This window comes from Triticum urartu, chromosome 6A (assembly GCF_056163025.1).
Source record: "Triticum urartu cultivar PI428250 chromosome 6A, HENAU_Tu73, whole genome shotgun sequence".
Lineage (NCBI taxonomy): Eukaryota > Viridiplantae > Streptophyta > Magnoliopsida > Poales > Poaceae > Triticum > Triticum urartu.
Genome location: NC_141878.1, coordinates 84,932,550 through 85,003,887, shown reverse-complemented (window position 1 = coordinate 85,003,887; position 71,338 = coordinate 84,932,550). Strand labels below are relative to the sequence as shown.

Here is a 71,338-nt window from a genome sequence, read left to right as displayed (position 1 = left end):
AGCAATTGACTACTTTACTAGACCGATGGCAAGTATTATGTGGGAGAGGCCACTGCTAGCATGTCATCCCTGACTTGGAATTCTATGCACTTATAATTGGAACTATTAGCAAGCATCCGCAACTACTAATGTTCATTAAGGTAAAACCCAACCATAGCATTAAGATATATTGGTCCCCCTTCAATCCCGTATGCATCAATTTCTATGCTAGGTTGAAGCTTCTGTCACTCTTGCCCTCCAATACATAGTCCTATCAACATACAACTAATCCTATGGTGTGATCCACACGCGCGCTCATATGACGGGCACCAAAGGACAGCAACATAACCACAAGCAAATTAAATCAATCATAGCAATTCATCAACCACCGATAGGACAACGAAAATCTACTCAGACATCATAGGATGGCAACACATCATTGGATAATAATATGAAGCATAAAGCACCATGTTCAAGTAGAGGGTATAGCGGGTTGCGGGAGAGTGGACCGCTGTAGATAGAGGGGGGGAGGTGATGGAGATGTTGGTGAAGATGGCGGAGGTGTTGGTGAAGATCGCGGTGATGATGATGATGGCCACGGCGGCGTTCCGGCGCCACCGGAGGAGAGGGGGAGAGGGGCCCCCTTCTTCCTTGACCTCCTCCCTAGATGGGAGAAGGGTTTCCCCTCTTGTCCTTGGCCTCCATGGCATGGGAGGGGCGAGAGCCCCTCCGAGATTGGATCTATCTCTTCGTTTCTCTCTGGTTCTGCGTTTTGTTCTGGCTTTGTTTCACTGTTTCGTATATATGTGGAGATCCGTAACTCCTATTGGCCTGAAACCTTCGCCGTGATTTTTTTCCGAATATTAGCTTTCTTGCGGCAAAAGAAGAGCGTCAACCGCCTTACGGTGGGCTCACGAGGGTAGGGGCGCGCCCTAGGGGGGCGCGCCCCCCTGCCTCGTGACCACCTCGGGCACTGGTTCGCGTTGATTTTCCTTCCGAATTTTCCATATTTTCCAAAAATAAGCTCCGTCTGTTTTTATCCCGTTTGGACTCCGTTTGATATGGATATTCTGCGAAACCAAAAACATGCAACAGACATGAACTGGCACTGGGCACTGGATCAATATGTTAGTCCCAAAAATAATATAAAAAGTTGCCAAAAAAGTATATGAAAGTTGAATAATATTGGCATGGAACATCAAAAATTATAGATACGACGGAGATGTATCAGCCTCCATGGCACGGGAGGGGCGAGTGCCCCTCCGAGATTGGATCTGTCTCTATGTCTCTCTCTGTTTCTGCGTTCTCCCATGGCTCTGTTTCACTGTTTCGTGTATATATGGAGATCCGTAACTCCGATTGGCCTGAAACCTTCGCTGTGATTTTTTTTCTTCCAAAAATTAGCTTTCTTGCGGCAAAAGAAGAGCGTCAACCGCCTTGCGGGTGGCTCACGAGGGTAGGGGGCGCGCCCCCCTGCCTCGTGACACCCTCGGGCACCGTCTCGCGTGGATTTTTCTTCCGGAATTTTCCAAATATTCCAAAAAGTATCTCCGTCCGTTTTTATCCCGTTTGGACTCCGTTTGATATGGATATTCTGCGAAACCAAAAACATGCAACAGACAGGAACTGGCACTGGGCACTGGATCAATATGTTAGTCCGAAAAATAGTATAAAAAGTTGCCAAAAGTATATGAAAGTTGTAGAATATTGGCATGGAACAATCAAAAATTATAGATACGACGGAGACGTATCAGAGAGCTTGTGAGGTTTACATGATTTTCTTCCAACATCCCATAATTGCTAGATAGCAACTCAAGTTGAGCCCTTAGCTCAACATTCTCCTTCAATATGGATGCTTCACAAGAAATAGAGTTAGTAGCACAAGCATCATCATTAACGACAAGAGGAGAAGGCAACTTGGCAAGCTCTTTTAAATAAGAAGCTTCAAGTTGAGCATGAGACTCGGTGAGTTTGATGAGCTCACCCTTGATGACCCTTGAGCCATTTTCGAGGTGCTCAAAATCCTCAAGGAGTCCAGCATGAGCAACTTCAAGCTTAGCATTTTTAGTTTCAAAATCATTGGCCACCTCAAGAGCTCTATCACGAGATTCCCTCACTCTAGATAATTCTAGAGAAAAAGTCTCCTCAAGAGATTCCTTGGTGGTTTGTTCAAGTTCAAGAGCTTGAGAGAGGTCCGCAATCTCATTAGCGTAATCACGCTCATGACCTTCCATTTGATCAATGGTGACCTCATGCTCCTCAAGACGAGATTCCAACTCATCAATATATTTCTTGCCCTTAATGGCAATGGACATGATTTCCATGAAGTTGGAACGAGCAATTTTATTTGTATTAAGAAAATTAAAAATCATTTCCCCCTTAATTTTTAAGGAGGCAATGTTATCATTCTCTTCATCATTATCCTCATCATCATTAGCATTAACATCATCATCAAGAGACATGTTGGGGTTCAAAGTAGGAGATACCTTTGAAGACTTAGCCATAAGGCATAAAGCAATAGATGATGATGTAGGATCCCTTGAAGCACCATTTGAGACCACATCTTGTTTCATGGAGTGTTGGGTTTCCTCTACATTGTTAGCACAACAACTTGAGGAAATACATGCATTTTTATCATGGCAACAAGATATAGCAAGCATATCATTATGAGATTTAGTCAAGCAACTTCTACATGATATGCACGGACTATCAACACAAGCATGTGAAACATGTAAGGTGCACGAAGTGTTAAAGTCCCAAGATGGAGCATTGCAACAAGATAGTGATGAAGAGTCATCAACGATAAGCACACTATCATCATTGCAATAACCAACACTAGTCACCATAACATTACCTTGTGGCAACCCACATGTAGGTGAAGTAGAAGAAGTTGAGAAGGCAACACGGCCGGAGGTGGAGGGAGAAAAATCATCCCCACAAATCTTGGACACACCATATTTATCTTGAAGCTTTGTCCGCAACTCATGAGCATCCCGGAACGGCATGAGTTGAAATATAACTACATTGCTCAAAGCATCGAAAAGCACATTATAAGCTTGAGCATTGAGATAAGAGTTTTTCTCATCCTCTAAAGATAATCTTTGGGGATCCTTTGGAGGAGAAAAACCCATATCTACAATTCGCTCTAAATTTGGGTCCATGACCCTAAAGAGATTAAGCATGCGAACTACCCAAACATCAAAATTTGTGCCATCGAAACTAAGAGTGTCAGATAATCCTAAACCCCTAGTAGACATCCTTACTCTCTAGGCGGTTAAGCCCTAAAAGGAGAGACGAGGCTCTGATACCAATTGAAAGATCGTGGATGTCGCCTAGAGGGGGGTGAATAGGCGCTTTACAATAATTACGGTTTAGGCTTGAACAAATGCGGAATAAACCTAGTGGTTAATTTGTTAAGCACAAAACCTACAACAACTAGGCTCACCTATGTGCACCAACAACTTATGCTAAGCAAGATAAACAACTAAGTGATAGCAAGATATATGACAAGAAACAATATGGCTATCACAAAGTAAAGTGCATAAGTAAAGGGCTCAGGTAAGAGATAACCGAGGCACGTGGAGACAATGATGTATCCCGAAGTTCACACCCTTGCAGATGCTAATCTCCGTTTGGAGCGGTGTGGAGGCACAATGCTCCCCAAGAAGCCACTAGGGCCACCGTAATCTCCTCACGCCCTCGCACAATGCAAGATGCCGTGATTCCACTAAGGGACCCTTGAGGGCGGTCACCGAACCCGTACACTTTGGCAACCCTTGGGGGCGGTCACCAGTACCCGTCAAATTGCTCGGGGCGATCTCCACAACCTAATTGGAGACCCCGACGCTTGCCCGGAGCTTTACACCACAATGATTGAGCTCCAAACAACACCAGCCGTCTAGGGCGCCAAGGCACCCAAGAGGAACAAGCTCTAGGGTGCCCAAACACCCAAGAGTAATAAGCTTCTCAAACTTCACTTCCACGTATCACCGTGGAGAACTCAAACCGATGCACCAAATGCAATGGCAAGGGCACACGGAGTGCCCAAGTCCTTCTCTCTCAAATCCCACCGGAGCAACTAATGCTAGGGAGGAAAATGAGAGGAAGAACAAGAAGGAGAACACCAAGAACTCCAAGATCTAGATCCAAGGGGTTCCCCTCACATAGAGGAGAAAGTGATTGGAGGAAATGTGGATCTAGATCTCCTTTCTCTTTTCCCTCAAAAACTAGCAAGAAACCATGGAGGGATTTGAGAGTTAGCAAGCTCAAAGAAGGTCAACAATGGGGGCAAAAATGAGCTCAAGAGATAGGGAACCATTGGGGAAGAAGACACCCTTAAATAGGTCCCCACGAATCTGCCCGTTATGTGCGGAAAAACATAGGAGCGGTACAACCGCTACGAGCACCGGTACAACCGGTAACAGGCAATAAGCGGTACAACCGGCCCACGGCCGCCCACGGCCGCCCAACAACCGCACCACAACAGAGACCAGTCCGGTGGTAGAGCGGTACATGACCGGTACAACCTCCGGACCAATTCTGGAGCGGTACAACCGCTCCGAACACCGATTGTACAACCTCTCTATGGGGCGGTACAACCTCTCTATGTAAAATAGACAATATCAAAACAGCCACAACTTTCGCATACGAGCTCCGAATTCGACGAAATCAAGTTTGTTGGAAAGCTAGCGACAAGGGCTAACACAATCTTGATAGAAATATCAAGAAAAAGCAAATTAGAAAAGGCCCATAAGAAAATGGTGAGAACCCTTCATCGGATAAGACCGGTAAAACCTCCAACACCGAAAACACAAAAGAAGATGCAAATGAAATCGGTTTTCGATGAACTCGAGCTTGTCAAGAAGATGACCATGAGATCCAAATCTCACAAGGAGAAGAACCAAACAAGAACCAAGAGAGATGATGCAAGGATGCAATGGTTTGAACTCTCGACGAACGATACGATCAAGCTACTCACTAGAGAGCCCCCCCCCTTGATAGTACGGCAATCGATCCTACAACCCGGTCTCCCAACTACCATCATGAGACCGGTAAAATAGAAAACCTATCAAGGGCAAACCTTTGTCTTGCACATAGTCCACTTGAGCTAGATGATGGCGATCTTGACTTCCTCAAGTTGGACCATCTTTCTTGATTGTGTTGGCTCGATGAAGACTAGTTGATTGCTCCCCCATACTCCACTATGGGTGAGTCACTCTTCGGCACATATTCACAATTCCATTGACACCACAATGGACTGCAAGCTTCAAGCTTGATTGCTCCCCCATACTCCATTATGGGTGAGCCACTCTTCATGTTGCTTCACTTGAACTTGCACACTACAAACTTGATGACGATCACCACTTGATGTCATCCTCCATGGGTTGTATGAGATCTTCCACTTGACGCAAGACCATGGAAACATACCTAACCCTACAAAGAACTCTCACGTAGACCATTGGTTAGTACACAAAGCGTAATGGACAATGCTTACCATACCATGGGATCACTTGATCCCTCTCGGTACTTCTTCTACGCTATGTGAGTTGATCAACTTGATTCACTCTTGACTTAGTCTTGATCAACCTTGAATCTTTCCAACTCTCTTCATTTGGATGATGTCTTGAAGGTAAACACGAATGATCACACAACCTTCTTCTTCAAGACATGCTTGCAATAAGCTCAACTCACACATGACCAATCTTTGGATAATTCCTTGGAACGCACTTTGGCCATCTCATAAACTCCTTGAAACCAACACATGGACTTCAAGACAATCCTATGGACAAATCCTTCAAATATATCTCAAGGCAACCGTTAGTCCATAGAGATTGTCATCAATTACCAAAACCACACATGGGGGCACCGCATGTCCTTTCGCCGTGCGTTCGGTACTTGGATCGGTCGGATCGTGAAGACGTTCGACTACATCAACCGTGTTCTCATAACGCTCCCGCTTACGGTCTATGAGGGTACGTGGACGATACTCTTCCCTCTCATTGCTATGCATCACCATGATCTTGCATGTGCGTAGGAAATTTTTGAAATTACTACGTTCCCCAACACCTAGAAGGCAGACGCAACAGGATCTCCATGATGAAGTCGTCGGTGAGGCCGGTCACCGGGTTCCTCCTCCTCGCCCGCTTCCTGGATCTCTTCTTCACCATGTCCACTGACAAGACCTACTAGCCGTGGAGCATTTCGTCAGGGGGGGGAGGGGGTAGAACGAGAAATCAGCCGCAACCTCCAAAATCGGTACGAGGATGCGGGAGGCCTTGGCTTGAGGATGATTAAAGTGGGTCGGGCCGTGTCGTGCCATGCCGGCCCGTCTGGCCAGCTTTGAGTTGGAGGAGACGTGTCAGACTTAGTGCGCCAAAGACCGAGCATGTGTGTGTGTAAAGTCATCATATGAATGAAATGGAAAATAAGAACTTTTCTTTTGATTGTTGTTTTTGCAAGAATCTTTGGATTACCAAAGTCCATGTTATATTAGACTAGCACTATACATGAGCGGTTGTCTATCTCAAAATCCAACAAATTATTTTAAACATTGGGAAAGTTCAAGTCAATTGTGTTCTCTTTTCCCCGCGAAATAGAAAAAAATCGGTACCCTTAACCTATGAAACTATCTACATCTCTTCCACCACTCAAAGCAATTTTAATCATCTCTACTATTAAAGGGACATTTGTCGATTTTGCTTCCATCGCTTTCACCCCTCCCATCGATACATTCCCTCTCCCACCATTTTTTTCAAGCCACGCGATAACCACATTGTTTTTCCGTGAACCGACACCGACCTCCTTGTTTATGGGGATAGAAATCTCTTGCAAATAAATTAATACTAATCAAATAAAGTGCCGATAGCAAGAAGTCCCTTACAAGCAATCAATAAAATCAACTCACATAGTTGTGCGTACACAATCTCAAACACAACATATATTTCCTTACATTTTGCATATGAATTCCCTTCCCACAACATATCTCAATCTCAAACTAATCAAATTTTTCTATGATGAACCACTAGAATAAAGTTTGTCCCCGTTACAACGCACGAGTATTTAGCTAGCCACCAATGAATTTGCACTGATGATACTTAATCACAAAGAACTAAAAAATGATGAGAAATATAACATTAAAACACAATTTTAAGCCTATAAAACACATAAAAATCAAAATAAGGGAGATAATAATTTCATAAAAAAACAGAAGAAATACCACCTAGTGCATGAAGCTGTCCTAAGAACTGGAAATACGAACGAAATAAAACTTGGTTTTCTAGGAAACCAATTATTATTAAAACCAATGTTTCTAATTTCTTAAAATAGTTCTAAAAAGGAAATTAATGTAAATAAACTAGGGAAGCAAGATACATTAGAAATCAGCAATTTCCTAGGGAAGTTAGGGAAAACCTTCACTGAAATCCATGGTTTTCTTGCGAGAAAATGTGGTAGTATTTCAGAAATATTTATGTTATTTTTTTAGTCTATTGCTTGATCTCTTTTAAAGTTTCATATATTTAGTTAAGGTTTCATTTGTCCACCGGATGCCATTTGGCAAACCATAACCACGTCATAATCAACATTATCCTTTACATATATAAAACTAGATCTGCAAAGAACTAAGATTTGAGAGAGCAAGATATTCACTTTGGAGTCATATAATAAAGTTAAATGAGTTGTGCTCAGATGTTCAGACACAGGGTAATTGCACCTTTACCCACTAGAATCAAAACCAATGCAACGGCGAAAATGCTACACTTACAGAACTCTAGTACGGACTGGGTTTACGGATTGCTCTCTCGCCAAACAGCCCCTCTTGATTTTCGCTGGTGGGACCTCTTCTCCCTAATCTTCTCCAACCACAGCTCTTTTGTGAGTCCATAACAGAAATCCTGCTAGAATACGTCCGTAAGTCTAGCATTCTCAACGCAACGGTGTGTTTCTATGCTTACATTGACCGTATAACATGCAAAGAAAAATGTAAACTATTCCGTTTCAGAGTTAACTGGTTAATTTATACTTCACTAGTATTTGAGAGACCAAAACTAAACCAGTGTTTCTATTTCTTTTCATCTTGTGAAAACTTTATGTAAAATGCAACTACGTACTAAACTTCACATAACCAATATTTCCAGACACAACTGGCGAACAAATAAGTACTACTCTTTTGTCAATTAATTCTGATCAGAGGGAGTACATTCTATATTGGAAAATGTTTGTGGCCGGGGCATCGACCGAACGTTGCGCCTGACGCGTCCACGCGTGGACGCTTCTAGCGAAGCAACTGACGACATGCGTACTATGCGGGGCCCATCTACGTTGCCTATATTCTCTTTCTTCCACCTCTCGCATATTCTCTCTCTCTCTCTTCCTGTCGCACATGCTGCCCTCGTGTGCCTGCTGCTCCTCCGCTTCTTCCTCCCCCTTATATCCAGCATGCGGCCGCACATCCCAGGCTCTCGCCCGCGTGCTCCCCTTCCCCTGCTACAACCAAGTGCCAAGGGCCAGCTGTGGTCCAAGCTTCCTTTGTCGGGCTTCTGTAGCTGGCGGCGGCGCTCTAGCGACGACCTTTTTTTGCCTCAACCGAAACGGTGCTGTGAAACAAAGATGAGGGCAATGCTACAACCGGCTTTGACGAAAGCTACAACCGAAGAGTAGAAAAAGCTACAATCGACCACGGTGCACCGGCAAAAGCTGGAACCAGAGACAAAAAAGGCTACAACCACCGATACAAGTGTTGCAACCGTTGACAAAAATGCTTCAACCATCAACGGGGAAGCTTCAACCAGCCACTGTTTAATTGAAAACTGAAAGGACATGTCGTGCCCCCATGTGTGGTTTTGGTAATTGATGACAATCTCTATGGACTAACGGTTGCCTTGAGTTATATTTGAAGGATTTGTCCATAGGATTGTCTTGAAGTCCATGTGTTGGTTTCAAGGAGTTTATGAGATGGCCAAAGTGCTTTTCAAGGAATTATCCAAAGATTGGTCATGTGTGAGTTGAGATGGCCAAAGTGCTTTTCAAGAAATTATCCAAAGATTGGTCATGTGTGAGTTGAGCTTATTGCAAGCATGTCTTGAAGAAGAAGATTGTGTGATCATTCATGGTTACCTTCAAGACATCATCCAAATGAGAGTTGGAAAGATTCAATGTTGATCAAGACTAAGTCAAGAGTGAATCAAGTTGATCAACTCACAAAGCGTAGAAGAAGTACCGAGAGGGATCAAGTGATCCCATGGTACGGTAAGCATTGTCCATTACGCTTTGTGTACTAACCCATGGTCTACGTGAGAGTTCTTTGTGGGGTTAGGTATGTTTCCGTGGTCTTGCGTCAAGAGGAAGATCTCATACAACCCATGGAGGATGACATCAAGTGGTGATCGTCATCAAGTTTGCAGTGTGCAAGTTCAAGTGGAGCAACTCGAAGAGTGGCTCACCCATAATGGATTATGGGGGAGCAATCAAGCTTGAAGCTTGTTGTCCATTGTGGTGTCAATGGAATTGTGAAGATGTGCCAAAGAGTGGCTCACCCATAGTGGAGTATGGGGGAGCAATCAACTAGTCTTCATCGAGCCAACACAATCAAGAAAGGTGGTCCAACTTGAGGAAGTCAAGATCGTCATCATCTAGCTCAAGTGGACTATGTGCAAGGCAAAGGTTTGCCCTTGATAGGTTTTCTATTTTACCGGTCTCATAGTGGTTGTTGGGAGACCGGGTTGTAGGATCGATTGTCGTACTATCAAGGGGGGCTCTCTAGGGAGTAGCTTGATCGTATCATTAGTCGAGATCTCAAACCATTGCATCCTTGCATCATCTTTCTTGGTTCTTGTTTTGGTTCCATTTGTGAGTCTTAGAGCTTATGGTCATCTTTATGACAAGCTTGAGTTCATCGAAAACGGAGTTCGCATGCATCTTCTATGATGTTTTCGGTGTTGGAGGTTTTACCGGTCTTATCCGAGGAAGGGTTGTCACCATTTTATTATGGTCCTTTTCTCATTTGCTTATTATTGATATTTCTCTCAAGATTGTGTTAGCCCTTGTCATTAGCTTTCCAACAAACTTGGTTTCGTTGAATTCGGAGCTCGTATGCGAAAGTTGTGGCTATTTTGATATTGCTTGTTTTACACAGAGAGGTTGTACCGCCCCATGGAGAGGTTGTACCGCTTGACCGGTACAACCAATGTTTGGAGCGGTTGTACCGCTCCAGAATTGGTCCGGAGGTTGTACCGGTCATGTACCGCTCTACCACCGGACTGGCCTCTGTTGTGGTGCGGTTGTTGGGCGGTTGTGGGCCGGTTGTACCGCTTATTGCCTGTTACCGGTTGTACCGGTGCTCATAGAGGTTGTACCGCTCCTATGTTGTTCTGTACATAACGGGAAGATTCATGGGGACCTATTTAAGGGGGTCTTCTTCCCCAATGGTTCCCTATCTCTTGAGCTTGTTTTTGCCCCCATTGTTGACCTTCTTTGAGCTTGCTAACTCTCACTCCCTCCATGGATTCTTGCTAGTTTTTGAGGGAAAAGAGAGAGGAGATCTAGATCCACATTTCCACCAATCACTTTCTCCTCTATGTGAGGGGAACCCCTTGGATCTAGATCTTGGAGTTCTTGGTGTTCTCCGTCTTGTTCTTCCTCTCATTTCCCTCTGGGATTTGAGAGAGAAGGACTTGGGCACTCTGTGTGCCCTTGCCATTGCATTTGGTGCATCGGTTTGAGTTCTCCACGGTGATACGTGGAAGTGAAGTTTGAGAAGCTTATTACTCTTGGGTGTTTGGGCACCCTAGAGCTTGTTCCTCTTGGCTGCCTTGGCGCCCTAGACGGCTGGTGTTGTTTGGAGCTCAATCATTGTGGTGTAAAGCTCCGGGCAAGCGTCGGGGTCTCCAATTAGGTTGTGGAGATCGCCCCGAGCAATTTGACGGGTACCGGTGACCACCCCCAAGGGTTGTCAAAGTGTACAGGTTCGGTAACCGCCCCCAAGGGTTGCCATTTGTACGGGTTCGGTGACCGCCCTCAAGGGTCCTTTAGTGGAATCACGGCATCTTGCATTGTGCGGGGGCGTGAGGAGATTACGGTGGCCCTAGTGGCTTCTTGGGGAGCATTGTGCCTCCACACCACTCCAAACGGAGATTAGCATCCGCAAGGGTGTGAACTTCGGGATACATCGTCGTCTCCGCGTGCCTCGGTTATCTCTTACCCGAGCTCTTTACTTATGCACTTTACTTTGTGATAGCCATATTGTTTCTTGTCATATATCTTACTATCACATAGTTGCTTATCTTGATTGGCATAAGTTGTTGGTGCACATAGGTGAGCCTAGTTGTTTTAGGTTTTGTGCTTGACAAATTAACCGCTAGGTTTATTCCGCATTTGTTCAAGCCTAAATCGTAATTATTTTAAAATGCCTATTCACCCCCCTCTAGGCGACATCCACGATCTTTCAATTGGTATCAGAGCCTCGTCTCTCTTTATTGGGCTTAACCGCCTAGAGAGTAAGGATGTCGACTAGGGGTTTAGGATTCTCTGACACTCTTAGTTTCGATGGCACAAATTTTGATGTTTGGGTAATTCACATGCTTAATCTCTTTAGGGTCATGGACCCAAATTTAGAGCGAATTGTAGATATGGGTTTTTCTCCTCCAAAGAATCCCCAAAGATTATCTTTAGAGGATGAGAAAAACTCTTATCTCAATGCTCAAGCTTCTAATGTGCTTTTCGATGCTTTGAGCAATGTAGTTATATTTCAACTCATGCCGTTCCGGGATGCTCATGAGTTGTGGACGAAGCTTCAAGAAAAATATGGTGTGTCCAAGATTTGTGGGGATGATTGTTCTCCCTCCACCTCCGGTCGTATAGTCTTCTCAACTTCTTCTACTTCACCTACATGTGATTTGCCACAAGGTAATGATATGGTGAGTAGTGTTGGTCATTGCGATGATGATAGTATGCTTATTGTGGATGATCCTTCATCACTATCTTATTGCAATGCTCCTTCTTTGGACTTTAACACTTCGAGCACTCTAAATGTTTCACATGCTTGTGTTAAAAGTTCTTGCATATCTTGTAGCAATTGCTTGCTCAAATCTCATGATGATATGCTTGCTATGTCTTGTTGCCATGATAAAAATGTATCTATTTCCTCGAGTTGTTGTGCTAACAATGTAGAGGAAACCCAACACTCCATGGAACAAGATGTGGTCTTGAACGGTGCTTCAAGGGATCCTACATCATCATCGGTTGCTTTTTGCCTTATGGCCAAGGCTTCAAAGGTATTTCCCACTTTGAATCCCAATATATCTTGTGATAATATTGATGATGGCAAGAGTGATGATGATGTCGATTATGATGAAGAGAATGATGATGTTGCCTCCTTAAAAGTTAAGGGGGAAATAATTTTTAAAGCTCTTCTTAAGAATAAAATTGCTCGTTCCAACTTCATGGAAATCATGTCTATTGCTATTGAGGGCAAGAAATATATTGATGAGTTGGAATCTCGTCTTGAGGAGCATGAGGTCACCATTGATAAAATGGAAGGTCATGAGCGTGATTACGCTAATGAGATTGCGGACCTCTCTCAAACTCTTGAACTTGAACAAACCACCAAGGAATCTCTTGAGGAGACTTTTGCTCTAGAGTTATCTAGAGTGAAGGAATCTCATGATAGAGCTCTTGAGGTGGCCAATGTTTTTGAAACTAAAAATGCTAAGCTTGAAGTTGCTCATGCTGGACTCCTTGAGGATTTTGAGCACCTCGAAAATGGCTCAAGGGTCATCAAGGGTGAGCTCATCAAACTCACCGAGTCTCATGCTCAACTTGAAGCTTCTTATTTAAAAGAGCTTGCCAAGTTGCCTTCTCCTCTTGTCGTTAATGATGATGCTTGTGCTACTAACTCTATTTCTTGTGAAGCATCCATTTTAAAGGAGAATGTTGAGCTAAGGGCTCAACATGAGTTGCTATCTAGCAATTATGGGAAATTGGAAGAAAGTCATGAAAAGCTTTCTAGCTCTCATGATGATCTTCTTGTATCCCATAATGTGCTAAAAATAGCTCATGAGGCTATGATTTCTAAGGTAACATCTAGTGAGCCTCATGTGGACATTAGCACTGCTTTTAGTCAAAATGCTATATTGCCTTGTGCTAGTCCTCGTAATTCGTCTATGCATAACATTGGTACATCCTGTGATGAATTGCTTTCCTTGCCTTGTTGCTCCAATGATGAAGCTTATACTTCCTCTAGTACTTGTGTTGAGACTAACCATGTAGAGGAAATCAAAGAGCTCAAGGCCCAAGTCACTTCTTTGAAGAAAGACTTGGAAAAGTGTTATGAAGGGAAATCCACACTCAACAATATCTTGAGTGTGCAAAAATCCCCCAATGACAAAGGTGGACTTGGATTCAACTCCAACAAGAAGAAGGGCCAAGAACGCGTCAAGAATTTGGCCATGATTATTTGCTTCAAGTGCAAAATTGAAGGGCAACATGTTAGATCTTGCCCATTGAAGAAGAAGGCCATTAGTGACAAGCAACAAGGGAAGTGGCTACAAGTGCATTCTCATGCTCAACCTCAAGTTGAAGAAAGGCCTCTTCCCAAGAAGACTCGAGCTAATGCTTCTCAAGTTGAGAAATCAAGCGAGAAGAAAGTGAAGAGTAGACGTTGCTACCTATGTCGTGAAAAAGGTCATGTCGCTTCTTCATGCACGAATGGTACCTTATCCAACCCTATTCTAATTGATGATATCTATTCTCTTGGGAAGGATAAGGTCGGCAATGTGTTTACCAAATTTGTTGGTACTCAAAGTGGTGTCAAGAAAAGAACCATTTGGGTAGCCAAGCCTATTGTGACTAACCTCTTAGGACCCAACTTGGTTGGGGACCAACTAGCTCATACTTGATCAATAGGTGTTGATGGAGGTCATTGGAGACTTGGCTACATTATGAAGAATTAAGGGGACTTCATCATTCTTATTGTCTCAAGCCAAGTCAATTGAATCATCAAGATTATATCTTATATCCAATGTGCCTCCTTGCGGTAACTTGTACCTCAATTGCTTACATTGAAAGTTACTTGCCCCCTTGCATGTTTTGGTTTTGTTCCTTGCATGTGTTTGTATATGTTGTGCTTCCAACTTGATTATCTTGAGCAATCAAGTATGTGTGTGTTGGTTTGCACATCATGTACGTGTGTGTCATGCGTTGAGCCTTTTGCATCTTGTTTATTTCTTACTTAGTAGGCTATTGTGAGAGATTAATGGAATATCCCATTATGGGGGAGTGATGTGCTTTGTGCACCTCACAATCCTATAAATGTGTGTACATGAGTAATACCATCTAGTATTGATATTTCAAGATTATCTAGTCACTATGTGGTATGTCTTCTCATGAGAAATTCACATTCTAAATAGTCCATTAATTATCTCTTGTTGGATCCTTTAATTGCCTCTTGTCTATCTTTAATTGGTATCACATTATGGGGGAGTAATATGCTATGTGTATATTACTAGTCTAGAAAATGTGTAAATTTGAGATATTGTCACCTAGAGTTGATATTGTTAATTATCTTGTTCCTAGGTGGCATTTTAGCTCTACAAGTTGCAATTTGCTTTTTGTTTGGTGTGAAGATGATGTCGGATATCCTTGCTATCTACCACCGGGAATTATTTCCGTTTACTTCTTGTCTTTTGACAATTGGTACTCACTTTTGTGGTAGAATTTATTGATCGTCTTTACATTGGCTTGTGCCTTTATTTGCCTTTCTCTTGCCAAGGATTGTATCAACTCCCTTTGTCTTCCATACCACTTGTGGATCTTGTTTATTTCTTGATCTTGTCTAGTGTTTTCTATATATAGTGAAAGTGGTGATCCCACCTTGTGCATTTTGTATTCAAATGCAAATGCTCTATAATGCACTAGTCGTGGGGGAGCTATCCTATTTTCTCTAAAACACTCATCTTGCGATCCTTATCAAGCATGTGTTGGTGGAAGGCAAGCCATTTTCGTTTTGGTACTTTGTGCCATCATGAAACTTTGTGGATAGCTTGGTTTGTTTGGAACCATCCTCTCTTTTGGGGGTTTGATATCCTTTATTTAGTGGGTATCAATGGATATCTCATTCCTTGATGTATCTTTTATTGATATCCTCCAAGTGATGATTTATTTATTTGGTATCTTTTCTTCACCTGGTTTTTCTTTGTCATTTGGTATCGGTTCTTGAAAATCTTGAGCATGCATATTAACTTCGTGTAGTATCTTTGGCATTCTTTCTTTCTTTGACCCAATATATAGGGGAAACTCCACCAAGTCTCAAATTGGATGAGATGTGCATGAAATTCATTTTCGTATCTATATGCACATTTTATGTGGAGTTTGTCCTATGTATTGTTGGTTCTCTAACTCTTTGGTCCCAATGAGTTTGGGTACCATTTTGTTTGTGTTGTTGTTCTAGGAACAATTGGAGATACATTGGATGCTCGGCTCACTCACAAGGAAGGTGTTGTCATCATGTGCTTATTGGAGTCGAGCTAGGATGATCAATGAACTACTATCTACCTTCAATTGGTATCTACTATATCCTTCCAATGTTAACTCGGTAACAAGTATCTTCATATTCTTCATGCACACATTTCTTGCATCAACCTTGTGTAGGTTGTATCATGTCATGTTATTCATTCATTCTTGTGATACTTGTTCCCTTTCTCAAAGCATCCCAACAATGATCTCTTGTTGCTAGTTGTGATGTCTTTGATGGGTGTGTGGTAGGAATTCATTTATATACAATAAGACCATATCTAGCCATGTGCTATGCTTCCAAGCAAATATCTTATTGGTATATGTATGACCTCCCTTTGGATATCTTGTTCCTCGTGTTGTAACTATTTCGGGTGTACATCCTTCTTTGTAGATATATATCATCATGATTTCGTCTACCTAGAATCTTATACACTTGAGATAAGTTGCATATCTAATTGATATATGTTCTTTCACGTCCACCTTGTCTTTCTTATGTTATTTCTTTGGTGGCTTCGTGAAAGCTTTTGCCTTGAGTGCGTGTCTTCTATCGTTGCATCTTGATGCACTCTTGTGTGTGGTGAAGATTATTTTCCTCATGCTTATCTTTACGAGGCTTTTGCCATCTTAATTGGTATCCCTCGTCTTGATGAGGCTTTCATCTTCTATCTTCACCACGGGTTGTCACAAGCATAGGTTCTTAATATGCTTATTAGTAAGCTTGTGAACCCATTTTCTAGTTGTGTGTGGGAATGATAGGCCTTGCACCGTGTGCCTCATTCTTTCAAGACTTTATTGATGCCTAATGCTCATCCGTACTTTAGTCTTCTCAAGTGCATTGCCTTGACTCACACACATCATTTCGGTTGAGCCCATTCTTAAGTTGCCTCTTTTATTACTTGTTGCTCAACCATGTGTGTGTTGAAAGTACTAGGCTTTGTTTCCTATATGCTCACTTGCACTTTTTGTAAGTTTCTATTGATTTTGGGGGAGCTATGATCCTAATTTGTGCACTTTGTATCCAAATACAAATATTCTTATGTGTGCACAAATCGTGGGGAGCTTCTCTAGTTTCTTTAGAACACTCCTTTGCTCATATCATAATATCCTTTATTCACGTGGCTCATAGGATCTTTGGTCTAGTTGGTTCAATTGGTATCTTTTGACAGCTTGCTTCAATTGGTATCTTTTGGTTGCTTGATTGCTTGTGTCTCTCTCGGTTATGTCTTTGTGGCATATCTTCCTTTAGCAATCTTGGTGCCTCAATATAGTTGGTCTTCCTCCAAGTATTACCGTTGGATATGTGTATTGCATTCCACTCTCTTGTTGAGAAATACACAACTTATGGAGGAACACAATTTATATTGGCCTTCTAAGCTTTTCGCCCATTTTGGCAATCGATGCCAATCAGGGAGAAGTTTCAGAGAGTTTTGTGGATAAGTTTAGAGAGTTTTTTTTCTTCTTGCTTTGGTTTCGTACCTAAGCATTTGCATCTCATACACATGCATTATTGGTTGTTGCATTGCATGGTGATAAATAATTCCTTATATAAACTCTCTTGAAAATGATTGTCATCAATTACCAAAATGGGGGAGACTGAAAGGACATGTCGTGCCCCCATGTGTGGTTTTGGTAATTGATGACAATCTCTATGGACTAACGGTTGCCTTGAGTTATATTTGAAGGATTTGTCCATAGGATTGTCTTGAAGTCCATGTGTTGGTTTCAAGGAGTTTATGAGATGGCCAAAGTGCTTTTCAAGGAATTATCCAAAGATTGGTCATGTGTGAGTTGAGATGGCCAAAGTGCTTTTCAAGGAATTATCCAAAGATTGGTCATGTGTGAGTTGAGCTTATTGCAAGCATGTCTTGAAGAAGAAGATTGTGTGATCATTCATGGTTACCTTCAAGACATCATCCAAATGAGAGTTGGAAAGATTCAATGTTGATCAAGACTAAGTCAAGAGTGAATCAAGTTGATCAACTCACAAAGCGTAAAAGAAGTACCGAGAGGGATCAAGTGATCCCATGGTACGGTAAGCATTGTCCATTACGCTTTGTGTACTAACCCATGGTCTACGTGAGAGTTCTTTGTAGGGTTAGGTATGTTTCCGTGGTCTTGCGTCAAGAGGAAGATCTCATACAACCCATGGAGGATGACATCAAGTGGTGATCGTCATCAAGTTTGCAGTGTGCAAGTTCAAGTGGAGCAACTCGAAAAGTGGCTCACCCATAATGGATTATGGGGGAGCAATCAAGCTTGAAGCTTGATGTCCATTGTGGTGTCAATGGAATTGTGAAGATGTGCCAAAGAGTGGCTCACCCATAATGGAGTATGGGGGAGCAATCAACTAGTCTTCATCGAGCCAACACAATCAAGAAAGGTGGTCCAACTTGAGGAAGTCAAGATCGTCATCATCTAGCTCAAGTGGACTATGTGCAAGGCAAAGGTTTGCCCTTGATAGGTTTTCTATTTTACCGGTCTCATAGTGGTAGTTGGGAGACCGGGTTGTAGGATCGATTGTCGTACTATCAAGGGGGGCTCTCTAGGGAGTAGCTTGATCGTATCATTAGTCGAGATCTCAAACCATTGCATCCTTGCATCATCTTTCTTGGTTCTTGTTTTGGTTCCATTTGTGAGTCTTAGAGCTTATGGTCATCTTTATGACAAGCTTGAGTTCATCGAAAACGAAGTTCGCATGCATCTTCTATGATGTTTTCGGTGTTGGAGGTTTTACCGGTCTTATCCGAGGAAGGGTTCTCACCATTTTATTATGGTCCTCTTCTCATTTGCTTCTTATTGATATTTCTCTCAAGATTGTGTTAGCCCTTGTCATTAGCTTTCCAACAAACTTGGTTTCGTTGAATTCGGAGCTCGTATGCGAAAGTTGTGGCTGTTTTGATATTGCCTGTTTTACACAGAGAGGTTGTACCGCCCCATGGAGAGGTTGTACTGCTTGACCGGTACAACCGGTGTTTGGAGCGGTTGTACCGCTCCAGAATTGGTCCGAAGGTTGTACCGGTCATGTACCGCTCTACCACCGGACTGGCCTCTGTTGTGGTGCGGTTGTTGGGCGGTTGTGGGCCGGTTGTACGGCTTATTGCCTGTTACCGGTTGTACTGGTGCTCATAGAGGTTGTACCGCTCCTATGTTGTTCTGTACATAACAGGCAGATTCGTGGGGACCTATTTAAGGGGGTTTTCTTCCCCAATGGTTCCCTATCTCTTGAGCTTGTTTTTGCCCCCATTGTTGACCTTCTTTGAGCTTGCTAACTCTCACTCCCTCCATGGATTCTTGCTAGTTTTTGAGGGAAAAGAGAGAGGAGATCTAGATCCACATTTCCACCAATCACTTTTCTCCTCTATGTGAGGGGAACCCCTTGGATCTAGATCTTGGAGTTCTTGGTGTTCTCCGTCTTGTTCTTCCTCTCATTTCCCTCCCTAGCATTAGTTGCTCCGGTGGGATTTGAGAGAGAAGGACTTGGGCACTCCGTGTGCCCTTGCCATTGCATTTGGTGCATCGATTTGAGTTCTCCACGGTGATATGTGGAAGTGAAGTTTGAGAAGCTTATTACTCTTGGGTGTTTGGGCACCCTAGAGCTTGTTCCTCTTGGGTGCCTTGGCGCCCTAGACGGTTGGTGTTGTTCGGAGCTCAATCATTATGGTGTAAAGTTCCGGGCAAGCGTCGGGGTCTCCAATTAGGTTGTGGAGATCGCCCCGAGCAATTTGACGGGTACCGGTGACCGCCCCCAAGGGTTGCCAAAGTGTACGGGTTCGGTGACCGCCCCCAAGGGTTGCCATTTGTACGGGTTCGGTGACCGCCCTCAAGGGTCCCTTAGTGGAATTACGGCATCTTGCATTGTGCGAGGGCGTGAGGAGATTACGGTGGCCCTAGTGGCTTCTTGGGGAGCATTGTGCCTCCACACCGCTCCAAACGGAGATTAGCATCCGCAAGGGTGTGAACTTCGGGATACATCGTCATCTCCGCGTGCCTCGGTTATCTCTTACCCGAACTCTTTACTTATGCACTTTACTTTGTGATAGCCATATTGTTTCTTGTCATATATCTTGCTATCACATAGTTGCTTATCTTGATTAGCATAAGTTGTTGGTGCACATAGGTGAGCCTAGTTGTTTTAGGTTTTGTGCTTGACAAATTAACCGCTAGGTTTATTCCGCATTTGTTCAAGCCTAAATCGTAATTATTTTAAAACGCCTATTCACCCCCCCTCTAGGCGACATCCACGATCTTTCAAAAAGTTGCAACCGTTACAAAAAAAGCTTCAACCAAAAGATATACAAAGTTTCAACCGAGCACTGCAAGACGAAAAAAGTTGCAACCGTTTACAAAACAAGCTTCGATCGTAGATGAAAAAAGCTTCAATCAACATGGTGGAAAGCTTCAAACGACATGGGAAAAGTTTCGGTCAGTGTGAGAAAAGCTTCAACTAATACGCCAATGGCGCGAGCGGTGACATTGAGAGCTGCGGCCAGCGGCACGACAGTGCAGCGATGGATGTGCTATGACGGCGGCTGCTAGGTGCTGCAACGACAAAGGGTGTTGGCGTGCTACAAGACGACGCCATTTTTGCTACGAGGGGGGGGGCGGCTTTCCCGTTGTACCGGCGATGACGGATGATGTGACGGTGACCGACGGTGATGAGGATAGCGAGCGCATCCAGCAGCGCGGGGCGATGGAGGAAGGAGATCCAGGCGAGGGGGTGGTGGGCTGGTGGCTAGCGGGTGGGAGGATGTCCAGGCTAGGGAGGGCAATGCGCGCAGCGTGAGGAAAGAAAATACGAGATGGGGTAAGTCAACGCGAGCAAGATCGGACGGCAGGGCTCGTTGCATCGAGCAGCTGGGGTGCGACCAACCCAACTATTGGACCGGCGGCCGGGGCCTAAGCACTCGCTATTTCAAAATATAAGGTCTTACTAAAAGTCTAATATTTTGTGCTAGCCACATAATGATTCAATAAAATTTCCAAAAATTTGAAACGTTGAGGCTCTCACAATCGAATGAACGAGACTTTCCGCCTGCTAGTATAGAAATCGAACACCATGTGCTCTTCTCATATCCATCCATCCACCCAGAAAAAAAGGAGCGAAAAAAAACAAGAAACAAAAGCGAGGCCAGAGAAAAGAGAGCCGCCAAACGACGGGCGTTCGTCCCTCTTCTCTGCCGACCAAAACCCTAAACCCTAGCCCGACTAACCCCCTCCCCCTCCTCCTCCGGCGGCGGCGCCAGCCACCGGCAGCACACAAACCGGGCGAAGATGCCGCTGGGGCAGCGCGCCGGGGACAAGAGCGACTCCCGCTACTGCGGGGTCGAGGTGCTCGACTTCCCCGCCGGCGACGGCCTCCCCGCCGTCCTCACCCACTCCCTCTCCTCCGCCTTCGACTTCCTCCTCGCCCCGCTCGTGAGTCTCCCTCTCTCCCGCTGCTACCGCCGCCGCCGTTTTCTCGCGTCCTCCCTCTGAAACGGAGGCTTATCTGCCTTGCCCCTCTCTGTGCAGGTCGATCCCGACTACCGGCCCACGCCCGGCGCCGTCCTGCCGGTGGCGGCCTCGGACCTCGTCCTCAGCCCGTCCCAGTGGAGCAGCCACATCGTCGGGAAGATCAGCGAGTGGATTGATTTGGATTCCGAGGACGAGCAGCTCCGGCTCGACTCGGAGCTCACGCTTAAGCAGGAGATCGCCTGGGCGACTCATCTCTCCTTGCAGGTCCATCCACTCGACAACACATTGCTCATTATTTGTTTCTATCAGTCTAATTTCAATCAGTTGGTTTTACAGATTATTTATTAGTATTACACCGAGCACTGTAAATGGTAACTGCAATAACATACTCCCTCCATCCGAAATTACTTGTCACGGCAAATGGATAGAAATGAATGTATTTATAAAACTAAAATACATCTAGATACATCCATTCCTGTGAAAGTAATTCCGGATGGAGGGAGTATGAATTATCTAGTTATGCCGTTCAACATTGTTGGGGTGCCTATCGACTCTGAAGAACTAGAAACATGGATAATTCCTGTCCAGTTGACCGTCCTTGGATTCCTTAACTGCATTACTTTATTAAGCTTCTTATGCATTATTAGAAAACAAGTCTCTACAAAAGATCTGAATTTGTGGCGCATTTCCTTGCAGGCGTGCGTTATTCCTCCTCCCAAGAGATCGACCTGTGCCAATTATGCTAGAGTTGTAAATAATATTTTGCAAGGCCTGACCAATATGCAGGTATCGCCCTCCCTATCCAATTTCATCTTTCAGTTGTTGAATAGGTGCCTTATTTTAAAATACTTTGCCGACATCTAACTTTTATTTGCCCTGTTTCTTTCTTAAGTTGTGGCTTAGGATACCTCTGGAGAAGTCTGAATCTATGGAAGAAGACCGTGACAAAGTAAATAATAATAACCCCACGGTAAATGCTTGTTCTACCAAGCCTAGCAGGGGGTGCCTAGCGCGCATTCAAGGCTAGCAAGCTGGCTAGGCGTTTGTCTGCCAGAGCAAAATGCTGCAGTCTGTTGATGCTAAGTATACACACTGCTGCGTAACTCAATTGTTATTTGTTTTCTTAAATTACAGAGTGAAACAGTAGACTCGTGGGAATGGTGGAATTCATTCAGACTGTTATGCGAGCATAGCAGTCAACTGTATGTAGCACTTGATATCTTGTAAGTGATGATCTTGCATTGTCACACCAAAAAATTTCTTGCAAAATAAAGATTTCACTCTAATTTAGTAATTTCATCTATAATGCTAAAGCTTTGGTATCCCTTAAAAATGTTGTCTATTCACTTATCAGGAGCTCGCTGCCATCAATGAACTCTCTAGGGCGCTGGTTTGGGGAGCCTGTAAGAGCTGCGATTCTTCAAACAGATGTAATCATACAACTTAATCAGTCCATCTTGATGTGCAATCACCTCCCTCCTGGGGTATTACAATAGGCCGTGCATGTTTGCAGCACTAAATAATTTTCCATCTGCAGGCTTTTCTAACAAATGCAAGAGGTTATCCTTGCTTGTCCAAACGCCACCAGACTCTGCTTACTGGTTTTTTTAACCATTCAGTTCAGGTAGGTTCTTTATTATGCTTCTTTATATTAAAGCATTTTTCTTCTTCGCATAACAGCATAGCCTTTTGAATTAATGGCGCAATACAATACGGCAATACCTGCCCTCCTTCTAAGCTCGAGAGGCAATTGATGTGTATGTCGTGTTCTGCCTGAAGCCCTGAATTCTGATTTTGTTTAGGTAATTATCTCTGGGAGATCAAATCATAATGTTTCCCAAGTATCTGAAGGAGTGCTCTCACGTGATGAAAACCACACCGAAGGTAACTCCTGTGAACTTTCAGATTTGTTATAGTTCAGAGGGTCTTTAACTTGCACATGATTATGTAAACAATGTTTTCATTACATACATTTAAAGTGACTGCCGTACTCTAAAAAGTAAACTCTGCGAAGAGATCAAACTTAATTTCTCCTTTTTAATATGAGAAATGTGTCAAGTATTATTTTCCTGCTCTCTGAACTATATGCCTCGACTTGTGATACTTGCTGCAAAAGTGCCATTTATTTCCATTAAAATGTGACTCACTCATGCCTAAATTGTTACTTCAGATACCCCCACTCAGCATGCATTGAGCCCGTACCTTGACTACATGGCCTACCTCTATCAGAGGATGGATCCACTTCCTGAGCAAGAACGCTTTGAGGTATCCACTCTAGTAGACTTCCTCTCTCTCATGACCCATTATTTATCTTATTCACTGGCATCTTCCTTGATCTTATGTTATTTGCCTTGCTCCAGATCAACTATAGGGATTTCTTGCAATCTCCTCTCCAGGTAATTACTGTTTCGCTTATTCTCAAGTTCTAATCACCTGAAAGAAATTATTCTTTCTGGTGAAGTTATGGGGCATGGGTCTCCTTTTTTAACTCCATTACAATGAATGTGGCATTCACTTCCTCATAACTTGTCTATTTATTTATTTTGGCAGCCTCTGATGGATAATTTGGAAGCTCAGACGTATGAGACTTTCGAGAAAGACACTGTGAAGTATACACAGGTTACTGTCATATACTTGGAATCTGTCTATCTTTAATGCTATACATTTTGAAGAAGCAACATTGCCTTCACTTTTGTCAATAGTTTCCGTCAATACATTGTGAGAAGAAAGTTAGCTATTAAATTGAAGTTTCTAAAAATATGTTCTCATTTATTTCTTCCAAACTATTGACTATATCATGGTTCTTCTACTAGTTAGTACACCCTGAAAGTATTTGAGAATTACTATAACTGGCACAAGATCAATCTTGAGATTTATGGATGCATGCTTCAGCTATCACATTTTTAACATTAGCACTTAATAGCTAATGAACCAGGTTTTGTAAATAAATCAAGGATAAAAAATCCAGCCCTTCTTTATAAACTAGGTAGTCTGGAATTCTATTTTTTTGGCTGGTTGGTCAGTCTAACAGCACTCTTCATACCAGTATTGATCTCATTGCTAATTCCTTTTTTACATCATATGAACAGTATCAAAGAGCAATCGCTAAGGCGTTGGTTGATAAGGTCTCAGATGATGAAGTTTCCACAGCTAGGACGGTACGATTGGCCCTGAACTTTGTAATCTTTTTCCTATATAAAATGGTTGCACTCCATACTTGAATCTCTTTAAACAGTGATTCATAGGGCCATGAGTTGGCAAAAGCATGCATTCATATCTTGTTTATGCATTGCCTCTTCTGCATCTGTAGCCAATCCAGCGTTATGCCTGTTTTATTTGTAATATTCCTAGGCTGAAATTGTAAACAGCTCACTGGAGCTTATTTCCTGCACCACTCATATTAAACCTACATTTTTATTTTAATGTTATATTTAGTATTTAATCATCTAATTATTCACTGTTCCACAAAGGTCTTGATGGTTGTTGGAGCAGGCCGAGGGCCTCTCGTAAGAGCATCATTGCAGGTGAGTTCTTTTGCTCCTGACACTTGGGGTGTTACCACAAACTTTGATAAATTTGCTGGTGTTTAAATAACGTGCCTGTATTTTTTGTCGAAGAAAACTTCTTTGTTCACATTGTCCAGGAAGCTAAATAGGCTTTCATATTAAATGCAGGCTGCAGAAGAAACTGGTCGGACGCTAAAAGTATATGCAGTGGAGAAAAATCCTAACGCAGTTATTACTCTTCATGTGAGTTCTTATATTTTCAGTTTTCAAGTTATTCCATTAGACGGGTGTAAGCTTGTCAGTTTAGGGATCATTGATGCATCTCTTTTTCCCTATCATTGTGTTGGTAGTCTGTTTTTGCCTTGCTGCGTTAATAAAAATATATTATATGATGATCTGATTGGTTTTTGGGCACCGGTGCAGAGTTTGATCAAATTGGAAGGGTGGGAAAGCATGGTTACTATTATTTCTAGTGACATGCGGTGCTGGGATGCTCCTGAAAAAGCTGATATTTTGGTATGCTGATACTTTGTTCGAAAGTGACATTTCAAATCTCTTACCAGGCAGTCACAACTATGTCTTAACAATCTCACATGCAATTATGAACAGGTCAGCGAGTTGCTTGGGTCCTTTGGTGATAATGAGTTATCTCCTGAGTGTCTAGATGGTGCCCAAAGATTCTTGAAGCCTGATGGGATTTCTATTCCTTCATCGTACTGACCTTTTTCCCTTTTTGCATTATTATTATATAATTGAACTTCTCTGCATTCTTTCGATCCTAGGTATCCTCATATTTCTTATTATTTGATTGTTTTCATGTGTTCTGCTGCAGTTACACAAGCTTTATCCAACCAGTAACTGCATCGAAACTACACAATGATGTAAGTGCTTATGCCATCTCAGTGTGGTATCTGCAAAGTTTCAATAGAGCTTGAAGCGACTTGGTTTTTGCAGATTAAAGCACACAAAGATATTGCACATTTTGAAACGGCATATGTTGTCAAGCTACACCGAGTAGCAAGACTTGCACCTCCACAAGAGGTGAGAGACTGCACTTTCTGCTCAATATGCCCTTCATTGATCATGCCTTCCTCCAATAACTATTTTCATAACGACATCTGATGATCACCTTTAAATGAGCAGGTTTTCTCTTTCGCACATCCAAACTTCTCACCAAAGGCCACCAACCAAAGGTATACCAAGTTGCAGTTTGAACTACCACAAGACACGGGATCATGCCTTGTGCACGGTATGCAGCTGTACTTGCCATTCAGTTTTCTATTCTGTAAAGCTATTCATATATCACTCTAACTCTACTTATCCAATCATTTTGGCAGGATTCGCTGGATATTTTGATGCCGTACTATATAAAGATGTCCATCTAGGAATTGAGCCGAACACATGTACACCAAACATGTTTAGCTGGTAAGTAGCAAACTGTCAACCCGCTGCTCTTAAAAACCAGCAGCAATATTTTCCAAATCCTGCAATTTAGTCATAATTTTGACATATTATGAACATTGCCAGGTTCCCAATCTTTTTCCCACTGAGGAAGCCCATATACGTGCCGTCAGAGTCGCCCATAGAAGTGCACTTTTGGCGATGCTGTGGTGCCACCAAGGTCAGTGTGGTTTCCATCGCTGTCGATCCTTTGATAAATGAATCCTTATCCGCTGTTATTTCAGGTGTGGTACGAGTGGGCTCTGGTGGCTCCGTCTCCATCCCCGATCCATAACAGCAATGGCCGGTCATATTGGGTCGGTCTATAAGTTGGAAAATCAGAATACTCTGTCGGTTTTTTGAGAGAGAAAAAATTGTCGATCATATGCTTGGTTTTTTAGTGTGTCCAGCTACCTGGGTCAAAGAAACAGATCTTAGAACCTGGATACAGGCACATGCTGTAACTCGCAAGCTTTTGCTTTGTAACATCTTTTACTTATTGTTGTTGCCGCGCTAATCCTTGTGCGTGCTAGGGTTTTAGGTGCTGAGCTCGTCATCAGTTTTGACATTGCCTTTTCTGTTCTTGAGGTGAACATGCGGAGACGCAGATCTAGTTTCGTGCTAGGGTAGTCAAAATGTGTTTCTTTCGTCTGGGATGCATAGGTGAACATGCAAGTGGCTTTACTGTAGAATCACAAACATGCATAGGGTTTGCTACTACTCAAATATATTTCTCGATGCTTGGGAAATAACAATTTAGTTGTTGTCACTCCTATGTGCCCCAGAGGCCAGAGCAGAGCAAAACTGCAAAAGGCATTCTCAAGTGGAGCGGCAGGGTTGCACCGTATTAAGTACTCCGTATACGGTCCTTCTTTCCCTGTTTGCCCTGCATTTTCATACAAAACTCTGAGGATATACGCGAGTAGTTCTTGGAGTTGATTGTTTAGAGGTGTACACCTGCGCTTGTTTTCGTGCTCTCTGATGGCGTCTATTCTTGCTGAGATAGCCTCATCGTTTATTTCTTTTTTAATTAAACATGTATTCTTGCTGGATGGACCCCCCCCCCCCCCCCCCCACCCCCACCCCCCCGCGGCCCATTGCCCATGATAGTTGAATAAAAGCTCTAATTTCCCTGCAAAAAAATCATACGTAAAAAGAATAAGTAGAAAAATTGGTATATTCTCACAACACATTAGTATGTTGGTCATATAAATTAAAAAAATTAGGAAAAAAATATTTCAAAACATGGTCAGTAGTATACTATGTACACACATTTTTACGTCAGAATATCTGCAACTTTGTGTTTTTCAAAAACATACCAAAATTAGAGGAAAACATGTTTGTTTTAGTATTGCAGAAGATCACATGTTCTTGCAACATCCTTGAGGCATTTGCAATTAATCCGAATCAATATATCCAAAAGTTTTTATCCCCCCACCTCCCATCTTACCTTTTTTATAGTATTCAAAATTATACTACAACGATTGATATTTATTCTTTTTTTCCTAATTAGAATTAGCAATTTTATTTACTCCGACTCTGTGTTATGTTCCCCTTAGTGAAATATTAATCCTCAAGTTATTAACAAATAAATTAATAAAGTCTATAATGATAGAATGAAAATACCAATAAATTCTATAGTTTTATTTTAAAACATCCTTTAGCTAAGCATATCAAAGATAACTTTATAACTTAAAACCAACATTCATGTGCATGTGTGATTCCTTTAGATTTTTTTCAAGAATAGAAAGTATTAGAGTAATATTTTGACCGAGCAGATGCCAGGCAGTACCTTATTTCGTCACCCCACTTTTATGTTCTATATCCCTCTTCCTCAAAATAAGGAAAAACCCTCTCCCACACCGACGCTGACACGCGGGCCCACACTAGGGACCAACTGTAGCTAGCGTAGAAAACCGGAAAAGAATCGAGAAGCTTCCCGAGGCACGTGGGCACTCGCCGCGGGGGAGAATAAAAGAGTCAAAATTGGAGCGCCCCCATACCCCATACGACCCGCGACGCGCACAGAAATTTCTGGTGGCAATCCTCTCCTCCCCTCCGCCCGGGGAAGAAGCCTCTCGATCCCCCGAGAAGGGGCGCGCGCCCTCGCCGATCTCCCTCCCCCGCCGAGAGATCTACAGCGAGCGAGGGCCCCAGCTCAATCCGCCGATGGAGGAGACGGCGGCCGTGGCGGCGGCGACAGAGACCGTGACGGCGACGGAGACGGGGACGCCGGAGAAGTCGTCGTACAGGTACTGGGTGCGGCAGGCCACGGGCGAGGCGGCGCCTCCCCCCGTCCCGCGCAAGCTCGACCCCTCCGCCGCCAACGGCGGCGGCGGCAACCCCAACGCCCTCGGCTCCGTCTGGAATCAGGTCAGAGGCCCTTCTCTCCACATTTATGTGCGCTGCCACTAGATAGGTGACTGGCGGCTGCCCGCGTTGCCGGATGGAATACCATGAATTAGCTCTTGTGATTAATGTCTTGTTCTGATTCTATGATCTGATAATTAGCATACGTTTATACATTGGGATATGTCGATTCGCAGCCATAAACCTCCGTCGATCACCATGAACCCGCTCAGTCGATTTGGTATTGGCAAATCTGCAATCTCCAGTTTGCCGCCAGTGGATTGTGGGGGTGCATTCACCCTACGTGCAGGGAATTTGTTTACTGCCGCACATTGCAACACATGAGTATTGCTGTTCAACACTATATATTCTATCTAGATATAGCTAGTGTAACAGTGTTCCTGCTTAAAAAAAATTAAAACTATTGAATATTGATGTAGAGTCACAGAAAAACCAAAATATATTTAAAAAGAGAGGGAATGTTCTTGTGTTCTTGGAAGTTTGGCAACAAAGACTAGCTTTGCAGTACATAAACTTTGGTGCACTCTACAGCTCTGCTCTAGGCATAGTTGCTACTTGACCTCAAGCTCATAGTACTAACTTCACAATTGCATAAATAGAGGAATAAATATGCAAAGTGGAAAGAGATCTGATTACGCTGGGTTTGAACTACTAGAGGATACTTGAGTTACTATACACTGGTGGTCTTGTGCATTTAGAGGAGCTGTGGCCGGCATCTTACTAGTAACAATCTATGGTTCTCTTGATGAGTTAAATAGAGATATGGAGTAGACTTACGGCGGTCTCAAGAAATTTAGGAACAGCCTTATAACTTCTGAGTTTTGAGTTGTTTGGACAAATTTACTTCTATTGCTGACTCATACCATCTGCAAACTGTCCAATTGCTTTAGTTTTATTACCTTTGGCGTTTTTCTGTAGTTGCTGTAGCTGCCTATTTTTTAGATACCGTTATCTTCTAGGATAAATCAAAATGTATTAAAAAAGAGAGGGAATGTTCTTGTGTTCTTTGAAGTTGCGCAACAAAGACTAGCTTTGCAGTGCATTACTTTGGTGTACTCTACAGCTCTGCTCTAGGCATAGTTGCTACTTGACCTCAAGCTCATAGTACTAATTTTACAATTGCATAAATAGAGGAATAAATATGCAAAGGGGAAAGAGATCTGATTATGCTGGGGTTTGAACTAATAGGATGATACTTGAGTTACTACTGGTGGTCTTGTACATTTAGGACAGCTGTGGCCGGCATCTTACTAGTATGATTCTCTTGAGTTAAATAGAGATATATGGAGTACACTTACGTCTCAAGAAATTTAGGAACAGCATTATAACTTCTGAGGTTTGAGTTGTTCGGACAAATTTACTTCTATTGCTGACTCATACCATCTGCAAACTGTCCAGCTTTATTACCTTTGGCGGAATTGCTTCGTGCCACACATGTGACACTTATCAGGGTCCTACTTCTATTACCTTTGGCGTTTTTTGGTAGTTGCTGTAGCTGCCTATTTTTCTGATACCGTTATCTTCTGGGATGGTTATACTGCTAATTGCCAATCTACTATTTTCTGATATTTTTCACGTTTGCACTTGCAGGCTGGAACATGGGAGGAAAAGAACCTCAATTCATGGGCTAATGGCAGGATAAAGGTGCGTGGTTTAGTAGCCAGCTGTTTACGAAATGCTTGTCTAAAATAGTTCACTGATGTTTCCATTGTATTAAATTTCTCTTACAGTTATAAGCTCATATGTGCTGTAGGATTTGCTGGGTTCTTTAGGTTCACTGGATTTCTCCACGGGGAAGGCATCCATTGATGAAGTGTCCAAATGTTCAGGCGATGTAAGCACGATGTCTGATAAGACCGTTCAATTCCATCAATCCATAACTATTTTTCATAACTTATAACCTTTTTGCACGAAGTAATCCTGTCATGTGTGATTTAAACAACTAACCAATATCCTTGGTGGTTACACAGGCATTTCTAGTAACGGTCCGTAATAAGAAGAGAGTAGGTTATAATTATGAGCTGAGCTTGAGATTTAAAGGTAAAGCATATATCATGCCAAACATTGCATCACTTCATTCATTTAAAATATGTATTACTCCAGTGTCGGTAACTCGTTTGTGGTAATGCTGATTAGGTGAATGGTTAGTCAAGGAAGAGAAGAAGAAGGTCACTGGCCATATAGACATCCCCGAGTTTTCATTTGGTGAGCTTGATGACCTCGAGGTACAAATAACCACTACTGTTCTCTGTTGCGCCTGTACCATTATGATCAATTACTGCGTATTGGTCATCTCAAACACTCCCTTCTGATTTCAGGCAGAAGTGAGGTTCACCGATACCCTCGAATGGGAGGACAAGTCGCGGATCTGCAAGGATGTGAAGTTGTTCCTTTCACCTATAAAGGAGAAGCTGCAGACGTTCGAGCTAGAGCTGAAAGATAGGTAGTGAACGTCTGCGAGTGCCGGCAGGTTCTAGGTGCTGTTTTCAGTGTTGTTACCCATTCTTGTAGCTGGGACTCTCTGTGTTGTGTCGGATTAAGCGGTTGCTGTCTAAGACTATCGAGGTCATGTTATTCTTGTTTCTCCAGTCAGTGTAAGATTATACGGTTGCCACTATGTCCGTTGATGGCTTAGATTCTGTGTTGCTGTGCACGTTTAGTGTCATGAACCCAACAGAAACACAGATGATGATGATGATGATGATGATGATGATGATGATTACGATGTTCACCAGAATATGTTGTTATCCGTCCTGTTGGAGATGGTAGTTTGAGCCTTTAGTGAGGAGGTGTTGGTTAGGCTTAACTTTGATTTTGGATTTTGGCTTATGAGCCAAAAAGCATCTATTTATGTGCTTTTGCTTTGGCTTTTGGCATATACCTTCGCTGTAGGACCCTCCGCCCTGCCTCAATGAATGCAAATGCGGGCAAATGGCCACCCCATCTTAAAAATCAACTTCTTCCTACTTCAGATCTCAATGATTAAATTGAGTCCATAAATGTGAAAGAAAACAGAGAAAATTATCCTTCACCCACGGGGTAGTTTGATGAATACTCTCTGAATTGGTTGATAGGGATGAACAGGGGACTACAAATTTTAACGTAGTTGGCAATTTTAGGATATTGATAAAGTTGGTTCTTTAGATATGCAATTAGGAGTACATGTTAAGCAAACAAGCAATAAGGTAAGCAAAGGAACTAGCTAATTAGCAAGCCAACAAACTTACATGCTCCCTCCGTCTTAAAAAACTTGTCCCAAGCTTGTCTCTTAAATGGATGAATCTAGCACTAACTCGATGCTAGATACATTCATTTGAGAGACAAGTTTTCGGAGGGAATAGTAGGTAAAAGATGCGGAAAAGAACTAAACACAAGTGAGTCGACAACACGGAATTTATCCTGATGTTCACTCTTTGGGAGTGCTAATCTTCACTAGAAAGAGACAGTGCTAAATTGCAATCTAATTTATTATATACACTAGACACTAATTGTTTGACAACTTAATGTTGTTTGAGGAGTATTTGCTAGGATTATGATGATATTTAAATTAAATTACACTACTTGGCACCTCCAATGACATGATTTTAGATCTACCACTGGCTAGAAAGGTGTGGAAGCCAAAGCTTTGGAGCACCACCAAGTGGTTCATTTTATCGCGCCTTTAAGTCATCCCTAACAGATGAGACTTAAATCACCCCTGGTTGGTCTAGAGTTTCCGGATCTTGACGCATGTCGCCTAAGAGCCCAAATATCTAAGAATAACAAATCCTCAATGAAATCAACGGGGAACTCAAATCAATTTGGTGATACTATGTTAAAAAAAATAGAGCTTTGGAGCTTTTAAAAATGGAGCAAGAGTAAAGAGCTCAACTCGATATAACGGGGAAGGATACCCTTGGGGAAGATAAAGTTGGCTTTATATAGCCCACATAGAAATCTGGCCGTTGGAGTGTCCCTACACCCCCCGAAAGTTCCAGAGGGAGCGTCCTTAAAACCCATCCTTGATTTTCCTTAAATTCGATCATGGTTTGGAGCTTTTGTCCCTGAATGTTTTCTGATTGTTGTAGGCAAACATACTACAGTACCGTATTATGACCTATGAAACAGAAAACTCTGCTGAAGCTATTTCTGCAAGAGTGACATTTGGTGGGAAAAAGGCACAATCACACATTGTCAGTTCAATTCAACCGAATTCAAACTCATACAATCCTCACAAGATCCATCTGAGCTAGAAATGGATTCCAGCAACATAGGAAAAACAGCAAGCACAAACATCTGACCTTTGCAGCACCCATCAAACATGAAGCAGCAGAACTACACAGCTATTGCCTAAGACACAAGTTACTAACTTGGCTGGGGCAGGGAGGCCTGCGCCTGCATTGGCACAAGCGGCGACGTTGGCGAGGTGGGGGAGAGGCATGACGGCACCCTCCACGAGGCCGGAGGAGTAGATGCTCTCGGTGAGAGCTGCACCATCTCCAGCGCTTGCATTCTGAGCTCTATTGGGTAATCCTTCACACATCCAATTCTTGGACCATTTCCAGTGCTCCATTTCAGGGATAGCCTGTGTCCGAGCTGATAGGATTTTGACTTGCTCTTGGAGTTCACCCTCTCAAGAATTGCATCCTGCGAGACGCCGGCATCTCTAGGGCTTTGCAGGCCACCTGATAAGGTTCTTTGGTAGGCTGGCCTTGCTTTCTCCACATGGAGATTATCGCCCTCGTCAGCTTCAGTCTGAGAAGATGGCTCAGATGCCTTGTCTTCTACCATGTTGGAAGGGAGAATCAACTGCAGAGGATTGGATGGCATGATAGTAGCAGCAGGGTTCTGTTTGCTATTAAGCACTGGATCTTCATAGTAGTCCTCCTTGGTGGATGAGCGCACCTGAATATACAAAAAATAAGTTAATTAAGTGAATCGTCTTACATTTGGTAACATAAGAGCGTGTTTAGATTCAGCTGGACCAGAAACAGTATACCTCAACTTCTTTCAGATCAACTCCATTCTCTTCTAGAAAGCTCATGAAGTTGCTAAGATTCTCCGCACTCGGTTTGTAATGTCCACTATAAGCCCAGATGGACTGAAATGAGAAGAGATTGTCAAAGCATAAGATTAGCATAATGCAGTGAGGAAGCACAAGAACAAAGTGATGAGTATGAAATGGTTAGTAAATCGTTTGGGATATGGATACAATAGTAGCACTTAGATACGATGGTGGTTCACGGTAATACCTTGATAACTCCATTTTCTGCAGTAAACCTTCCAGCAGCTATAGTAGCACCTCCTGCTAAAAAGCTGGAGTGCTGGAACACACCTCTCTCTTTCTGGATATAGAAATAAGCATACAAGTTAAACATTTAGTGAAGCTAACATTCCAAACATGACTTAACAGTGCTCAGCAGCAATAAAATTCTGTGAGTTATCAAACTACCTGCCCAGCATAAAGTTTCTTTGCTGTGCTCATAACAAAAATCCATTTTGTCCCTTTAGGGCCCTGGCTTGTATCAAGTGCCTCTCCAGATATCTTGTGGATAATCTTTCCCTCTTTAATGATGTATTCATAGAATTCGCGCTCTTGCTGCAAAACATCAGACAGCTGTTACAGGAGTTCATGCTCAACGATTTTCTTCTAAACTTTGATGTGGAAATTTGTTACAACTAATCTGAACTTGTTGGGCATGCTGTGGTTAAGATGAACAATTGAAGGGAAGTATTAATGCACAGGCTAGGGAGTTTTATAACCTCATATGTATAAAGTATTAAACATAACTCCAGACTTCTGAAACTTCTTTGACCATGATTTGCCCAACAGTGTGGATTATCTCATACAAATTGATACCATTGAGAAGTGCATTTAGTATGAATCCAACGATATTGATTTTTGTATATAACGTAATCCACATAGATCAATAAATATGAGAAGCGTGTGTGTGCCTTATAATTCTGGACAGAGCGAATATCGATTTATTTACAATAGCATTAAGACATATGTCACGTGCAGCGCACCGCAAAAAGTGCAGAGACCGAGGATAGGGCAGTCGCCCTCATGTAGATGCCAGCAGGGCCTAATCGCTGTCGAAATTAGGCAGGCTCTTTGGCTTAGTTTTGACTTGACATCTGAGATATCCTTACCAGCTAAATAAGCTATCTCTTGCCTAACTAAATCATCATTCCCAGAAAACCATATCAACATCTTCCTATTTTAATCTATCTCTTTCCTAACTCCTTTATCAATTGATCATGTTATTGTTAGGTTCAATAGTGACTCCTGCACGTGACAGCGCTTAGCATGGTGCTGCCCTTCACTGTTGGCCCTTGATTCGGCACCAGTGACAACATGACCCATGTCCTCATTATGAGCAAAACATGTTCTAGAAGGTGAATATGAGAAACACAAAGTCAGTGGGATTTCTTAATCGCAACCGAGGCTTGCTGAAGAAACAATTTAGCACTCTGAAGTTCTAACGCAACTCTCGTTGGAATATTTTCAGTAAGAAAGGATAAAGATAGCATCCATTATGCAAATGATCTTACCGGACCAAGATATCTTATGCATTGCTTCTTCAGCCGAGCCCTTGGACATTCTGGAAGATCTACATCTTTTCCCTCACCAATATCAAGCCTGCATATGCAAAAAGAAAGAGAGTAAAAGACTATCAGTTTCCGTGCAAAATTTATCAGTTATCTTGTAGGAAAATGGGAACTACATATTGATTTGCATGATTTCGCTTGAACAGCAAGATTTGCATACACAGAATGGAAGTCATGTCCTTACCAGTAGAAGAAGGGCTGGCCAGCCAGGGTCTGGCACCAGACATCATAGTAGAAATGGAGGTTATGCCCGTACCTATGTCTTGGATCAATCTGCAAGATGACAGATGAAATTCAAAATTTTGATGTTCAGAGCTGACTGACAGTCTGAGTCAACTGATACTTGGAAGCTTATTCCTTTCACACACACATTTGTAGAGCATAGAAAAGCAGCAAGTACTACAATACTACTGCCGTACAATACTACTGCCAAAATTAGATTAAAAAACAGTAGTAGATGCGTAGGATATTTTTGTACTCACAGCCTCGATCCAGTGCTGGAAAGCCAGCTTGAGAGCCTTGGCGTCCTTGGATAAACCCTGCCCCACCTGCAAGATGCTCATGAACATGATTGGAGTTAAAATTAAGGAGAATTCCAGTAAAAAAAAAGAGAATGTCTTTCTTGTGAGGAAAAGGCCATCATGGTGAGCTGCCTTGTGCTGGCCATTGATGGTGCAGGGGAAGGGAATGTGTCGAGACCTTGGATGCGTTGAGGCTGACGCGGTTCCAGCGCGAGGCGGCGGTCTCCGGCTCCGGGTCGTCGTAGAAGGAGACGGTGCTGTGGTTGAGCCGCGCGAAGTCCAGCGCTTGCCACCTTGACCAATCCAAACCAGAGAACACCGGTGAATTTTCAGCGCCCGTAACCATCAAGACAGAGCAAATCAGGCATCGACGGCACCCAAAATCAGGCTCGCGAGAGGGCAACAGCCAAGAAAAGGGCAGAATCCCAAGAAAGAAAGGGGGATTGGGCGATTTTCTTGACCGAAATTATCAGACCACCAAGTGGAAGAAAAGAAACAGAGCAGTAATGTTTTCCTTTTCTGGAATTGGATAGGATCTGGTTACCAGAGCTCCTCGACGACGACGGCGGAGTCGGCGAGCTTGCGCCTGGTCCGGTAGCTCCGGTAGACCTTCTGCACCTTGGTGGCCGCGCCATTCGCTTCGCCTCCGGCCGCCGGCGACGGCGAGGAGGAGGCCTCCGTGTGGCTCGGCTCCCGCGAGGCGGTCTCCACGCGGTCCGGCCCGGCCGCCGGAGGAGGCATCGCAGTCTCCACCTCCATGTATACTGTCTACCGTCTACCGCCAATGGTGGTGGGCTTCTCGACTGGAGGCGGGCGGGGGATGGCCGTGCTCTTTCTCGAGGAGGGGGAGGGGGTTGGGCTGGGGAAGAAAGGGGAGGCAGCAGCTGGAATTTATGCCCGCCTGCGCTGCTGTGCGCGAGAGATAATCGGAGAGTAGTTTACTGGTGGAGCAGTGGAGCTGAGCCCATGGTACGCTGGGTCGTCTACCGGACTGTGCGTTTTGTCCCGTCGCAGCTCGTCGTCGTACGCCGCAGTTAGGCGAGGTTTCGTTTTTTTAGTAACACAAATTAATCGCAGGTGCCCATCTATACTCAGTCTTATCATTGTACGGGTGCACATCCCATCTCTATCGGTATCTCTGAGGTATTGAGCCGACGTCACATCTTGAAAGTCAATAGAACGTCTCCTCTCATTAAGCAAAAGCCGTTGAAAGACTAAATAAATCTAAAAAATACGAGCATCGATGTAAGTCTTACAAAAAAGTCGACCAAAGAAGAAAGATATCCCAAAGACACTGCATTATAAGGTGGAAAAAAAGGCCCCGAACGCTGGCTTGTGCGGCGCAAGTATATGCAGCGAACACGCTGGCTTGCACAACACAAGTATACGCTGCGAGGAGCCATTTTTTAAGAACCAGGATTCGAGCCTTGGTCGGTAGCCCTGCTTCAGAAGGTCATGAGAACCATGCTTGACACACGTTCTCATCAGTGTCAGGTCTAATTCTTGAACCTTGATGGGCTGGTTCCACCAAAGAAACGTAACCATCCGAGCTCAGTTTGTCGGTGAGGTTTCATTGGTGTTTTTCACTTTTAATTCCGGGTTCTTACGCGTATGGATTTGGGTGAGTTCACAAAACTTGTTCAACGAGTCGCTTTCTCTCGAAACTACCACCGTTGAGAGTCGTCGTCTCCAAGTTTCTCGAGCCGACCCAAGCCCGGTTCTTCTGCGTCGGCACTACCGGCCGGAGTAGAGATGGGGGAGGCGCTCCGTGCTCTCGTGTGTATAGTAGTTGTAGGGCTTGTTTTTCCTTGGCGAGAAGCCAATGGGGAGCATGCCAACGATGCGAGAGAGCAGCGCTTGGTGGCTAGAGGCCGTGATTTTGCTGGTGGCGGTGGCGTGGCGCCAGTTGCTGTGTGGTGTCATGGTTGTGATGCTCACGGCGCCCCAAGTGGTTTTTCCCCGACGACGGTGAGACTCGTTCTAGATAGAATCTGTTTTGAACGCGATTGTAATTCTATATTTCACTTTGGGATTCTTATAAAAGGCAGGGACTTAGGTGTTAATTGGGGGTGGGAGAGGACTCAACCTTATGCAACATAGTAAAAGCGTACGTCAAGCGTTTTTTCTCTCCTCCCTGGCGGCTGGAACCCTAACCGTCGTCAGGAGAGGCCTTCTTTCAGCGCCGTCCTCCGGCGGCTCCCCTCCGTCGGCGACCTTGGTCGTCCGTGGTGGTGGTGTGTGTGTGTGGGGGAGGGGGGGGGGGGGGTCGCCGGATTCACGCGCGTGGATCGTTTTTACATTTGTGTAGTCTAGTTTTTTAGGCTGTTCATCATCTTTGCTTCGGCGGCAACGATGACGGCGCTGAATAAAGATTCTTCGGATCCTTCCCTGACGAGGCCATCGGTCCTATGATTGGGGATGGATTTGAAAACAAGTTTGTTCAAGTAAGGATGGCGTGGCGACGGCGGCATCCTCGTAGTGGACCTGTGTCCTCGGGCTCCGTCGGTGCGACGGCGTTTGCTCCAGTGTCAGCGTGAAGCTTGAGAGGTAGTCCAGGAGCGGATGCAGATTGTGGTCTGCATTGACGACAACTGGAAGACAGAATGTGTGCTGAGTTCGTGGTTCGTGGATGGCAGGTATAGTTTCCTCCTTCGGCGTCTTAGTCATGGTGGGGTGCCAGATCTGAAGTACGATGGCGCGTCCGGGTGTTGCCCCGGTCTGACTCGTTCAACGGCAATGGCTTCACTTTTGGTGAGCCACTTTGGAGGTCCGCAAAGCTGCATATCAGCGATGGAGCCTCGTCGAGCTCGGGTGAGGAGGTGATCCGTCATTTTTTTTCTTCGGCGGCTGCTGTGGTGGTGTCGGAGATAAGTGACGGGCGTTGGTGTTAAGCTCAGAGATGTTCTGCTATCTTTTCAGGTTTATTATGTCGCTTCTTACGTGACTTGTATTTTGTTCTATATGATATGAATGAGACATGTATTACCATGCAAAAAAAGGACTTGGACGTTAATTTCTCTGCATGTAAGTCCTTGTATGAGTTTGGTACTGTAACATGTACTCCCTCAGTCTCAAAATGTTTTTTAGATAGATGGAGTATATTTAATTGAAGTTTTCTAGGTCCTTCGGAACATATCCCTGTTCAAACAAGAAAATTTTATTTCCAAGATAGGGCACCAATGTTGGTCACGTTAAGTGAAACATGTCCAGTCTTTGTATGTACTACTACTACTACTACAAGATACCGTGTGTTGACTGAGAATTCCTGTCCATGCACCTCGCAGTCACAGGTCGCCTCGATGGTGGTTGCAAATGCTCGTGCTAGCTTTCGCAGTTTGACGCTGAGTCTCTACCTGCCCATTTGACGGTAGATTTATGTCATTTTAAAGCAGTACATAAAAGGCACATACACCTATGTTCAATCGCGTTATGATCACATCTCTCTCGTCTCCAAACCCTAGTTCCCGTTTCGAGGTTTTTAACCGGGCTACACGATGACGCTTTGTTGGGTGGTGACTTCATCGATGTGGCAAATACATTTTCCTTGAGCCTCTCTCCATTTTGACGACGTCGGTAACCGCGACATCAATATCTCGTTGGGTAGATTTATGCATGGCTAGTGAGGTTGATGTCGCGGTTACCGACGTCGAGCTACCACGGCGACCATGGTGGCTGGGCGTGGTGAGCATGACGCGGCTAGGTGAACGATGCGAGTGCGGCGAGCGCGGCCACGGCGAGCGGTGCGAACGGCGGGAGTACCGGGTGGCTAGCATAGTAGCATCTAGTATGCACGCACACGGTTATGCATCCGACGAGCAGCACCAGAGTGCACGTACTAGCGGCAGCTAGCATGCACGCGCTGGGCATGGTTGTGCATGGACGCACGCACGCGACCACCGGCGAGCTAGCATGCGGTTGTGCATCCGACGAGCAACACGTCGTGCAGGAGCGCGTTGAGCGGCTCCGCGTGGGCACGGCGAGGTGGTCGCGGGCGCGCAGCGGCTGGGCGCGGGGTTGGCGAGGCCGACGCCGACACGTCCGCCTCGTCGGAGCTGTTCGATGTGTGGCGGGAGCTCCAGCTCCTTGGGCGGTGGCATCTGCGGCCTTGGCCACGAGCTTGAGTGGCGGCGGCGCCTGCGGAGTCTCGCCGGAGCAAGGATTTGGCGATGACGTGGCTGTTACAGGGGGCGGCAGAGGCGAGGAGCGAAGAGATAAATAAAAAATAAAAAGGAAGGTGGATGGCAGCTGGCCAGACGAGGCGTGCAGCGGACGCACGCAGACGAATAGTTGACAGAAAACGCCCATTTCGTGTCCGCTTCGGACCTAAATCTGTCTCATATTTAAGACGGAAATGGGTCAATGCGGACACAAAACGGACACAAAATAAAAATGGATATCCGTGTTAGGCTGTCGTTTTTGTCCGCGCAGACCCAAACAAATATGAGCGGATGAAATGGGTCGTTCTATTGGAGTTGCTCTTATTACTCTAGGTATAGATCTTGAATCTGTGGATCATCCCGGGCGCTAATTCGGTAAGTTCACGCCGTTGATGACTTCCTGTTCCGATCAGCGACGGCTGTCTGCCATGGAGACGCAGTAGCGGCGACGCGTAGGAAGACGATTGACCCCAGGGAACTTCATGTATTTTGTTTTCAGGGTGTCATTTTTGGTGAGAAAAAACCCAGTTTAGTACTGTTGGGGAGAAATTGACATTATTGCTTCACCTACTGGGGGCAGCCATGGCAGGTGGCTCCATGACTGCGTCCTGCCGTGGCCCCCGCATCACAGCAAGCCGCCTGGTTTGACGCATGTGCCAGTGGCAGACCAGATCTACGACGGTCCTAACACGGAAGAATTCTGTCATACAGACCGAAGGAATGACGCACGAGGTTTTCTCTAGGGTGACGTACAAGGGTTTGGTTTTGCTTTGTTTCGCTTTCGTCCGTGGACCGTTGATCGCGCTTGGACTCGATCCCGTCTTCCCGTCTCGACAGCAAGAACGACAAGGAGAACCATGCCAGCAGGGCAGGTGGCACACATCGTGTGAACGTTACTGGCAATCACTGGTCCTCGGCCTCGACCGGGGATCGTGATTCACCAACGATTCTTATGTGTGTCGCGCGCGTCGCCGTCGTTGGTTTGGTGGAGCATCGCCCGGCACAAACAGGCTCGATCTTCTTCCTCATGCACCTTTTCCCTTTACTTTTGTTTCGCAGGCGACCTTTTCCCTCTGCTGGTGCAGATAGTTAGGGCAACTCCACCGCACGACTCTAAATCTATACTTATTTTGTTCGGATTTTATCCGTATGAGATAGAAATAGAGAGAACAAACGCCGGACAGAGACCGCACAAACTCGCTGCGCCCAATGCTGCTACCCTAAATCTATACCCATTTTGTCCGGATTTTATCCGTATGATGGGCCAGGTATACAAAAGGAGAGAGTGACAGGTGAGGTCGAGGCGGACACAGACGGACGACGAGGACGCGAAGACGTCCGCTTTTTGTCCGCTTTGGCCCCAAACAGAGAGCAACTTTGGCCTGGAAATGGAGCAAAAGCGGACACAAACCGGACGAAACGTCCATATGCTCTCATGCCTTGGGTCGTTCGGTTTGTTCATTTTACCTCAAACGGACACAAACAGACGTTTTAGCCCTCCTTTGGTTCATAGGATAGAAATGTTGTAGGAATAGGAAAATCATAGGAAGTGAGATGACATGCATCTCAATTTCTATAGAGAAAGAGATGTCATTTGATATATAGGATAGGGATTTTTTCATTGAGTCTTAGCTAATGTTTTTTTTTCCTCCAAAATGTGAAGGATTGCTTCCTATCCTATATAAAAATAGAAATTCATTCCTATAAACCAAATGGCCTTAAAGAAAATTTATCTATGCAAATTTTATCCTTTAGAAATTCTATGAGATTCCTACAAACTAAAGAAGGCCTTAGGATAGAAATAGGTCACGCGCTTAAGTTGGCCTTACTTGACGACCGAGACAGATTTCGGGTTTTGTTCACCGCCGGTGCCCAATCTTTTACAGTAACTTGCACCAACCGGAGAATGCCCCGGGGCCAAGCAATCGATGGGAGGTACGCATGAACTTCATCAGAGATAGGAGTAACCTGCATATCTTTCTTGGTTGCGTACGGGAGGCAAAGTGAAAAAGAACAATTTGGGGCGTGTTTTCGTGCTTGGTCCATGGACTTGTCTGGTTTTACTGCGGAAAACGGATCGTCCTCTTAGTCTTGGTTGATGATATGGATTGGATCATTGCAGCATGGGATGGGTTGTCTGCTGCCTGCTTTCCGGTTTATCAGGTACACACATTATCCCTAGGTCGACGATCTAAAAGCATAGTACGAGTATCTAAAACCAGGTGCTGCCTCTACGCTCCCGTGCCGCTCCCCGCAGCGGCCCGGGAGAATCCTAGATCGCCGCCGCCACCACCCCCTCTCCTCGCTCTCACCTCCTCGCCGCCGCTGGAGGGCGCCGTCGGGCAAAGTCCGCGCGGCGTCGGCAGCGGCGGGGCTAGCTCCATCTTCGCAAGGGCCTCGAGCGGCGCGGGGGCGGCTCGCCTTAGGAGGTGCTGGGCTCGGCTTGGCGCGGTCGTCGGGGGCGCGCTGAGGCGGAGGAGGGAGGTGGCGTCGTCGGCGCGGTGCTGCGCGAGAGCTGGCAAGGCGCTGAGCTACGCGTGCACGGGCGCGGTGCGGAGCTGCGCGGCGCGTGCGTGCGCTGGCGCGAGGCGGGCGAGAGGGAGTCAGGGGTCGGGGCCTGTCGCTGGGCTGCCGACTGGCTTGCTTCTCGGCACGTTGGGGGCTTCCCAGGTGCGGATCTACCGGGGAGGCTAGCCTGCGACCTTAGGGGCGCGGCTCGAGATGCCTCCAGATTTGTCGGGGTAGCTGGCCGGCGACCTCCTGGGCGCGGCCAAGATGTGAACTGTTGTTGTGCGCCTTGGAATTGGTATGTAGGAAGAGCTGGCTGGGCCACAGGTTTGGGCCGGTGTGGCTGCCGGTGAAAGCCGCACTCCGGTTGTGGCCGGAGCAATCGATGGCGGCGCCTATGGGCGTCGTCCCCTTGTTGGAGGCATCGATTGTGCAGTCCCTCCCTCCCCTTGCCTGACATTCTTCAGGGGAAACTCTAGATCCGGTCTACCGGATCGGACGATGACGATGCTATCGGCTTTGCTTGGTGTCGTGTCTCCTCTTGAGGACATCGTCTTGAAGATAGACTCGGTCAGAGGGACTCAGTGCTCGTGTAGGTGGTTGGCGACGGCTCGTGTAGTATCTCCGTGAGAGCAGCAGAAGCACCCTTCACATGCAGAGTGCGTCAGGCGAGTTATGTCAGCCAAGTTCGCGGGATCGAAGCGGCATATGTTTGCTCTATCGGACATAGCGTTCCTCTTAGATATCGTCGAGTTTTGCGGATATGCTAGTGGCAGCCCGGATTGATACAACGGTTTACGGTGTGCACTTTGGTAGCGGCGTGAGCGCTCGAGTGCCGGACCGGGTGTGTTGTGGGCTGTTGGCCTTCTGACGTGTTGTAGGTGTTGTGGTGCTTTAGGCCTAGTCTTATCAGGCGCCGTTTAGGTTTTTGCTCGGTTTTCCTTGATAAACTGAGCAACCCCTTTTCATTTCTTCTTTTTCAGCACTCGTCTTATGCGGTGCATTCCTCCTTGGGGGTGTTACTTGTAATGTCTCTTTCTGATCAATGAATTTGGCAGCTGTCCTGCCAACATTCCAAAAAAAAGCATAGTACGAGTTGTTTACTGCAAAAAGCATACCATTAGAAATTTCAAATGTCTTGTTTTTAAATGGTGTAACTTCTATGATATCTAGTTCATATTATACTGATATTATTGCATCTCCAACGACAAATCATAAATTTTCTCCCGCATCCGTCCATGGACATGGAACCAGTCCGCGGACACACACGCGGGAGGCCGCATACATTTTGACAACAATTCAAACGAACCGGACGAAATTCGATCAAACACGACCATATTTCATATAAACGCGACCGGAATTAATTTAAACATGATGGATATCATCTAAATATGACGGGTTTCATTACATTTACATCAACTAAGCAGAGCTCGTCCGGCTAGGTCTAAATGGTCATCGGCGCCCGTTCCCATGTCTGGCCATGAACCAAGAGAACTGAAACTTCACCGTCTCTAGTTCGGCCTCGTCACTCTCCAACTTAACCATCGTCTCCGGAGGCCCAAGAAGTGAAGCTGTCCACCTCCACATCGCCGCCAAGCGACTAATCGGCCGACGATGTTGAGCCCACCAAGTTTGGCGTCGACCGGAGGGGAGGAGCGGTGGCTTTCCTGGGACCAGAGCAGCGCGACCTACCTTGCACTACTCTTCCTCGCTGCCGGCGGCGTCCGCGAACGTGTCGGCTTCGAGGTCGTTGCGACAGGGCGCGGACTCGGCGATGTCCTCCTCGTCGCCAGTCTCGCCGAACATCGCCTCGCTCGCTTGGTCGTCGCACTCCTTGCCAGCGGCCTCCACCTCTGCCACCCGCTGCTGGTACCGCCAGCAGGTGAGGCGGATCTCGCGGGCTGAGCGGTATGACTCCAACAGCGCCTCCTGCTCCACCATGTCCGCGTCCGGCGCGACCGCTCTATCGGCGCCGAGCTGCTCCTCCGCCTACATATGCTCCTGGAGGTGGTGGTGGTTGTAGGCGGCGTCGGCCTGCGCCTCCTGTTACTACTCCTCCCCCACCATGTCCATGTAATGGGCACGAGCCTTGCCGATGGTCATGGTGCAATGCACCGGCGAGGGTGGCACGGAGGAGGAGGGCGGCATCGGTTCATTGTTGGCAACGTCCTCCATTGAGACGTCATCGTCGTCCTCCGGCTGCCTGCCAGCTAGCCAGCCGGCAGCAATGGCGGCTATCTCCTTCTTCTAGTCTGACGTCAGCCCGTCCCAGAGAGCTTTGGCGGCGAGGGGGGGGGGTCCATGGTGGGAGTGGTGTGGAGAGGGATCGAATGTGGATGACTGCGGCTATGGCCAGGGCACCGGCTTTTATAACAATGGTGGACAACAGAGGGACGAATGGGTGGCGCCAGAGGAGACTCCTCGGCAACTGTGTGCCATCAATGTGGGCGACGGGCAGACGGATGGCGACCGTCGTGTCGCTTGAATGCGTGGCAGTCGCCACACCAGGAAGCGACGCGCCTGGCCCGCCTCTTCAAATGTCGGTGCCAGCGAACGGTTGCGTCCACTCTGGTCGGAAAAAAATGAACATAGAGACAAATCACGTTCAGTATAGCGAGATGAAAGCAAACACATTCACAGTACAAAAAGATATGCGAGGATTACGGATGAACAACACAGATAGACAACTAACAGAATTACTGAAAGAAATGTTGTAGATAGAAATGACCAATGTTGCTCGATGGCGACATGCGATTTGGTAATCCAGATCACTCTTCTGCAAAAGAACTACGTCTAGTTAGAGGGACATGTGATTGAACACAGGAGCAAACCTCTCTCCGTCCTATTCTCCTCGACGTGAAATCCCTCGAATTTCAGTGATCAATGATCGGTTCATTGCTATATCTTTGTGCCTCTCGTCCCGATGTTATGCTAAGTGTGTGCATGTGTGCACGATACGAAGCAGCACCAAAAGAGTGTCACTTAAAGGTCATGAAAAGAATTGTTACATACACCAAACTTTGGCATATGGTACTCCAAAGGATCATCTTTTAATCTTATTGGCTACTCTGATTCGGATTATGTCGGTGATAAGATTGATATAAAGTCCACCTCGGGTACTTTTCAATTTCTTGGGAGATCTCTTGTGTCTTGGTCCTCCAAGAAACAAAACTCGGTATCTCTATCTACCGCCGAAGCGGAATACATTGTCGCCTGATACGTCTCCAATGTATCTATAATTTTTGATTGTTCCATGCTGTTATATTATAAATCTTGAATGTTTCATAACCATTTTATAACATTTTTTGATACTAACCTATTGACATAGTGCCAAGTGCTAGTTGCTGTTTTCTGCATGTTTTTTTACATCCCAGGAAATCAATACCAAATGGATTCCAAATGCAACGAAACTTTACGAAGATTTTTTATGGACTAGAAGACACCCAATGGGCCAAGGCAGTGCCTGGGGGTGCTCCGAGGGGAGCACAACCCACCAGGGCGCCAGGAGGCCCAGGCGCTCCCTGGTGGGTTGTGCCCACCTCGGGTGCCCCCGGGACCGCCTCTTTGCTCTATAAATACCTCAATATTCCAGAAACCTTAGGAGTGATAACCCACAAGTATAGGGGATCACAACAGTTTTCGAGCGTAGAGTATTCAACCCAAATTCATTGATTCGACACAAGGGGAGCCAAAGAATATTCTCAAGTATTAGCAACTGAGCTGTCAATTCAACCACACCTGGAAACTTAATATCTACAGTAAAGTATTTAGTAGCAAAGTAATATGATAGTAGTGATAACGGTAGCAAAAGGTAACAGTAGTAAAAGTAATATTTTTGGTATTTTGTAGTGATGATAGCAATAGCAACGGAAAAGTAAATAAGCGAAGCACAATATATGGAAAGCTTGTAGGCAATGGATCAGTGATGGAGAATTATGCCAGATGCGGTTCATCATGTAACAGTCATAACCTAGGGTGACACAGAACTAGCTCCAGTTCATTGATATAATGTAGGCATGTATTCTGAACATAGTCATACGTGCTTATGGAAAAGAACTTGCATGACATCTTTTGTCCTACCCTCCCGTGGCAGCGGGGTCCTTATGGAAACTAAGGGATATTAAGGCCTCCTTTTAATAGAGAACCAGAACAAAGCATTAACACATAGTGAATACACGAACTCCTCAAACTACGGTCATCACCGGTAAGTCTCCCGATTATTGTCACTTCGGGGTTAACGGATCATAACACATAATAGGTGACTATAGACTTGCAAGATAGGATCAAGAACACTCATATATTGATGAAAACATAATAGGTTCAGATCTGAAATCATGGCACTCGGGCCCTAGTGACAAGCATTAAGCATAGCAAAGTCATAGCAACATCAATCTCAGAACATAGTGGACACTAGGAATCAAACCCTAACAAAACTAACTCGATTACATGATAGATCCCATCCAACCCATCACCGTCCAGCAAGCCTACGATGGAATTACTCACGCACGGCGGTGAGCATCATGAAATTGGTGATGGAGGATGGTTGATGATGACGATGGCGACGGATTCCCCTCTCCGGAGCCCCGATCGGACTCCAGATCAGCCCTCCCGAGAGGTTTTAGGGCTTGGCGGCGGCTTCGTATCATAAAACGCGATGATTTCTTCTCCCTCATTTTTCTCTCATCGAAACTCAATATATGGAGGTGGAGTTGGAGTCGGAGAGGCAACAGGGGGCCCATGAGGTAGGGGGGCGCGCCCTAGGGGGGCAGGCGCGCCCCCACCCTCATGGCAAGGTGGTGGGCCCCCTGGCCTTCATCTTTGGCAGGTATTTTTCTTATTTTCTGAAAAGTGTCTCCGTGAAGTTTCAGGTCATTCCGAGAATGTTTGCTCCTGCACATAAATAACACCATGGTAGTTCTGCTGAAAACAACGTCAGTCCGGGTTAGTTCCATTCAAATCATGCAAGTTAGAGTCCAAAACAAGGGCAAACGTGTTTGGAAAAGTAGATACGTTGGAGACGTATCAACTCCCCCAAGCTTAAACCTTTGCTTGTCCTCAAGCAATTTAGTTGACAAACTGAAAGTGATAAAGAAAAACTTTTACAAACTCTGTTTGCTCTTGTTGTTGTAAATATGTAAAGCCAGCATTCAAGTTTTCAGCAAAGATTATAACTAACCACATTCGCAATAACGCATAGGTCTCAAGTTTACTCATATCAATAGCATAATCAACTAGCGAGCCATAATAATAAAACTTGGATGACAACACTTTCTCAAAACAATCATAATATGATATAACAAGGTGGTATCTCGCTAGCCCTTTCTGAGACCGCAAAACATAAATGCAGAGCACCTTTCAAGACCAAGGACTGACTAGACATTGTAATTCATGGTCAAAGAGATCCAGTCAAGTCATACTCAATGTAAACTAACAGTAATGAATGCAAATGACAGCGGTGCTCTCCAACTGGTGCTTTTTAATAAGAGGATGATGACTCAGTATAAAAGTAAATAGACAGGCCCTTTGCAGAGGGAAGCAGGGATCTGTAGAGGTGCCAGAGCTCGGTTTTGAAACAGAGGTGAATAATATTTTGAGCGGTATACTTTCATTGTCAACATAACAACCAAGAGATGGCGATATCTTCCATGCTACACACATTATAGGCGGTTCCCAAACAGAATGGTAAAGTTTATGCCCCCCTTCCACCACAAGCATCAATCCATGGCTTGCTCGAAACAATGAGTGCCTCCAACTAACAAGAGTCCCAGGGGAGTTTTGTTTGCAATTATTTGATTTAGTTTGCATAAAGCATGGGACTGGGCATCCCGGTGACCATCCATTTATCTCACGAGTGAGGAGCGGAGTCCACTCCTCTTGAGAATAACCCGCCAAACATGGAAGATACAGACAACCCTAGTTGATACATGAGCTATTCGAGCATACAAAACAGGATATTTATTTGAAAGTTTAGAGTTTGGTATATACAAATTTACTTGGAACGGCAAGTAGATACCTTATATAGGTAGGTATAGTGGACTCATGTGGAATAACTTTGGGGTTTAAGGAGTCTGGATGCACAAGCAGTATTCCCGCTTAGTACAGGTGAAGGCTAGCAAAAGACTGGGAAGCGACCAGCTAGAGAGCGACAACAGTCATGAACATGCATTAAAATTAATCAACACTGAATGCAAGCATGAGTAGGATATAATCCACCATGAACATGAATATCGTGAAGGCTATGTTGATTTTGTTTCAACTACATGCGTGAACATGCGCCAAGTCAAGTCACTTAAATTATTCAGAGGAGGATACCACCCTATCATACCACATCATAACCATTTTAATAGCATGTTGGCACACAAGGTAAACCATTATAACTCATAGCTAATCAAGCATGGCACAAGAAACTATGATCTCTAGTTGTCATTGCAAACATGTTTATTCATAATAGGCTGAATCAGGAACGATGAACTAATCATATTTACAAAAACAAAAGAGGTTGAGTTCATACCATCTTTTCTCATCTCAGTCAGTCCATCATATATCATCATAATTGCCCTTCACTTGCACTACCGAACGATGTGAATAATAATAATAGTGCACGTGTATTGGACTAAGCTAGAATCTGCAAGCATTCAATAAACAGGAGAAGACAAGGCAATATGGGCTCTTTTGTTAGATCAACAATAATGCATATAAGAGTCACCTCAACAATTTAATTATGGTCTTCTCCTATCGACCCCTAAAGAAAAGAAATAAAACTATTTACACGGGAAAGCTCCCAACAAGCAAAAAAAGAACATGAAATATTTTTGGGTTTTCTTTTTAGTTCCTACTACAAGCATGGAAATTAGACTGATTAAAAGCTACAACTATTTTTTTGGTTTTCTCTTAAGGTTTATTAAACACACAAGAAGAAAGAATAAAAAAGGAAATTAAACTAGCATGGATGATACAATGAAAAAGTATGAGCACCGACATTTAGCAATGAGTGTATGAGCATAAATGTAATGTCGGTGGGAAATACGTACTCCCCCAAGCTTAGGCTTTTGGCCTAAGTTGGTCTATGGCCACGGCTGGCCTGGCTGATATCCATAATAATAGTTGTTGGGGTCGTACTGTGATGCAGCAGCTATCGCCTGCTGAGCTGCAGCATGGCGACGAGCGGCCTCCTCTCTCCTCTCGTACTCATCTGCCTCCTCTCTGGTAATAATATATCCTCCTCTTGCCTGATAATCAAGGAAAGCAGGAGCAGGGAGAGTAATACGGACAACACGGCGTCTGTCAAAGATTAGTCGATACTGGAGGGGTGATTCGTTCCTCTCGACAAACTGGTGGTGAACCATAGCATTAAAATCTAGATAGGCAGGAGGTAATTCAATATCATCTTTGCACACATCTATACCAAGAAAATTAGCTACGCGGGTTGCATAAATTCCAGCAAAGAAATCTCTATTACGTATATTAAGATGCAACCTACGTGCAACAATGGATCCCAAATTATATGATTTGTCTCCTAACACAGCACTCCTAAGAATACTGAGGTCAGGGACACACACGTGACATGCTTCATCTTTACCATTTATGCATCTGCCTATGAAGAGAGCAAAATAATGTATGGCAGGAAAGTGAATGCTCCCTATGGTAGCTTGTGTAACATCTCTAGATTCTCCCACAGTTATATCAGCAAGAAAATCTCTAAATTCAGATTTGCGAGGATCCCTTATACTACCCCATTGTGGAAGTTTGCATGCAGTGGTAAAATCCTCTAAGTCCATGGTATAAGATTTATCATAAAGATCAAACAAGACAGTTGGAGAATTACGTGAAGTGGAAAATTCAAACCTCCTCACAAAGGAGCTAGTGAGCTCATGATACTGACTGCACTTCTCTTCCTCGAAGCTCACGAGATCAGCGTTGCACAAATATGTGTTGAATTCTTCTTTTATTCCCGCTTGATCCATAAAATTTTCAGAAGGCCACTCACAAGGACGCACTGGAGTGTCTCTCGGTGGCTCTTCGTCAGCATCACGCACTGCAAGCCTGGGTCCTTGCTTCTTTGAAGAACCACCTTGGAACATTTTCCTAAGCATTTTTCTTCCTCTGAAAAATTCTGAAATTCTTTAGTAACTTCAAAATAAAAGTAAACCAAACTCAATAATATTGATAGTAACTACTCCTACAAGTGCCTAGGGCCTATATCATGCATCAAAACTACTTTTGACCATATAAATTTGACATGCAAGCTCAAGAACAGGGTCACCTAAGCAGCAAAAATTTGCAATGAATAAAGCACTAGAACAAAAACTAATTGGACCAATGGAGGAGTCACATACCAAGGAACAATCTGCCCAAGCAGTTTTGTGAGAGGTGCTTTGAGCAAGGAGATCGAAAATGGCAGGAAAATGAGCTAGAACTTGTGCTTGAGCTGGTTATTCATGTTTGTGGGAGGAAGATGAAGTGGGTGGGTGCAGGAATAAGTGGAGGAGGGCCACCATGGGCCCACGAGGCAGGGGGCGCGCCCTCCACCCTCGTGGCAAGGTGGTTGGCCCCCCTGGTGTGTTCTTTGTTCCATAAATCCTCAAATATTCTAGAAAAAATCATATTTAATTTTCAGGGCATTTGGAGAACTTTTATTTTCGAGGTATTTTTATATTGCATGGATAATCAGATAACAGACAGAAAAATATTTATTTTGTTTTATTTAATATAAATATCAGAGAGTAAAAGTGGGGTACAGAAGGTTGTGCCTTCTAGTTTCATCCATCTCATGATCATCAAAAGGAATCCACTAACAAGGTTGATCAAGTCTTGTTAACAAACTCATTCCGAATGACATGGAGCCGGAGAAATTTTGAATAACACTATGTTACCTCAACGGGGATATGCATATCCCCAATAATAAGAATATCATATTTCTTCTTGACAGTAGGAAGAGGAAATTCAAAACCTCCAAATATAATCGATGGAATTTTTCCAATAGAGTTGATACTATGAATTTAAGGTTGTTTCCTCAGAAAGTGTACCATATGCTCATTACCATTAACATGAAAAGTGACATTGCCTTTAGTGCAATCAATAACAGCCCCTGCAGTATTCAAAAAGGGTCTTCCAAGAATAATAGACATACTATCGTCCTCGGGAATATCAAGAATAACAAAGTCCGTTAAAATAGTAACGTTTGCAACTACAACAGGCACATCCTCACAAATACCGACATGTATAGCAGTTGATTTATCAGACATTTGCAAAGATATTTCAGTAGGTGTCAACGTATTCAAATCAAGTCTACGATATAAAGAGAGATGCATAACACTAACACCGGCTCCAAGATCACATAAAGCAGTTTTAACATAGTTTCTTTTAATAGAGCATGGTATAGTGGGTACTCCTGGATCTCCAAGTTTCTTTGGTATTCCACCCTTAAAAGTGTAATTAGCAAGCATGGTGGAAATTTCAGCTTGCGGTATCTTTCTTTTATTTGTAATAATATCTTTCATGTACTTATCATAAGGATTGGTTTTAAGCATATCAGTTAATCGCATACGCAAAAAGATAGGTCTAATCATTTCAGCAAAGCGCTCAAAATCCTCATCATCCTTTTTCTTGGATGGTTTGGGAGGAAAAGGCATGGGTTTCTGAACCCAAGGCTCTCTTTCTTTACCATGTTTCCTAGCAACAAAGTCTTTCTTATCATAACGTTGATTCTTTGATTGTGGGTTATCAAGATCAACAACAGGTTCAATTTCTATGTCATTATCATTACTAGGTTGAGCATCATTATGAACATTATCATTAACATTATTACTAGTTTCAGGTTCATTACCAAATTGTGTTTCAGCATCAGAAATAGAGATATCATTTGGATTCTCAGGTGTTTCAACAATAGGATCACTAGAAGCATGCAAAGTCCTATCATTTTTCTTTTTCTTCTTTTTAGAAGAGCTAGGTGCATCTATATTATTTCTCTGAGAATCTTGCTCAATTCTTTTAGGATGGCCTTCATGATACAAAGGTTCCCGAGTCATTCTACCACCTCTAGTCATAACTCTAACAACATTATCATTATTCTTATTATTCAATTCATTGAGCAAATCATTTTGAGCTTGAAGTACTTGTTCTACTTGAGTGGTAACCATAGAAGCATGTTTACTAATAAGTTTAAGTTCACCTTTAACATTAGCCATATAATCACCCAAGTGTCCAAGCATATTTGAATTGTATTTTAATTGTCTACCAAAATAAGCATTAAAGTCTTCTTGCTTAGCCATAAATTTATCAAACTCATCTAAGCATGGGCTAGCAAACTTAGTAAACGGGGTTACAGCTTTATCATATCTATAGAGAGAATTTACCTTTACTACCTGTGTCGGGTTATCAATACCATGAGTTTCTTCAACAGGTAAAGGATTAAGATTATATGTTTCTTCAACAGGCGGTAAATTAAGACCATGTATTTCTTCAATAGGAGGTAAATTCTTAACATCTTCAGCTTTAATACCCTTTTCTTTCATAGATTTCTTTGCCTCTTGCATATCTTTAGGACTGAGAAATAGAATACCCCTCTTCTTCGGAGTTGGTTTAGGAATAGGCTCAAGAATTGGCTCCGGAGGTGTCCAATTATTTTCATTTGTCAACATATTATTCAATAGAATTTCAGCTTCATCCGGTGTTCTTTCCCTGAAAACAGAACCAGCACAACTATCCAGGTAATCTCTGGAGCCATCAGTTAGTCCATTATACAAGATATCAAGTATTTCATTTTTCTTAAGAGGATGATCAGGCAAAGCATTAAGTAATTGGAGAAGCCTCCCCCAAGCTTGTGGGAGACTCTCTTCTTCAATTTGCACAAAATTATATATATATATATATCCCTTAAAGCAGCTTGTTGCTTATGAGCAGGGAAATATTTAGCAGAGAAGTAGTAGATCATATCCTGTGGACTACACACACAACCAGGATCAAGAGAATTAAACCATATCTTAGCATCACCCTTTAATGAGAACGGAAATATTTTAAGAATGTAAAAGTAGCGAGTTCTCTCATCTTTAGTGAACAGGGTAGCTATATCATTCAGTTTAGTAAGATGTGCCACAACAGTTTCAGATTCATAACCATGAAAAGGATCAGTCAACCAAAGTAATTATATCAAGATCAACAGAGAATTCATAATCCTTATCAGCAACAAAGATAGGTGAAGTAGCAAAAGCAGGGTCAGGTTTCATGCTAGCATTTAGAGATTGCTTACTCCATTTAGCTAATAATTTTTTAAGTTCATTTCTATTTCTGCAAGCTAAAATAGCTAAAGAAGCATCTTGGTCAAATACATAACCCTTAGGAATAGCAAGTGGTTCTTCATGATCACTTTCATCAGATTCAATATTTTCAATTTCTCTAGCCCTAGCAAGTTGTTCATCAAGAAAAGCACTAAGTGGCATAGTAGTATCAGGCATAGAGGTAGTTTCATCATAAGTATCATGCATAGCAGAAGTGGCATCATCAATAACATGCGACATATCAGAACGAATAGCAGAAGCAGGTGTAGGTGTCGCAAGCTTACTCAAAACAGAAGGTGAATCAAGTGTAGAGCTAGATGGCAGTTCCTGACCTCCCCTCGTAGTTGAGGGATAGATCTTGGTTTTTGGATCTCTCAAGTTCTCCATAATGATAAGCAGATATATATCCCAAGTGACTCAAAGAATAGAGCTATGCTCCCCGGCAACGGCACCAGAAAATGGTCTTGATAACCCACAAGTATAGGGGATTGCAACAGTTTTTGAGGGTAGAGTATTCAACCCAAATTCATTGATTCGACACAAGGGGAGCCAAAGAATATTCTCAAGTATTAGCAGCTGAGTTGTCAATTCAACCACACCTGGAAACTTAATATCTGCAGCAAAGTATTTAGTAGCAAAGTAATATGATAGTAGTGATAACGGTAGCAAAAGGTAACAGTAGTAAAAGTAATGTTTTTGGTATTTTGTAGTGATGATAGCAATAGCAATGGAAAAGTAAATAAGCGAAGCACAATATATGGAAAGCTCGTAGGCAATGGATCAGTGATGGAGAATTATGCCAGATACGGTTCATCATGTAACAGTCATAACCTAGGGTGACACAGAACTAGCTCTAGTTCATTGATATAATGTAGGCATGTATTCCGAACATAGTCATACGTGCTTATGGAAAAGAACTTGCATGACATCTTTTGTCCTACCCTCCCGTGGCAGCGGGGTCCTTACGGAAACTAAGGGATATTAAGGCCTCCTTTTAATAGAGAACCGGAACAAAGCATTAACACATAGTGAATACATGAACTCCTCAAACTACGGTCATCACCGGTAAGTATCCTGATTATTGTCACTTCGGGGTTAATGGATCATAACACATAATAAGTGACTATAGACTTGCAAGATAGGATCAAGAACACTCATATATTGATGAAAACATAATAGGTTCAGATCTGAAATCGTGGCACTCGGGCTCTAGTGACAAGCATTAAGCATAGCAAAGTCATAGCAACATCAATCTCAGAACATAGTGGACACTAGGGATCAAACTCTAACAAAACTAACTCGATTACATGATAGATCCCATCCAACCCATCACCGTCCAGCAAGCCTACGATGGAATTACTCACGCACGGCAGTGAGCATCATGAAATTGGTGATGGAGGATGGTTGATGATGACGATGGCGACGGATTCCCCTCTACGGAGCCCTGATCGGACTCCAGATCAGGCCTCTCGAGAGGTTTTAGGGCTTGGCGGTGGCTCTGTATCGTAAAACGCGATGATTTCTTCTCCCTCATTTTTTTCTCATCGAAACTCAATATATGGAGGCGGAGTTGGAGTCGGAGAGGCAACAGGGGGCCCACGAGGTAGGAGGACGCGCCCTAGGGGGGCAGGCGCGCCCCCACCGTCGTGGCAAGGTGGTGGGCCCCCTGGCCTTCATCTTTGGCAGGTATTTTTCTTATTTTTTGAAAAGTGTCCTCGTGAAGTTTTAGGTCATTCCGAGAACGTTTGCTCCTGCACATAAATAACACCATGGTAGTTCTGCTGAAAACAGCGTCAGTCCGGGTTAGTTCCATTCAAATAATGCAAGTTAGAGTCAAAACAAGGGCAAAAGTGTTTGGAAAAGTAGATACGTTGGAGACGTATCAAGGGGAGCCGACGAAAATCAATTCCAGCCGCCGCAGAGTCCAGAACCACCAGATCCAATCTAGACACCATCACGGAGGGGTTCACCACTTCCATAGGTGCCTCTCCGATGATTCGTGAGTAGTTCTTTGTAGACCTTCGGGTCCGTAGTTAGTAGCTAGATGGCTTCCTATCTCTCGTTTGATTCTCAATACAATGGTCTCTTGGTGATCCATATGATGTAACTCTTTTTGCGGTGTGTTTGTTGGGATCAGATGAACTTTGAGTTTATGATCAGATCTATCTTTTTATATCCATGAAAGTTATTTGAGTTTCTTTGATCTCTTATATGCATGATTGCTTATAGGCTCGTATTTCTTGTCTGATATTTGGGTTTTTGTTTGGCCTATTTATCTTGCAATGGGAAGAGGTGCTTTGTAGTGGGTTCAATCTTACGGTGCTTGATCCCGTGACAGAAGGGGAACCGACACATATGTATCATTGCTACTAAGGATAAAATGATGGTGTCTATCTCTACATAGATAGATCTTGTCTAGATCATGTCATCATTCTTATTGCATTACTCCGTTTCCCCATGAACTTAGTACACTAGATGCATACTGGATAGTGGTCGATGTGTGGAGTAATAGTAGTAGATGCAGGCAGGAGTCGGTCTACTAATTTTGGATGTGATGCCTATATAATGATCATTGCCTGGATATCATCATGATTATTTGAAGTTCTATCAATTGCCCAACAGTAATTTGTTTACCCACCGTTTGCTAGTTTTCTCGAGAGAAGCCACTAGTGAAACCTACGGCCCCCGGGTCTCTTCCTCATAATATTTGCCTTTGCGATCTACTTTTCCTTTGCTTTTATTTTCAGATCTATTAGACCAAAAATACAAAAATACCTTGCTGCATTTTATTCTTATTTATTTTATTTGATGTTCGATCTATCAATCCACTACATTTTATTTCACGTCCGTTTGCCTATCTTGGGGCGCCGCTACCCGAAAGGGATTGACAACCCCTTTTACACGTAGGGTTGCGAGTATTTGTTATTTGTTTGCAGGATCTATTTATGTTGTGTTGCTTCGTTCTCCTACTGGTTCGATAACCTTGGTTTCATATCTAAGGGAAATACCTACCATAGCTGTGCTGCATCATCCCTTCGTCTTTAGGGAATTACCGACGTAGCTTCAAGCTACTATCAAAGGAATTTTTGGCGCCGTTGCCGGGGAGGATCATCTACATATACCAGGTTCCTAATCACAAATCTCATCTCCTCGCAATTTACATTATTTGCCATTTGCCTCTCGTTTTCCTCTCCCCCACTTCACAAAAAAATGTCGTTTTATTCGCCCTCTTTTTCGTTCGCCGTTTTCTTGCCGGATCTATTTTTGAGTGCAATCTTGTTGTGTAGTCATCATGACTCAAGAGAACACCAAGTTGTGTGATTTCTCAAATACCAACAACAATGACTTTATCGGCACTCCGATTGCTACTCCCGCCACTAGTGTGGAGTCTTGTGATATTAATACCACTTTGTTGAATCTTGTTATGAAAGATCAATTTTCCAATACTCCTAATGAGGATGCCGCGTCCCATCTTAATACCTTCGTGGAATTATACGATATGCAAAAGAAAAAATATGTGGATAATGATGTTATGAAGATGAAGTTATTTCCGTTTTCTTTGCGTGATTCTACAAAATTTTGGTCTTCCTCTTTGCCTCGCAATAGTATCGATTCTTGGAATAAGTGCAAAGATGCTTTTATCACTAAGTATTTTCCGCTCGCCAAAGTTATTTCCCTTAGAACCTAGATCATGAATTTCAAGAAACTTGAACATGAGCATGCTGCACAATATTGGGAAAGGATGAAAATGATTCTAAGGAATTGCCCAACTCATGGGTTAAATCTTTGGATGATCATACAATTTTTTTATGCGGGATTGAATTTTTTTCTCGTAATATTTTATATTCCACCGCGGGTGGTACTTTTATGGAAATTACTTTGGGTGAAGCTATCAAATTGCTTGATAATATTATGGCAAATTATTCACAATGGCGTACCGAAAGAACTCCTACTAGTAAAAAAGTTAATTTGGTTGAAGAAATTTTTTCTTTGAGTGAAAAAGTTGATGCTCTTATGAAAATGGTTGCTAGTAGAAGTGCTCCTATTGATTTCAATGATATGCCTTTGTCTACTTTGATTGAACAAAATAGTGATGTCGTAGATGTGAATTTTATCTCTCGAAATAATTTCAATAACAATGCTTATAGAGGTAATTTTAATCCTAGGCCTTTTCCTAGTAATTCCTCTAATAATTATGGCAATTCCCATGTAAATCAATCTTATAATAATAGGAACACCTCTGATCTTGAGAATAATATTAAATAATTTATCAATACGCAAAAAGTTTTCAACACTACCATAGAAGAAAAGTTGAATAAGATCGATGTTTTTTCTAGAAGTATTGGTAGAATTTCTCATGATGTGGAAAATCTCAAGATGAAAATTTTTGCGCCTAAAGTTGAGGAATCAATTAAAGCTCTTTATGTTTCTATGGATGAAAATAAGAAAAGAACCGCTATGCTAAAAGCTAAAAGAGAATTTTTAGAAAAAGCGTTCTCTAGTGATTACTTTCGCAAAAGTGATAAAGATCTTAAAATGATTGGTGTTCTTCTATTGATTCCTTGTTTAGTAAATTTAAGATTTATGAAAAAGGGACCGGAGAAGATTCAACTTTAGTTAGAAGGCGTCCCGATAATTCGGAGGGTGAAAATCTTGCTGAGAAAATTGATAAAAGTGGGTTTGAAGAGGTCAAGACTTTAGCTAGTGATGTGCCCACTCTTTTGGATTAAAAAGACTTTAATTATGATAGTTTCACTTTGATTGATTGTATTTCTTTGTTGCAATCCATGATAAATTCACCCCATGCTTATGAACAAAATAAAGCTCTTACTAAACATATTGTTGATGCTATGATGAAAACTTTAGAAGAAAAGTTAGAATTAGAAGTTTCAATTCCTAGAAAATTGCATGATGAATGGGAACCTACTATCAAAGTCAAGATTAAAAATTATGAGTGTTTTGGTTTGTGTGACTTGGGTGCTAGTGTTTCTACAATTCCGAAATCTTTATGTGATGTGCTTGGTCTTACCGATCTTGAATCATGCTCCTTAAATTTGCACTTAGCGGATTCTACTATTAAAAAGCCTGTGGGAAGAATTAATGATGTTCTTATTCTTGCAAATAGGAATTATGTGCCCATTGATTTTATTGTTCTTGATATTGATTGCAATCCATCTTGCCCAATTATTCTTGGTAGACCATTTTTACGCACTATCGGTGTCGTGATTGATATGAAAGAAGGCAATATTAAGTTCCAATTTCCTTTGAGGAAGGGTATTGAACACTTCCCTAGAACAAGAATTAGGCCACCATATGAATCAATCATGAGGGCATCTTATGGATCTCGAACCAAAGATGACAAAACTTAGATCCTTGCTTTATGCCTAGCTAAGGACGTAAAACTATAACGCTTGTTGGGAGGCAACCCAATGAATAAAATTTATTTTTGCTTTTTTGCTTCCTGTTTTTTAGTGTTAGCACAATTATGCTACTGTTATGATTGTGTTTTTTATGTTTTAATTAGTGTTTGTGCCAAGTAAAGCCTTTAGGATCTTCTTGGGTGATATTTGTTTGATCTTGTTGAAAAAACAAAAACTTTTATGCTCAAGAAAATAATTTTCATTTTTTACCAGAGAGAGATAAAATACCCATTTCACTTGCAGTGGATCAATATAAAAATTGCTTAGGTCGTCCTAAGTTTTCAGAATGTTTGGAGTTACAGAAGTATTCGAAATAGTCAGATTGCTACAGACTGTTCTTTTTTGACAGATTCCGTTTTCTTTGTGTTGTGTGCTTATTTTGATGGCTCTATGGTTTTTTATGAGTTTTTGCCATAGAAAAGTTGGAATACAGTAGATATAATACAAAAACAAAATATGAATTGGTTTGATACAGTACTTATAGTAGTGATTTATTATTCTTAGGCCATGTTTGGTTCGGCTGTGGATTTCTAAAAGCAGCTGTGAAAAATCTGCTGTGGAAAAACTGCTTTGGAAAATCTGATGTGAAAAAGATGTAGGTCATTTGGCAAACCAACTGATACAGATTTTTCAGATTTTGGCCCGCAGCGGAATCAGATTTTGAAAAGCATGTCCTGGGCTGCTTCCGCTTTTGGTTCAGATTTTGGCAGCGGATTTCTGGAATCGGATTCTGCTGTGTTCGCCCTTTGGTTTAGATTCTGCTGCGCGGCAGCGGAATCCATCGATAAAAGCTGAACCAAATAGGGCCTTATACTAATGGATCTCACGAAGGTTTTGTTGAGTTTTGTGTGATTGAAGTTTTCAAGTTTTGGGTTATCTTATGATGGATGAAGGAATAAAGAATAGAAGAGCCTAAGCTTGGGGATGCCCCGGCGTCCCAAGCTATTATACAAAAATTACGAGTGCTTTGCTTTGTGTGACTTGGTTGCTAGTGTTTCTACAATTCCGAAATCTTTATGTGATGTGCTTGGTCTTACCGATATTGAAGAATGCTCTTTAAATTTGCACTTGGAGGATTCTACTATTAAAAAGCCTATGGAAAGAATTAATGATGTTCTTATTCTTGAAAATAGGAATTATGTGCCCATAGATTTTATTGTTCTTGATATTGATTGCAGTCCGTCTTGTCCAATTATTCTTGGTAGACCGTTTTTACGCACTATCGGTGCCGTGATTGATATGAAGGAAGGCAATATTAAGTTCCAATTTCCCTTGAGGAAGGGTATGGAACACTTCCCTAGAACAAGAATTAGGCCACCATATGAATCAATCATGAGGGCATCTTATGGATCTCGAACCAAAGATGACAAAACTTAGATCTTTGCTTTATGCCTAGCTAAGGGCGTAAAACTATAGCACTTGTTGGGAGGCAACCCAATGAATAAAATTTATTTTTGCTTTTTCGTGCTTGGTCCATGGACTTGTCTAGTTTTACTGCCGCTGGTGGAGCTATATTCTTGGTTGCGTACCGGAGGCAAAGTAAGAGAAGAACAAATTTGGGGCATGTTTTCGTGCTTGGTCCATGGACTTGTCTAGTTTTACTGCCGCGATGTATCAACGCAGAAAACAGATCATCCTCTTGGTCTTGGTTAATGATATGGATTGGATCATTGGAGCATGGGATGGTTGTCTGCTACCTGCCTTCCGGTTTATCAGGTCCACACATTATCCCTAGGTCGACGATCTATCAGCATAGCACGAGTTGTTTACTGCAGAAAGCATACCATTAGAATTTTCAAATGTTCTGTTTTTAAATGGTATAACTTCTATGATATGTAACTCATATTATACTGATATTATGGCATCTCTGTGACGCCCCCGATTCGACCGTACACTAATCATACATGCAAACGTGTACGATCAAGATCAGGGACTCATGGGAAGATATCACAACACAACTCTACAAATAAAATAAGTCATACAAGCATCATATTACAAGCCAGGGGCCTCGAGGACTCGAATACAAGAGCTCGATCATAGACGAGTCAGCGGAAGCAACAATATCTGAGTACAAACATAAGTTAAACAAGTTTGCCTTAAGAAGGCTAGCACAAACTGGGATACAGATCGAAAGAGGCGCATGCCTCCTGCCTGGGATCCTCCTAAACTACTCCTGGTCGTCGTCAGCGGGCTGCACGTAGTAGTAGGCACCTCTAGTGTAGTAGGAGTCATCGTCAACGGTGGCGTCTGGCTCCTGGACTCCATTGTCTGGTCGCAACAATCGGGCATAGAAAGGGAGAAAAGAGGGAGCAATGCAACCGTGAGTACTCATCCAAAGTACTCACAAGCAAGGAGCTGCACTACATATGTATGCATTGGTATCAAATGGAATAAGGCTATCATATGTGGACTGAACTGCAGAATGCCGGAATAAGAGGGGGATAGCTAGTCCTATCGAAGACTACGCTTCTGGCCAGCTCCATCTTGCAGCATGTAGAAGAGATCAGAAGGTAAGTCCACCAAGTAGCATCATGTAGCATAATCCTACCCGGCGATCCTCTCCTCGTCGCCCTGTTAGAGAGCGATCACCAGGTGTACCTAGCACTTGGAAGGGTGTGTTTTATTAAGTATCCGATTCTAGTTTTCATAAGGTCAAGGTACAACTCCAAGTCGTCCTGTTACCGAAGATCATGACTATTCGAATAGATTAACTTCCCTGCAGGGGTGTACCACATTTCCCAACACGCCCGATCCCCTTTGTCCGGACACACTTTCCTGGGTCATGCTTAGCCTCGGAAGATCAACACGCCGCAGCCCTACCTAGGCACAACAGAGAGGTCAACACGCCGGTCTAAATTCTATGGCGCAGGGGTCTGGGCCCATCGCCCATTGCACACCTGCACGTTGCGAGGGCAGCCAATGAGCAGACCTAGCCTCCCTTATACAAGAGCAGGCGTTCCAGTCCAACCCGGCGCGCGCCGCTCAGTCGCTGACGTCACGAAGGCTTTGGCTAATACCACGACATCTAGTGCCCATAACTGTCCCCGCGTAGTTGGTTAGTGCGTATAGGCCAGTAGCCAGACTCAGATCAAATACCCAGATCTCGTTAAGCGTGTTATTTTGAAGTAACCACGAACGGCGACCAGGGCCAGGCCCACCTCTCTCCTAGGTGGTCACAACCTGCCCTGTCACTCCGCCTCAAAGTAACAGTCGGGGCCGTCGGGAACTCAGGCCCACCACTACCTGGATGGAGCCACCTGCCCCTTCAGCCCCCACATCCGAATCACTTACGGGTACTCAACGAGCCTACCCGTCTTTAGTCACCACCTGTATAGTATGTATATATGTATAAGTATATACCCGTGATCACCTCCCGAGTGATCACAGCCCGATATTATAGCATGGCAGACGGACAAGAATGTAGGGCCACTGATGATAAACTAGCATCCTATACTAAGCATTAGGATTGCAGGTAAAGGTATCAACACTAGTAACAAGGACAAGCTATGCATCAGGATAGGATTAACGGAAGTAGTAACATGCTACACTACTCTAATGCAAGAAGTAGAGAGAAGAGTAGGCGATATCTGGTGATCAAAGGGGGGGCTTGCCTGGTTGCTCTGGCGAGAGAGAGGGGTCGTCATCACCGTAGTCGTACTAGGTAGCAGCGGCGTCGGTCTCGGTGTCTAGCAAGAGAAGAGGGGGAAGAAACAATAAATATTAAGAAAACAGATGCATGACGACGCATGACATGACAAAGCGTGATGCTAGGTGTGCCCTAACGCGGTATGAGGTGTTACCGGTGAAGGGGGGAAACATCCGGGAAAATAATCCCGATGTTTCGCGTTTTCGGACAGACGAACCGGAGGGGGAAAGTTGCATGTTCTCTATGCCAGGGAGGTGTGGCGGGCGAATGGGCTGCATAACCGGATTCGTCTCGTCGTTCTGAGCAACTTTCATGTACAAAGTTTTTTCATCCGAGTTACGGATTATTTTATATTAATCACTAAAGATTTAATCATTTTTTAAATTATTTTAATTCGAAAATAGATGTTAAAATGCTACGGGTACCCAGCTCTGTGTACACAAATGTGTACGCAGGGTCTGACATGTGGGGCCAGGGGGATCTAGTTGACCAGTCAAAGTTTGACTGGTCAACAGGGGTGGGCCCGTGTCATTCTGATTTACCTAATTAAAATTTAATTAGTTAATTAACAGGTTTACTAAAGTTAAGTTAGGTAAGCAGCTTAATTAATTAATTAATTAATTAAGTTTATTTATTTATTTATTTTGTGTGTTTGTTTTCTGGGGCGGGTCCCACTGGTCAGTGACAGGGACTGTTAATAGAGTTTTAGTTAATGTAATTAGACTAATTAGTGAGGTGGGACCAGGCTGTCAATGGTTCAGAGTTTTATTTAACCAATCTGATTAATTAGGGAGGTGGCCCCACGTGTTGGTGGCTATTAGGGTGTCGGTTAGTGCTAATTAGCATTTAGGTCAAAATTAATCTGGGCGGGCCCACACGTCAGTGAGCCAGCCCGTTGGCTTAGGCGTGTGTGCACTGTGCACGCCGGCGAGGCACAGGGGACGACGGAGGTGCTCGGAAGCACAACTCCGGCGATGGGAGGGCGCGTTGAAGGACTCATGGAGCGGGAGCCGCGGAAGAAACGCTTGTGCGCGGGTGGCCGGAGTAGCGAGCAGTTGTGGGCGCGGCCCCGTGCGACCGAGCGTGCGTGGGTGCGCGGCCGCGCGAGGCAGGAACAAGGCGGGGGCACGGCGCGCGCTGTGGCAAGGCTGGCGATGGCGGGCGCGTAGCTCGGGCGACAGCAGAAGTGACCACTGCGGGTGGCAGCGGGTGGACGGACGCAGCGCGCAGGGTCAGGGTGCGGAAGGGGAGGACCTGGGCGGGGCCCGTGCATGAGGGTGCACGACCATGCGTGGCCATGCCCGGGCGCTGTAGCGGCAAGCAGAGGGAGGGATGGGGAACATGGGCAGTGCTCACGTTCGTCGTGAGAAGGGGGCGGCGAGGCTCAAGGTCGGCCGGTGAGGAGGATGACGGGGACGACGTGCGGTGGTCGAGGCGAAGGAGCTCCAGTCGACGGCGGTGGTTAGCGCCGGGCGAGGAGTGGTGCGGGCCGGGACGTTGCAGGCGCCGGGGCGGTGCGCGTGTGCGCGATGGACGGCCAACGGGCATGTGGCGTCGGGGGTCGAGCGGTTGGGGCGGTTTGTTCCCCTTCCCGATCCAGATCTGGATCGGGGGGGGGGGGGACGAGGAGAGAACGACATGGGGGGATGATAACCCACAAGTATAGGGGATCGCAACAGTTTTCGATAATTAAGAGTGTCGAACCCAACGAGGAGCTAAAGGTAGAACAAATATTCCCTCAAGTTCTATCGACCACCGATACAACTCTACGCACGCTTAACGTTCGCTTTACCTAGAACAAGTATGAAACTAGAAGTACTTTGTAGGTGTTGTTGGATAGGTTTGCAAGATAATAAAGAGTACGTAAATAAAAAGTAGGGGCTGTTTAGATAAAGACACAATAAAGTAAATATAGTGAGTGTGGAAAAGTGGTGGTAGGAGTTGCGAAATTGCCCCTAAGCAATTGACTACTTTATTAGACCGATAGCAAGTATTATGTGGGAGAGGCCACTGCTAGCATGTCATCCCTTACTTGAAATTCTATGCACTTATGATTGGAACTATTAGCAAGCATCCGCAACTACTAACATTCATTAAGGTAAAACCCAACTGTCATGGTTTTGTCACGGCAGATGTCCTAGAGAAAGGACTTAGTCGTGGAGCCATCGCGACGGGTTAGCTTGAAGGGGTTAAAGCGGACACAGGGACGCAAGAGAGTTTATACTAGTTCGGCCCCTTCAATGAAGTTAAAAGCCTACATCTAGTTGTGATGGAATTGATGGGGTTTCGATGACTAGGGAGCAAACAAGCTTCACCTATGTCTCGAGTTGTTGTCTGTCGTCCTTGAACCGCCGCCGGGTCGTCCCCTTATATACACGGGTGACGCCCGTTGGTTCACAGAGTCCCAACACCGGTCGATATTCGTATCTGGGTTGTTCTCTCCTTATTCCTAACTTACAATACAAGTTTATATACAAATACCGGTTTACAGCTACAAGTCTTGAACCGACTACGGGCCTTAGGCCCTCATCTGCCTTCTTGGGCTTTAGCACTCTTGAACTACTGATGAAGTTGACCCGGCCCAGATAGGCCGATTTACGCCCAGCAGTAATATCCCCAACATTAGGCCCCAGATTGATTTGAACGGGTTCATGTCAATCCTTTAACAAAAGCTTCATCTTCAACATCTTCTCATAAATTGGTAAACCGCCATGATGTTAGCTTCTCTGATTGCTGTAAATCGGAGTGATGTCACCTATCATAACGAAGCTATCCATTATGCTTCTTTGTTTAATAGATCTGCGGAAATCGAGGCGACAACTCCATTTCGTGGCCCCTTGATTGTCGCGCCTGACACATGTCCTTTTGCCTTATAAATAGGACCGAAGGGTCATTTCCTTTCTCTTTCCCTTCGGCCCCTTCTCCTTCGTCTTCCTCGCATCGCCCAGCTCCAGAGCTCTGCCGCCACCGTCGACCTCTGCCTCAACCTTGGCCGCTGCATCAACCTGGGCGCACCAGAGCATCGCGGCAACCTTCCGCGTCTTCCTTAGCTCCGGTAAATCTTCTATCCTTTCCCCCGCAGATCTTCTCTAGGGTTTCACAGTTCTTAAGTTTTCATCGTCTGCCTCTTGCTCATACGATAGATCTTTAGATGAATCCGCAAATCTTTATTCTGTGCAATGGTAGTTGTTTAACCTTCGCCTTCACTTACGCATCTCAAAACCATAGATCTATATGTACGTTTTGCTCATTGATTCGGTACTGCTCCTTTTGAACCTTTGAATATTCATCTCTTTTCTGAACTTGCTTCAGATCCAACGCTGTAGAGAAATCTTGTGAAATCTGTTTCTGCATACTTATCCATCCGCAATCTCAGCTGTTTCAATGCTTAGATCAGGCGGTTTAACCTTGTAGAAAAATTTGCCAAACCGGTATATACCATTAGTCCCCTTGTTGAACTGCCAGATGTTGTTGCTTGATAAAACTCTGGTTCAGATAGATCTGTCTCTGGTTTAACATTGCACATACCAATGTACCTTGATCAATGCATTTTTGAACCGGGATTTTCTACCTTGTAGATTTCATCATGGCCAAGCAAGTATATGAGTGCAATTGGGTTCCTTCTCGCGTCACAGAGGCTCAGCTGGACGATTTAGTCCTGATCGGCGCTTTAGGCAGCAAAGATACCATCCATTGGAGGGCTCCTGGCAAAGAATGCCCTCCCACACCTCAAGAAGGAGAGGTCGTTGTTTTCGTAAATCACTTAGCCCGGGGATTTAAGCCGCCCGGTTCTAAATTTTACCGGGATGTTTTAGCCGATTTCCAACTCCATCCACAAGACACTGGCCCCAACTCTGTTACAAATATGTGTCACTTCCAAGTGCTCTGTGAGGCGTTCTTTCAAGAGGAGCCCACAATGGAATTGTTCAGAGACCTTTTCCATCTAAACCGCCGTACTGAGTTTACTGACGGCTCCAATACGGAGTTGGGTGGCGTGGCGATCCAGAAAAGGAAAGAGGTCACATACCCTCACGCCAAACTGCATAGCCACCCCAAAGAGTGGAATCAGACATGGTTCTATTGCAAAGACACCTCCCCTGCTGGTGAGAATCCCTTGCCTGGCTTTCGTCTGGAGCGGCTCAGCAATACACACCCTTTTTCGCAAAGATTGACTGCCCAGGAGAGAAGCAAATATGCTCCTCAACTGTCGAAGCTTAGAGCCTTTATGGCCAACGGTTTAACAGGGGTTGATCTCGCTCGCTGTTGGATATCATGGAGCATACTGCCCCTTAGTCAGCGCTCCGGTTTGATGTGCGAGTATACTGGCAGTGTTGATGACCCACTGCGACATTCCAAAATCCAGCTCACCGATGAAGAAATCACAGAGGCTGTGAATAAGATGCTGAATGAACCGGAACACATCTGTGCTAAAAATGGCCTGCTTCCCTTCTGTGCCACCAACAAACCGCCAGCTGTAAGACTTTGATTTTTCTTTTTGCTGAATCTGTTATTGATATATCTGGTCATTGTTTAATATCAGTGTCTGTGTAATCAGGGCAATGATCCGTTTTGGAGCAAGAAACTGCCGCAGGAGAAACCAAAAAACCAGACAAACCGGAAAGAGCAACCCGGCAAAAGACTAAAGCTGTGAAGAAGACTGCCCACAGGAAAAGAACCACTGAATCCTCTAATCCGGCCCCTGATGATGATGTGGATAATCCGGACCTTGATGTAGAGCTTGACTCACTTGGCTTATTTTTCATGCGTCTTATTGATGATATTTGTCAGGATGATGCCGAAGCCAGCCACACCGATGCTGCAGAGGTAATTATTCTCTCTTCCGATTCAGAACCTTTGCCTTCACTAAAAATCCGTCAGGCAAACCGGAAAGTTAAATTTTCTCATCCTCTTGCTTATTTGGATCCCAAATTTCTTATGAAGACCCAACAACACGAAGCTCGTCGCACAACCCGGCACAGCGGCCAGGTAGTTACCTCCGCCGGTTTACCGAACAGTCCGGTTCGGAAACGCCGTTCAGAGGTCTCTAATTTGCTTGTCAGTGCTTGTCCTAAAGCGGGCTGCTTTCATCAACCTCTTAATCCATCTGACTCCGATTACCAGGTTACTTCCCACTCATCTTCTGGCGAGTCATCGGCTACTCAGCTGCCACCGCTCAAAACGGTGCTTGGGTAAGCTATACTTATCATAATATTTGCAGCACATCGCCTTGGAACATATGCTGTATTTGATTTTGTTATTCCTTTTAGGGACAAACCTAGGCCAAGAAAGAAGGCTCGCCTGGACAAAGCGGCCGAAGAAGATGCTGTCCTTGAACCGGGCAAGACACCGGATCTTGAAGCGGCTATTCCTGAGGATATACCCAATGATCCACCGCAGCAAGACGACGATCTTATTGCTGAAGAGAGACCTATTGATGCCTCAAGTCCTGTCAATCAGCCCACAAGCTCCATCCGGATTGAGAAATCCACCGGTCCAGCAAAGCCTACTGACAAGCCAACAGCCCCAGTGCAAACCGGCGATACCAAGGACGATGTGGTTGTCATTACTGGCACTAGCCATACCGAGCCAAGCAATCCTGTCGCTTTGTCCAAACATTCTGCCAAGGAAGAATTTGCTGCCTTTGGCAAAGGCAAGTGGAATGCTGCTCTGGCGACTTACGCTGCTCTGAACGCCCAAGATATCCATTCCGGCTACCTGAACCGGCTGTATACCAGTCGTGACTATGAAGCCGGTCTGGTTAATATGATGAAAGATAAATATGAGGTAACTTCCATATGCTCTTTCCTGCTTGTATGCTTCAATTCGTGCTGACTCTCCTAGCCCCCAAGGGCTGGTTTGTAATCTTCTTTCAAACCGGGACTTACTAATATAAATCTTAATGCTTTGAAATTCGCTGATGTAGCCCCCAAGGGCCGGTTCAACTTAGCGTAGTTAAACCGATACTTTAAGTAATTGAGATTGCCGCATCAGAATATATACGAGCAAATAGCCATTAGCCCCCAAGTGCCAAGTTGAATACTTGTATTGATCTTGGGACTTTGTAAGCAATTGAAAGATGAAGATCGAATATGCATTAGCCCCCAAGTGCCAAGTGCATAACTTGTTATGTGGTTGGTACTTCAATCCTTGTACCGTTTTGTTGAAGCATATAATTGTCTGCATGCAGGCTGAGTTGAAGACGAAAGAAAGCCAAGTCGCCGATCTCCAAGAAAACCTGAAAACCCAACAAGTTGAAACCTCCAAAGCAAAAGAGGAATTAGCCAGCACTTTAAGCGCCATGGAACAGCTTAAGGAGAGCTTCAAGAAGAAGCGGGCAGATTGGGCCACTGAAAAGTCCGCTTTAATCAAACGAGTAGAGGATGCCGAGGCTGCACTAAAACCGGTGGCGAATGAACTGACCAGCATAAAGCGGCACGTGCATGCCATGACCACTGCTATCTTTGGTAAGCCAGTTTGACTTCTGAATTGACTCGGCCTTCTTACAGAGCTGCCGGTTTAACCCTTTATGATATTTCAGGGACACGCATTGGTCACTTGGGGTCAGATGTGCGGAAGAAATTGAAAGCCTCCTATACATTGGTCGAAAAACTGTACACTGGCGCACAGCGGATCATCTGTACCGCATCCCACAACAAACCGGCACCCACTTTGATTCAAGACACTCTGATGAAACTGTCGGTGCTTCCTGCCCGGGTTGAAGAGCTGAAGAAATCTGCTGCTCGAACCGGTGCGATCAATGCCTTAATCCGGGCAAAAGCCTGGGTGCCGGATTTTGATCCTATTGAAGCGGCTCAGGGCTATCCCAGCTTGAAGGAAGACGGGTCAGAGTTTGGTGAAGCGGATCTGCGAGCAAGAAACCGGGAGGTGCGTCCGCTAGCTTGTCAATTGGCTGAAGAAGCAGACTTGTCTCATTATCAAGCCCAATATGACACTCAGAACAAGCGAATAGCTGCACCAATTCATGAATCGGAAAATCTTATCCTTCCAATCCGTAAGCATACTTACACTCCCGATATTGACCCGCCATTGCTGATCCATGATGAAGCTGTTTTTCAAGCATTAATGGGAATCGACTGGACAACTGTTGATTTCCAGCCGCTGGGTAGAGAAACTAAAGCTGAAGCGGCGCAGGATGACCCACAACCATCAGGCCAGGCTAGTGACCAAGCTTGAACCGGAAGCCGGTTTAAAAACTGCTTCTCCTTTGCAAAAAACAATGATCTTATTGTGGGCACCGTGTTGCCTTGTAATAGGCTAGCTGATACTTTTGATGTTGATATGCCTTCGTGCATAATTTGCTCTTCCTTTGGGTGATGAACTTGCCAAAGTACTTTCTGCAATAAAAAATCTTCAAGTGCCACCGCGGTTGTACCGTCAGGCGGAATATGATGTCTGCATTCATGAAATCAAAACATCCGATTTTTTTAAGTATATGACCAAATTTTTGAGATACATAATACCTGCCATCGTTGAACGTGAAGTTGGCTCGGCCAATCTTGAAGCGGAGTTTTATAAACCCACACTGTTGGAGGAGATAGCTGCTCCCATATATATATGACGCCGGTTCACCATGTAAACCGTACCGGGTTATAATAAACACCGTATTACTCCATAAGAGGATGTTAACAAAAAAGATCAAACCGGGCAAATAGTCTCCGGATTGAAGTGAACCGTGTTCCGTCAATTGACAGTATGAACCGGTTGAAAACTTTGTCGGTTTAAAGAACGCAATAAAAAGAAAGAAGTATCTTGCAAAGAAAAGTGTGAAGCAAATGCAATGACAAAACCGTTTACAAAAAAGGTTTATTTGAGCTGATCAGATGGCGTTACCATGGCCGAACACGACCAAGCTCCCGTTAGGTGTAACTATGGTTCTAGTCAGCCAGGTCCCCAAATGAAACCGTGGCATTTATGCCGATCAAGTGGCATGGCAATGGTTCGGGTTCGACCAAGTCCCCAAGTGATTCTGTGGCCTTAGGCCGATCAAGAGGCATGACTGGTTCAGACGTGACCAAGTCCCCAAGTGATCTGGTGGCTCTCGCCTATCAAGAGGTATGGTATTGGTTTGAACACGACCAAACCCCCAAGTGATATAACATGATGCTTTTTAAAAAGCTAACTCAAGGGGTAAACCGGAGGCCGCTTTAGAACAACTCCGTGTAACCACACATGATGTAAAATAACAGATACCCCGCTTTAGCTGAGGTTCCGGTTTATTATATTTAATCATAATATATACATCGTCGTAATATGTACATAAGTAGAGCCAATGGCTCAGGTATAGTAAGGCCGAAGATGAGCTATGTTCCACGGCCTGTTGGTCTCCTCCTCTGATGTACGTGAGTCCTTATGCTCTCGAATATCGATCAGATAGTATGACCCGTTGTGCAGATTCTTGCTGACCATGAAAGGCCCCTCCCAAGGTGGGGATAGCTTATGCATATCAATCTGATCTTGGATGAGCCGAAGCACCAAATATCCTTCTTGAAAGGTTCTGGTTCTGACTCGGCGACTGTGATAACGACGAAGATCCTGTTGGTAAATCGCCGATCGGGCGGCTGCTATGTCACGCTCTTCATCCAACCGGTCCAAAGCATCTTGCCATGCTGTCTCGTTGTCCGCTTCAATATAAGCTGTCACACGAGGTGAATCATGACGGATATCACTGGGGAGAACCGCCTCCGCTCCATAAACCATGAAGAACGGTGTGTATCCTGTTGATCTGTTGGGTGTTGTATTGATGCTCCATAACACAGATGGTAATTCTTCTACCCAACAACCCGGCGTTCTCTGCAAAGGAACCATGAGCCGGGGCTTGATGCCTCTCAAGATCTCTTGATTAGCCCTTTCTGCTTGACCATTGGACTGTGGGTGTGCCACTGATGAAACATCGAGCCGGATATGCTCCCGTTCGCAGAACTCCTTCATCGCACCTTTGGACA

At 44.2% G+C, this 71,338-nt stretch overlaps 3 protein-coding genes across 4 annotated transcripts; 2 read left to right on the top strand and 1 right to left on the bottom strand.

Moving 5' to 3' along the window:
* The first annotated feature begins 20,579 nt into the window (after positions 1-20,579).
* SKB1 (SHK1 binding protein 1) lies at positions 20,580-26,403 on the top strand. Of its 2 annotated transcripts, none has more exons than XM_048678606.2 (22): positions 20,580-20,901; positions 20,998-21,204; positions 21,637-21,726; positions 21,833-21,889; positions 22,075-22,163; positions 22,295-22,370; positions 22,478-22,564; positions 22,743-22,824; positions 23,111-23,205; positions 23,301-23,336; positions 23,491-23,559; positions 24,030-24,098; positions 24,411-24,464; positions 24,615-24,689; positions 24,870-24,962; positions 25,056-25,159; positions 25,279-25,327; positions 25,401-25,487; positions 25,590-25,695; positions 25,784-25,871; positions 25,974-26,067; positions 26,132-26,403. In XM_048678606.2, the coding sequence occupies exons 1-22, from the start codon at positions 20,758-20,760 to the stop codon at positions 26,213-26,215; spliced, it is 1,935 nt and encodes a 644-aa protein (XP_048534563.1). In that variant the 5' UTR covers positions 20,580-20,757; the 3' UTR covers positions 26,216-26,403. The 2 variants fall into 2 exon arrangements, with proteins under 2 accessions (XP_048534563.1, XP_048534562.1); XM_048678605.2 differs by having other exon boundaries at positions 21,833-21,910.
* A 1,465-nt stretch (positions 26,404-27,868) lies between these two features.
* LOC125513590 (chaperone binding / ATPase activator) lies at positions 27,869-30,987 on the top strand. Its single transcript, XM_048678728.2, has 6 exons — positions 27,869-28,259; positions 29,847-29,900; positions 30,010-30,090; positions 30,227-30,296; positions 30,393-30,481; positions 30,575-30,987. The coding sequence occupies exons 1-6, from the start codon at positions 28,056-28,058 to the stop codon at positions 30,701-30,703; spliced, it is 627 nt and encodes a 208-aa protein (XP_048534685.1). The 5' UTR covers positions 27,869-28,055; the 3' UTR covers positions 30,704-30,987.
* Positions 30,988-32,398: 1,411 nt separating this feature from the next.
* Positions 32,399-36,319, bottom strand: LOC125514021 (IQ domain-containing protein IQM3). The gene is made up of 9 exons (XM_048679267.2): positions 35,913-36,319; positions 35,547-35,661; positions 35,330-35,395; positions 35,032-35,120; positions 34,791-34,878; positions 33,688-33,834; positions 33,488-33,580; positions 33,235-33,336; positions 32,399-33,140 (listed from the first exon to the last, which is right to left on the bottom strand). The coding sequence occupies exons 1-9, from the start codon at positions 36,125-36,127 to the stop codon at positions 32,601-32,603; spliced, it is 1,455 nt and encodes a 484-aa protein (XP_048535224.1). The 5' UTR covers positions 36,128-36,319; the 3' UTR covers positions 32,399-32,600.
* Positions 36,320-71,338: the final 35,019 nt, after the last annotated feature.

What these genes read in the sequence shown, in the direction of transcription:
- SKB1 (XM_048678605.2), top strand. Translation starts at nt 20,758, where the DNA reads ATGCCGCTGGGGCAGCGCGCCGGGGACAAGAGCGACTCCCGCTACTGC. An exon ending in AAGTTTCCACAGCTAGGACG is followed by an intron (nt 24,099 to 24,410) that starts GTACGATTGGCC and finishes TGTTCCACAAAG; the next exon opens with GTCTTGATGGTTGTTGGAGC. An exon ending in ACGCAGTTATTACTCTTCAT is followed by an intron (nt 24,690 to 24,869) that starts GTGAGTTCTTAT and finishes GCACCGGTGCAG; the next exon opens with AGTTTGATCAAATTGGAAGG.
- LOC125513590 (XM_048678728.2), top strand. Translation starts at nt 28,056, where the DNA reads ATGGAGGAGACGGCGGCCGTGGCGGCGGCGACAGAGACCGTGACGGCG. An exon ending in GGGCTAATGGCAGGATAAAG is followed by an intron (nt 29,901 to 30,009) that starts GTGCGTGGTTTA and finishes TATGTGCTGTAG; the next exon opens with GATTTGCTGGGTTCTTTAGG. An exon ending in TGTCCAAATGTTCAGGCGAT is followed by an intron (nt 30,091 to 30,226) that starts GTAAGCACGATG and finishes GTGGTTACACAG; the next exon opens with GCATTTCTAGTAACGGTCCG.
- LOC125514021 (XM_048679267.2), bottom strand. Translation starts at nt 36,127, where the DNA reads ATGGAGGTGGAGACTGCGATGCCTCCTCCGGCGGCCGGGCCGGACCGC. An exon ending in TCAGCCTCAACGCATCCAAG is followed by an intron (nt 35,396 to 35,546) that starts GTCTCGACACAT and finishes AGCATCTTGCAG; the next exon opens with GTGGGGCAGGGTTTATCCAA. An exon ending in CAGAAAATGGAGTTATCAAG is followed by an intron (nt 33,337 to 33,487) that starts GTATTACCGTGA and finishes TTCTCATTTCAG; the next exon opens with TCCATCTGGGCTTATAGTGG.